The sequence below is a fragment of the Dermacentor silvarum genome, chromosome 7 (genome assembly GCF_013339745.2).
Source record: "Dermacentor silvarum isolate Dsil-2018 chromosome 7, BIME_Dsil_1.4, whole genome shotgun sequence".
NCBI classification, from domain to species: domain Eukaryota; kingdom Metazoa; phylum Arthropoda; class Arachnida; order Ixodida; family Ixodidae; genus Dermacentor; species Dermacentor silvarum.
The window spans coordinates 134,126,630-134,180,947 of NC_051160.1; the positions used below are offsets into that span (position 1 = coordinate 134,126,630).

Consider the following 54,318-nt stretch of genomic DNA (forward strand, 5'->3'; position numbering starts at 1 on the left):
TTTGCCAATTACTGCACCATTCCTTTAACCTTGAGAGATCAGATTGTAGTTCTGCGACGTCGGCCATGCTAGTTATTTTCTTATAAATAACACAATCGTCTGCGAAAAGACGGATTGACGAACTTATGTTAGAGGCTATGTCATTTATGTATACTAAAAATAGGAGAGGACCCAGCACACTCCCTTGCGGTACCCCAGATGTTACTCGTGTCGGTTTAGATACGTAATCCTTAAGTTTAACTGACTGACACCGACTGTTTAGAAATTCCTGGATCCAAGCAGTCGTTCTCTCGTCGAGACCCAGAATACGTATTTTTAACATTAGTCGATTATGAGGAACACGGTCGAAAGCCTTTGAAAAGTCTATGAAAATGGCATCGATGTAGGCGGACATATGGAGGGTTGTGTGCAGGTCTGTCACAAGTTCGAATAGTTGTGTCTGGCATGATAATTTTTCGCTGAAACCATGCTGGGTGTTGAGAAGTAAATTGTTACGGCTCAGATGACCCATCACCTGTGAATATATGATGTGCTCAAGTACCTTACACGAAATGGACGTAAGTGAAATCGGCCTGTAGTTGTTAGGGTGATTTCTGCAGCCAGATTTGAATATAGGAACTACATATGCAGATTTCCAGTCGTCCGGTATACAGCCAGAATTAAGGGATTGCTGGAAGATTGATGCGAGCAGGTTAGCTGAATGGTGGTAGGTTAATTTAAGTAGTTTGGCGCTGATGCCATCTGGTCCGGGACTGGTTTTGTGAGGAAGCCGATTGATGGCGCTAGCAACGCCGTGTTCTGTAATTAGGATTGCTGGGAAAGGGTGCGAAAAGGTCAGCTGCGACAATGACAGCGAATCATTCAGTGGAAGTTCGTTAGTGAATACTTCAGTGAAGTGTTTATTAAATTTTTCGGCACACTGTTCAATCGCTAAAGTGCTGCCGTCTTCCCTCGTCAATACCGGTAATGAATGGATACTTTTAGGGTTCACGATATTCCAAAATTTTTTGGGGTCCGTTTTCATAAGGTTAGGGAGCGTATCATTAAAGTATTTGTCTTTAGCTTGGAGAATGACACTTTGTGTTAAAACAGCATTGTTTTCGTAGGCTGCCCAGTCTTGAGGACACTTTGAGCGACTCGCTTTCCTGTAAATCCTTTTCTTCTTGTTAAGGGAACGTTTCACGTCTCGCGTGAACCATGGGTCATCTGTTCTAGAAGTTATGGTTACTTTAGGCACGCAAGCAGCTTCAATTTCTTTGTTTGTTCAATTTCTTTTAGTTTGTTCCGAAACAGGCACCAGTTTTCATAAGTTGTACGGTCGTCAAAGTACTCGTAAAAATCGGCTGCAAAATCCTGTAGCATACTGTTCAACTTCGTTATGTCGGCACGCGTGTAGTTCAGTAGTTGTTTTTTAGTTTTTGATTTGTTTGCAGGTGGAAGTGAAACCAAGCAATGGACAGCCCTATGATCGCTGATTTCCTCGAGTACGCGTGTGTTAGCAATTTCAGGACTGTTAGTTAGAACTAGATCTAAAACGCTATCCTTCCGCGTAGGTTCATGTACAAGTTGTGTTAAGTTTTGATAAAGAATCAACTGAAGAAAGCGAATACATTCAGGCCGATTATATATAGTTTACCCTAAAGCGAAGCATCAATTGAGATAGCAAATTAGTAGAGAGCTGTACGGATTAAGGATGATATTTTTATCAGCTGTATAAACTTCGACATGCAGCAGCAGGAGCAACGCGCAGAACTGTTGTCGACGCCGTCGGCATTTTGCCCGCATTCGCACCAAACGCGTGCGGCGTTTTTAGATAAATACGCATTTGGTGCCGCAGCTAAACATCGCCTCCCCTCCCTCCCTCCCGTCCCCCCACAGCCTTTCGCGCGACAGAAAAAGTCGCGTTTACTGTCTATATATGGATAGGAGGATAGAGACGCTTAATTCTGCAGCTCTTCAGGGAGCACGACGCAGAACGCGCGTTTGCCCTGCGACGTGCGTTCGCTCTCCGTGAAAGCACGCGTCCCTCGCGCCCTTTCATTCGTACATACAGCGTCCGCAGCGCTGCGACGATTTCATCGCCGTTGACGTCATACGGAACCTCACGGCGACGGCGATGACGACGACGACGCCGAAGGCAGAATTCCGCTTTGGTGTGTCTATATAATTGCTATCGCAATAAAAATAGCAGGAAACCACTGTACCGTGTGTTATTAAGATACTAAAATAATACTGAGACTACTACCATAAATAAAGCAATGCGTAATTCATTATTCAGTCTTGGCAACACAAGACAATAATGAAAAAACAAAATAACATCAGGAATGGAAACAAGTGCATCAAGAGTGTCTCAGAGATAGCTTACTCAATATTTATGAATTTTCACAATTTTTATTTTATAATTTCTTTTTCGATAATCACTAATCGAAATATGCTCGTGCACGTATATGCAACATATATTAACGAGGTAATCCCTTGTTTCTGGGATAGGTAATAGCCATCTGCCCCAGGATTTCATTTCACTTTGTCCTCTTCGGCCGCGAGGTGTATGCGCTGCTGCGAAGAAGAGATTTGTACCGCGCCGAAGACAACATCTAGGCTCGACATCATGGCATCGGGGGACACCACGGAGGAATCTGCTAACAGAGACAAATGTAAGCAAAACTTAAATCGCTGAGCTTTTCGCGCAAGTTTGGAGAAGGCAAATTTAAGCAACCTTGTTCGCAAAGAATTTAATCTGAGGAAGCAGGATTGAAGCGGCAAGAATTGCTCGGCGCTTGTTACCGCTACGCGCTCTTTCGAGTGGGCAAAAGCGTTCATGACGTTTCCGTCCGCACGTCCCTAGGATAATTACCATCACTGGAGCATGCTACTGCACTACCGTACTTTCTGCAGCCTGTGTGCACACAAGACAGCGTTTCTTAGCGATGTAACCCAGCCTTTGTATTTAACTTTGCTCTAGCCTTACAACTGCTTTAGTTAACCTTATACATTTTCCCAGACCAAGGGGGAAAAATTAAGTCCATGGATAATAAACGTCCTTTCATTTAATTTAGCTCCGTGCGGTGAATACTGCCAGCGGAACTAAATTTTGTTTACGTTTACTGCTTGATCGCCTTGGGTCAGGTCTCCCGTAGCGTTTGTCATTTAAGATGTTCTTTCGTTTCGCATTCCTGTAGTACCAGAAAACTATTAAAATATGAATTTATTACGTCAGTTGCGGAAGGCCACCAGGAAACGCATTAGGGCATTTGACATTTTGTTAGGTGTTTCAGCATAATTTTTTACAATATCTATGTGAACTCTTAGTAAGTAAATATTAAGAACGGCTTCAACTTTTCCAAGCACCTTCGCAATTATTTCCAGGCGCATATTTTAGCTGATGCACCGGTGTTCACAGAGGTAACTCAAATCAGCATAACTTGCAGATTTGACATGGTTGATATAGACATGGTTGATACAGCAGACACTCTTTCTCATTTTCAGCATACGATGACTTGTAAGTACAAACAATGGCCCTGAAGCCTCATTCCAGGGCTTTTCTTAATATTCATTTTATTGATGAATTGAAGAGAATACAAAATTATGTCTTCCAATTTAGGAATTATGACTAGAAGACATTACAAAGAATCGGAAAGTTGATAACAACGAATTAAAGCCGTTTCACATACATTCTATACAATGCGAAGGTGACGCCTATGCTAAGACGTGTTATAATATTTGTCGCCATTTTGAAACCTTGTCGGAGAAATGTACGAACACGATTTCGTGAATTGTGTTGGCATACATGCAGCACTTCTGTTGCTTCGCTGAGCAAAAGCTTCAGGCGTCAAAATCGAGTGCTTGAGGAAGAGAAACATAGAAGTATAATGATGCAGGCGTCAGCGGTATTCCTGCAATTGAAATAAATGAAACAAGATTATTATCCTATCTGGAAGAAAGCACCACAACTTGATTCAATTATTTATTCATGGGATTTCACGCAACAATGCCAAAACAAGACTGGGGCTGTCAGAAATGCCTGAGTGGAAGGCTCTGGATTATTTTTACCACATATGGCTGAATACCCTGCAGCTAAATATAAATGCATGAGTACTTTTGTATTTACCCTGCACCTAAACGTGGTCACCGCTGCCTTAAATCAAACCAGTGAACTCATATCTTGCACACAAAGCTGACCCGCGGTGGTTCTACCGTAATTCGAGAATCACATCAACAAATGGCCAGCTTTTTATTGCGATGGCAGTTATATATACGGACCATCAAGACGTATTCGCGCCAGCGCCGTCACCCTGTCACAGTTGTGTGCATTAGTCATGCAAAGCTACAGGTAAATTGACTATCGATAGCATTGATAGATTTTTTGAAACTATCGATATTGTAAAAAGGCTATCGATAGTATGGCTGTCGATAAACTAGCAACAGCACTATCGATAGTACTATCGTTACCACCGATAGTGCAGTCGCTGTTAAATCCATAGCACTATCGGTAGGCCTTGTACGTCCTTGTATGCACAGGGTCGTTGGTAGGGGCTTGCAGGTAGGGCTTCGTGTCGTTGTCGTCCGCTGTCGATAAACTAGCAACAGCACTATCGATAGTACTATCGTTACCACCGATAGTGCAGTCGCTGTTAAATCCATAGCACTATCGGTAGGCCTTGTACGTCCTTGTATGCACAGGGTCGTTGGTAGGGGCTTGCAGGTAGGGCTTCGTGTCGTGTGTCGTCCGCTTAAGGGCCGGAGCACGACGTGCTTTAGCAGACGCCAGAAGTTCCGCCTTTAATTACCTATGCGCCTGCGCCGCTTAGCTTTGATGCGTGGCCGCGCCGTGTGCGCTGGCGCTCCGCGGAGCACGGCCACGCTGCGCCGTGTTCGTACTTAGAGTGCACGACCTTGTACGTATCTACATTCGTGAACAGACTTGTTTAGAGCTCTGTAGTGGTGTGCTGCGGAACAAATCATAGTGGGCAACTGCTGTGTTAAGGGATACCTTGCTTTTATGTCTATGCAGCTTCAATTCAGTTCAAGCACTGACCTTGAAACTAGAACACTGCACGGGCTAGGGCTTACCCGGAAGCCCGGGCCGGGCCGTGTAGGGCAGTTTTTTCACGGGCTCTGGCCGGGCTCGGGCACGGCATGTGCGTTTTGACCCGGGCCGGGGCCGGGCTCGGTTTTTTGACGCGGGCCCGGGCCGGGCTCGGACTTTCTGGTCTGCAGGTAAAGTGCAGCGAGTTATCCTCACGTGTCTTGACTCTGAAAAGCATGTCTTTTTAGGCCTCGGGCCGGGCTCAGGCCTAAAGGAAAGGGGTGGCGGGCCGGGCCGGGCGGGTAATATAGTGCAGCGAAGGGACGCAGCAGTTAGTTTTCGGACGCATCAGCTCACCAGGGACACGACGATGAAGAGGGATGAGCTCTGGCAGCGGCAGGTGCAGATCGGCAGGCACGACGACAACAACAAGTAACATTTGAAGAAACTATATTTATTTAACTTGGCATTAACTTGGTTCCTTAAAACTGTACACACAAATATTATACATGAAATGATGTCATACCGATCGTCGACGGCCTGCCTGACCGGCCTGGTCTCCCGTGGTGAAGTGGCGCCGTGGGCTGCTGTGTCCCTGCTCACTCAAAACGACTCCAAACCCCTTCCTTAAGTGTGTTCCTACAGAATTCAAGGGGCCCGCGGACCCGTGGGAGACGCAAGCCTCTGTACCAATCGCCTATTCAAGCCAATCAGGCAAGCCATCGCGCTCGAATAGGGGCCAGAGTTCTCGGGACTACGCAGACATGGTCGCACCAATAGACCGTGAACAACAAATTTTGCCATACCTAATGAACCTCACCCCTCCCCCCCCGCGCCCCCCCGATACAGCCGAGCGTGGAGCGACCGCACTACACGTGCATACACTCGTTCAAACCTGTTTCGGGATTCCTCACGGTCGGCCGCGGCATACGTTCTTCGAGACAATAGATTGTTTCCGGCCCTGGGCCGGGCCCGGTTCCCACTATACAACTTTTGGTCGGGCTCGGGTGGGCAGCCGAACGTGAAAACGGGCCCGGGCCGGGCCAGGGCTGCAAAAATCGGCCCGTGCAGTGCTCTACTTCAAACACAGCAAGAATACGTGCCGAAGTAATAATTCCACTCGAATTCAACTCAGAAGCAGGCGCGCTAAACAGTGCGTCTCGGGTCGCTGTTGCCCGCACAACAAGGACATTTGCGACATTAACACTTTATCAAGCAACTGTACGTAGGGTACATCTGCAGAGCTCGGTGACGGGTAGACTGCGATAATGAAGAGTCCTGTCATATATGGTCCTGTCAAGACCACCACCATATACCACGCACTCTGGAAACCTATAGTTTCTGCTGAAATGAGTTCGCGAGGTTGATTTCATAGTATCGGTGTTACTGTCAAAATTACTGTCAATAGCGCTATCGCTAGTTGTTTTTACCATGGATAGTTCGATAGTGACTCAACTATCGATAGTATCGATAATGCTATTGATAGTTCTGCATCACTAGTGTGCATGGCAGCTTGAACATCTCTAAAGGCCCCTTTATAGTCAGACGTTATCGGCGCGCAGGCGAGCGTCGCTTGCGGCCAGTCACGCTACGCCGGTGCGCTGCACCACTCGAAATGACATCCCCTCTACACTTCAAAGCACTCGCCATCGGCTGCTATCTTGGGAGCATGCGCACAACGATCACCAACCCGCGCGCAGCTTTGAACGGCTGTCTACGACCGTCGGCGAAGCGGCATGGGCGCGTTTTTTAAATACGAAGCATTTCTTGGCGAATATTTGCTACTTTGACAGTATCTATTATCTATCTATCTATCTATCTATCTATCTATCTTTCTATCTATCTATCTATCTATCTATCTATCTATCTTGATCTGGCCGCCTACGTCTTCATGCTCTCATGATCGTTTCCTTAACTTGGTATGTACCAAAATTGGTATACTATGAGAAGAGCGTATGACGAACATAAATGATATGTCATGACATGAATATCATGACATGCGTGTCATGTAGGTTATGAAACAGCCGCCTACGTCTTGTGATCTCATGGTCATTTTGTTAACTTGGTAGGTACAAAAATTGGCATAGTATGACAGGAGTGTAGAAGAACATCATTGATAGGTCATGACATGCGTGTCATGTAGGTCATGACAATGACCCAGCGAAAAGTATTAACACTCAAAAAACACAGAAATTGGTTCGGACATGGGTACTAATGAAGGAAACACTAAAGGATGCTGGTAGAAGTCATAATCGTGAGCATGACTCAGCAAAAATAACAATTACTCAGCGAAAAAGAACCTTAACACTCAAAAACCACTGGAATGAGTTCGGACGTGGGCACTAAGTGAAGGAAAAACTAAATGATGGTGGTAGAAGTAATAGTCATGAGCATGAATCCGCAAACAGGACAATGACTCAGCCAAAACAGTATAATACTGGCAAACCAGTGAAATCGGTTCGGACATGTGTACTAAGTGTCCGAAACACTAAATCATGATGTTAGAAGTCATAGTCATGAGCATGACTCAGCAAGAATGACAATGATTTAGCGAAAAAGGATTAACGCTCAGATACCACTGGAATGGGTTCGGACGTGGGCACTAAGTGAAGGAAACACTAAAGTATGTTAGTATAAGTCATAATCATCAGCATGACTCAGCAAAAATGACGATGATTTAGCGAAAAAGACTAACACTCAAACACCACTGAAATAGGTTCTGACATGGGTACTAAGTGAAGGAACACTAAAGGATGGTGGTAGAAGTCATAGTCATGAGCATGACTAAAGCTTTAACTTAAGGTCTCTTAGGCCTACCTAAAGGGACTCCTGAGGAACTCATGACATGAATGTCATGACATGCTGTCATGTCGCTCATGAAAGAGCCGCCTACGTCTTGGTGCTCTCGTGGTCGTTTCTTTAAATTGGTAGGCTCCCCGCACACTGCTTCGCAAAATGGATTCCCACAGGGCGTGGGATCTGCCAATTTTGCTTCGCGCAATGCATTGTGGGTCAGCGTAGTCGACGCGACCAACACGCGGATGGAGCAAGAGCCATCTTGACGTCGGGCCCGTTGGCCGCGTCAAGTTATGTTGGCTGCGCCAGTGCGTCGATCTATAGACGCTGTTGTTCTTGCCAACGTGACGTATCATGTGTGCGCGGGCGCGTGCGCTGGCGCTACGTCGGACTAGGAACCCTACATGCAAGCGCTGTTTTAGGGTGGTGACATCCTTTGTAAGGGTACTTGCCTGCACCAGCTAAATTGGCGGGTTAAACTTTCGGACGAATTATAAGATGTGGACTCAAAAGGGCGAACGAATAGCCGACAGATAACACTTCGCGTAACTCTTGGTGACGTGAAACTAATACACCTATTTAATAAACTTTGGCCGCAGCAGCCATAGCCATATAGCGTATCTGAGTGCAGTAAACGGTACGTCTACGTTTTAGTTAAACAGGCTAGTAAGCACAGTCTTTATTACAGCACACTTCGAAAAACACCCTTTACATATTACGTACAAGTGGAAGGCACCGACAATGCTTAATGATGTAATGCTTTATTGCTGTAATCCTTAATGCGACAATGCTAAAGCTTCGCCTTTCAGAGCGGAAAGCGATAGCATTCAAAGATCCCTGACTGTTTGTCAGGCTTCCCAGCAACTGCAGCTTTCTTTTTTCTGCAACTTCGCATCGGCGCGCCGCTGCCGTAGGGAGCCTGCATGCGCTGCCGTAGGGAGCCTACATGTAAAACAGCGCTTGAATGTAGGCTGCCTACGCTGCCGCGGAGGCGAGCGCCATCTGGATGGCGTTTTTGCAAGATGGGGCGCGCCGCTGTATGAATGCTGGAAAAGGGTTTTGTGTTCGATTTTCCGCCTAAAAGAATTATGTTTTCTCGTATATTCAAATTACAATCCGACGCTATCATGCCTGAAGGTTGTGGTTAAGTCGTACTTTACGAATTTTCTAGCGCAAATTACTTTGAGAAATTCAATTAGTTCGCCAGCGCCTTTGCGCCACGCGGAGGGCCTGCGAGGTCGGCGTGTTCGGGATAATTTCCAAGGTCGATCCAAATGATCGCGAAGCTTCGGGCGAAAAGCAGTTCAGAACGAATTGTCACCGACATCAGCAAGGGTGGTTATGGGAGCAGCGATTGAATCGCGACTATGTTTGGAGGGAACAAACATTGAGAAAGAAAAAAAAGCGTTTTTTAATTAAAGCGAGACACAGTTACATTCATTGAACGAAAATAAAATTCCTAATCAATTTTATGTATGCATGGCGAAAAAAGAACTGTATTTTACTTGATCATTATCAATAAACACCTTTTTTCAGCGCCCACCGTAAGAGCGCCCACCGATATAGCGGCGGGCGTTGACACCGCTATCACTTGCAATGCGATGCAGCTCTTGAAGTGGACAGAAAGGTGCGCTCGTAAAGTTCACGCCCCCCTCACATGTTGTGTTGCTTTGCTTGTCGACGTTTATCTGAATTTGGTGACGCAGGTAGTTTCAATGTTTCTTAACCTGTTCACTCAAAAGTAGCGAGTCGCGAACGCCAAATAGTTGTTTACTTCAGTTGGTTTCGTGGGACAGCGCTGGTCGGCAGGCTTGCCGTCCGACGAAAGGGCGAGCAGTCTACGCCCAAAGCGTTCTTCGGCCTCGAAACAAAGTAGGTTTCCCTCAAGGGTGCGGTTTCGACACCCGTACGGCTGAACGTTTTCTGCATCGGTTTCCGCGCTTAAAGTTTGAAACGCCCATCACGTCGAATGGCGGGGCATTTGAATGTACAGCTCTAATAGGAGGCCTTATAGAACAAATTTCGCGCTTTTGAAAACAAAATGACGTCGCTTTTGTTTTCACGGGTATGACGTCAAATTATTTTTTCTTCCGCCGGAAGTGTTCCCTCCTCACACAGATGGCGTTAAGCCCCATGAACCGCAAATGAACCAGCACGTTTTGAACGTATGGGCTTATATGGAAGCTTCGCCACCAGGTATATTTACCTTGTAATTTCCTTGGCCGGAAAAACTCCGCCAACGCTGACATCGACACCGACGCCGACACCGTATTTTCTGCGACATGGGGCCCTGAACGCTACCGCGTTAACATTTTGGTGTTGTCCACACCCTAAAAGAGCGTTTGTATGTATAGGCTCCCTACATCGGACCATACCCGTGCCTTAAAGACGTGAATTGCATTTGACTGGAACGTCACGATGCTAAGTTGACGCAGTTGCAGGCTCCGGTGAATCGGCTCAGTTGGGATCCAGGGCAGCATTGTTGGTTTCCACAGCTGTACTGAGGTCTGTGCACAAACGTATGCGCTGACGGTCTTCCTTCGGACTCCTCTTGTTCACCATGAAGCTGCGACGCCTGCAGCTTTCGTTGCCGCACTCGTTATCACGTCAGCACTCTTAGACACCTTCAGTGCAATGCTAAACCTTGGTATCGCTTTCAGCGCTTTCCGTTCAGCTTAAATTGCAAATCGTTTTTTTAAGTTTGCGCAAGAGAGAACGCACGATCGAAATCCCATCCCATATAATCAGAAAACCCTCACCGTGCTGCAGGCCCATGATATGGGACAACAAAAGCATCCTGCTCACCGTCGGATTTTTCGCCGGTGCCCTCCTAGTGGCCTGGGCTGCCTTTTCGGTCTTCACGTGGCTGGGCGGTGAGTGCTTCTTATATCGATTAGCGCATCGGTTTTCGGTAGCGCTTGCGTCCACAGCTCACCCCGGCAAACTTACGCTGGCGATTCATCACTCCTAGGCAACTACAGCTTGAACGGTAGGTTCATGGAAGGAAGGAAAGAAAATAGGAGGTGAAAGGCAGAGAGGTTAACCAGGTTAAGTGTCCGGTTGGCTACTGTGCATAGGGGAATGGCGTAAGGGCAGGAAAGATTAGAAAACAAGAGAAGATTAAAAAGAAAAGAACAAGAAACGCATCAGTACGCACATTCTATAGTGTTAGGTTCAAAATGGCTGAAACAAACAATAGAAAGGACTTTTTCAGTGGGAGGATGAGGGCATCCACGTACATGACCTGCTTTTAGCGACACGTCTTCGCACCGCCGTGGGTTATTTGTCATGGTTGTTAACGGCAATTGAGCTGTCTCAAAAATACGCATTATCATTCGATGATATGTCGCTTGTAAATGTCTAAAAACGTTTCAGACTGCCGATATAGGAACTGTGATTGCAACAGTTTACAACTCAATCCGCTAAGTGGTACTTAAACAGCGCCAGCAATGCGAACATGCTGTTTCTCAAGCAAGAAAGAAGATTATTTCAGTGATAAAGCTTAAGGAAGACAAAGCAACTAAATGGACACTAAAATCAAAGCAACCTGTTTTCACTTATCACTTACGCGCGTGGAAACTAACTTGAACAAATGCACGTGATGACTGCATAAGTTGTTTCGCCGCAGCATGCTGATTTTCTGTAAGAAACATGATTCCTAGCTATTAAGGCCACATCATCTTCAAAGGGGTATATTAATATGTATTTTTAACGCAGTAGCGTTTAGGGCCCCCTGTCGCAGAAAATCTGGCGTCGGCAACCGGCGTGTGACCGCGGTTGGCGGAGAAAATCATCCAACCACATCGACCGCGCAGGCCCTCCACGTAGTGCAAGGTTTGGGTGGACAAAAATTGAATTTGTCACAGTGAAATCCGTCAGAAAAATGGTAAAGTACGACTTTACCATTCGGCGTCGGATTCGCCATCGGATTATTCAGCAATCGGCGTCGGATTGTAATTTGAATGTACAGAAAACCTAATTCTGCTACGAGGACACTCAAACACAACCCCCTTTTCTAGCATTTCTACCAGACCGGCGCGCGTCGAGGCAATAGCAAACAAATAATAAGATAATAATAAAAAGTGCTAGGGCCTTCACATTTTATTATAAGACCACTTATATTTCCCTTGGAAAAACGTCTTTCCAGCAATGCATTTCAGTTAAAAAGTGAAGCCGACTTTAAAGGGATTGGTGTAAGCTTGTTCTTTGTAAGCTGGCTTTCTCGCGTTCAGTGTTCCAGTGAATGAAGCCTAATTGCTGTATGCGAACTAATGGGTCCCGATAACGCTATCGCGTTCTCCTCTTGAAGGCGAACTTTAGGCGTCCTCCGATTTCTAATTGCTACGAACCAAAAGCATGTAAAAGGGCAACACATTACACACCATATGCAACATTCCTGAAAAAACCCGCAAATCCCACGCCCTGTGGGAATTCATGTTATGCGAAGCAGTGTGCGGGGATCCTACCAAGTTAACGAAACGGCCATGAGAGCACTAAGACGTAGGCGGCTCTTTCATGACCCACATGACACACATGTCACGACATTCATGCCATGAGTTCCTCAGGAGTCCTTTTTGCTAGGCCTAAGAGACCTTAAGCGAAAGCTTCAGGCATGCTCATGACTATGACTTATACCGCCATCCTTTAGTGTCTCCTTAACTTGGTACCCATGTCAGAACCTATTTCAGTGGTATTTGGGTGTTAATCTTTTTTCGCTGAGTCATTGCCATTTTTGCTGAGTCATGCTCGTGATTATGACTTTTTACCATCATCCATTAGTGTTTCCTTCATTAGTACCTACGTCTGAACCAATTTCAGCGGTTTTTGAGTGTTAATATTTTTTCACTGGGTCATTGTAATGACCTACATGACACGTATGTCATGACATTTATGTAATGACCTATCAATTATGTTGGTCATACACTCATGTCATACTATGCCAATTTTTGGTACCTACCAAGTGAACGAAACGACCATGAGAGCACAAGACGTAGGCGGCTGTTTCATAACCTACATGACACGCATGTCATGATATTCATCTCATGACCTATCACTTATGTTCTTCATACACTCCTGTCATAGTATGCCAATTCGGGTACGTACCAAGTTAACGAAAAGACCATGAGAGCACAAAGACGTAAGCGGCTAGATAGATAGATAGATAGATAGATAGATATATAGTTAGATAGATAGATACTGTCAAAAAGCAAATGTTCGCCAAGAAATGCCTCACGTTTAAAAAAATGGGTCTGCGCTTAAACCCTTAAAAATTTCGAGTACGTTTAAGTTTAGCCTTTAAGAGTGGAACGCGATAGTGTTATCGGGCCCCATTCGCATCGTATTTGTTTTATAAATAGGCTTCACTGCAACATACAACATGGGAAAGCCATCTTACAAAGACCAAGCTTACATCGATCCCCTTAAAGTCGGCTTCACTTCTAAATACAAATGCATTGCTGGGAAGACAGTTCTTCAGGGGCAATATGACCCGTGTTATAACAAAATGTAAAGGCCCGTTTTTTATTGTTAAATGCGAAACATTTCTCGGCAAACATTTGCCACTTTGAGAGTATCCATCTATCTGCCTGCCTATCTATCTATCTTGCCGCCTCCGTCTTGGCACCCTCATGGTCGTTCCGTTAACTTCTGGTATGTACCAAAATTGGCATGTTATGACAAGAGTGTATGACGAACATAAATGATAGGGGATGACATGTGTGTCATTTAGGTCATGAAACAGCACCTACATCTATTGGTGTTCTCATGGGTAAAAAAAAACCAAAGTGGTACAGAATCGAGAATTAATGATGGCAATGGGTGCACGTAATGTTATGATAGTAACGATAAAGATAAAATACAATAAGGACTCAATAATGACCATGGCTCAAAAAAAAGGACAATGCCTCAGGGAAGAAAGATTAACACTCAAGAACCACTGGAATAGGTTCGGATGTGGGTACTAAGTGAAGAAAACAATAAAGAATGATGGTAGAAGTCTTACTCATGAGTAAGACGCAGCAGAAAAGACAATGACTCTGCGAAAAAAGATTAACACTCAAACACCACTGGAATGAGTTCAGACGTGGGTGCTAAGTGAAGGAAACACTAAAGGATCATGGTAGAAGTCAAAATCATGAGCATGACTCAACAAAAAGGACAATGACTCAGCGAAAAAGGATTAACGCTAAAAGAACAATGAAATAGGTGCGGACATAAATGATGGGTCATGAATGTCATGACATGAATGTCATGACATGCGTCTCATGTAGGTCATGAAACAGCCACTTACGTCTTGGTGCTCTCACCGTCGTTTCATTAACTTGGTAGGCTCCCCGAACACTGCTTCACATAACGTCGATTCCGACAGGGCGTGGGATCTGCCGGCTTTTTTTATTAATTGTTTGCTGTTGCCCCGATGCACCCGCGTGTGCACAATTTTTGCGTGAGCGTTGCTTGCTTGAGCCGACCCGCGCACCATCAGAATTGGAGGACGTTTAAGCTTCGCCTTTAATAGTGGAACGCGATAGCATTCAAAGATCCCTGGTTGCTTATCATGCTTTTTTCTTTTATATTCAAATCACAATCGGACCCTATGATGTCTGTAAGTTGCAGTTAAGTCGTACTTTGCGATTTTCTGAAGGACTTTACTTCAAAAAATTCTATTTTTGGTCACTAACCCCTTGCGCCTCGTTGAGTGCCTGTGCGGTCGGAATGGTTCGGGATGAATTTCTCCGCCACGGATGCCACGGACGCCGTTGCTTACGCCGACACTGACGCCGACGCCGGGTTTTCTGCGACACGGGACCCTTAACGATATCGCGTTAAAACCACACGGAACCACCTTCTCAGTCCTTTTGGTAATCGATTATTTGATAATTGACAAGCGTAGCCTTGCGAATCACCTTATGCAGTAAATCTATTGTTGAGAACAGAAACACTCATACACGTAAGCGTTAACGCATAAGCGTAAACAAAAAAAGATAGCGTAGCTTGCACTGGAGGCGCAAGCCTAAAGAGACAGCGGAGCTGATGGGTACCTAGGTAGTCCTGGCTTTTGTCCTAGGCTAAGCATTACCAAGTCATCCCCAACATTTTCCGGAATTTATTGATTATTGATCAATTATTGATTAAGCTATTGATTGGCTATCGCAAGGTTTTGGCTAAATATTTGGGCTCGGCTAAGCACTACTAAGTTATCCCCAGCATTTTCCGGAATTTATTGATAATTGATCGATTAACGATTATCTATTTATTGGCTGACAATTGACTATCGCAAGGTATTGGCTACGTATTTGGGCTAGGCTAAGCATTACCAAGTCATCCCCAGCATTTTCCGAAATTTAACAATTATTGATCGATTATCAATTAGCTCTTGATTGGCTATCGATGACTGACTAAGCTTAAGTAGTCTCAAACATGCTTATCTAGACGCAGCCAGGTTCAGATTCGCTAGTTCACAGAGATATGTGCCATTGCGCTTGGACCCTTTCTGCACTACCGCCACGATCGGCCCACATTTTTGTGGACGACTAACGGATTAACGGCCGGCTGAAACAACTCCGCTGTTAAAGAAAGTGGCAGCTTTGCCCGAAAGGCAAATCATCAATTGCGATAGCAAATTAATAGACAGATATACGAAGTAAGGATAGTAGTTTTATCGGCCGTATTAAGTTGTAAATATTCGCTTACTAAATAAACAAGCACGCTGTCACGCGCATACCGGTAAACATGAACACAATCTCGCTCGATGACCGCGGAAACTCGTGAGAACGCTGGAGTGAGAAAGCGTGCCAGCGGCAGCGAGCAAATTCACCTTCGCGCTGGCTCTCGCTTCAACGCCAACTCATCGTCGAAAGCACAGCGCATACGAAGCTACCGGCACTCGGCGAATGCACCGTGTCCCCATCGCAGATCGCTTTGAAGATGAGGCCCCCGCGTGCTCACACCTCGTCCATATCGCAGATCGCTTTCAAGATACGGCGGCGCGGCAGCTCCGTGAGCAGCAGCCGCGGGAGCAAAACACACCCCACCCCCCTTCCCGTCTCCATCGCCTCCCATAAGGCCTACGCACTCCGATCCATGACGTCATGCTACCTGGCCCGACTGTCATAGAATCTAATGGCGATGCTCCCGTGCAAGCAACGGTGATTTTGAAGTCACCGCTTTCGTCACGCCAGCCTTGGCAATGGAAATTTCGGGCCTGGTAACATGACGTCATAGATCGTAGTGCGTAGGCCTGTGCTATCTATCTAGGTGGTGTTGCGCCTCACTCCCCGTGCCTATTTAACAGAAGCGCGTGAGCGAAGACCGCGCGCTTCCGGCCGCCGTCCCCTCCCGCGTGCGCGAGATCAAGCTGCGGTTACCGGCTCACCCTCGCACACTTTCATGTGGTGACGATTTTATCGCCGTCGATTTTAACCTCACGGCGACGACGACGGCAAAAATGGCCTTGGAGTGTCCATACAATTGCTATCGCAATAAAATGTCTAAACGCTGTTCTGTAGGCTCAAATGTGCACATACGAAAAACGAAACAACAGCGTGCTTAAAATTATATGCACTGTGGCAAGAATCATGCATGGCAATATCATGTATGGAGAAAAAATGTGCAGGTTAATTAGGTGCTTTACAGAGTATTATGTCTGTTTAAAAATTGCTTTCCAGAGCCCATTGGCAGACAGTGTAGAATAGCCGTCAGGGAGTTAGTGGCGTTCGATCCCACTCAAATCAGTCCAGTACCGTCGTACTCAGTTTAGTTCAGTCTAATCAGAGTCAGCGCTATCAGTGTCAGTCGTCAGTGGGCAAGGTATATACCGTTCGAGAATCTAGTATATACCTTCGAGAATCCACTGCCTTGTCGTGGAAGTTATAGGGGCAAATGGGGGAGCCACGAGAGATTCATGGTAGTCATTACGGTTGACAATGGCTTCTTGCGGACATAATTTTGCAATCGGGCCACGCCTGGACTGGTTGGGAATGGTGCGCCAAAGTAAAAGTGAATCTAAGCTATTTTTTAGAATAGACAGACTCTTCATAAACAAAAAGGCTAAGAACTTAGCGCTTTTGATAAGAAGTTGGTGTACGAGGCAAATATAATTTGCCGCTACAGCGTAAGTTTACAAAGACTAATTAAAGGTACTTTGTCAATTACCTTCCTCCTAGAAGCTTGGGGCAAGTAGCTTATAGAGAAAATTCATAAGCAGTGCAAGTTTAATGCACTCCCCTTATAACAGCGGCACTGTTTAAGCCGGAAGTTGGCCCGTATTGCGTAGACTAGAACTGCACCTGGCGATGACGTCACCGCACGTTGCCTAGCAACCACTTGGCACAGTTGCGCCTCAGTTCGCCGAGCTGCTACGACCGCGCACCTACTCCGTCTAGCCATGACGTCACCTCGCGTCGCCTAGCAACCACATGTGCCTCACTTCGCCAGGCAGCGTCTTCAAGTGCGTCGTACGGCCAAGCGAGAATCTGCGCGTTCGCGGAGAACCGATCCGGAATACCGTGCCGAAGCTGCAACCGAGAAGAGGAGTCGTTGAGTCGAAGATCCTGAGTTTCGAGAACGAGAACGCGAGAGTGTGCGTTTGAGTATCCAGCGTCGTCGGGATAGTGACCCTGGCTGTAGCTTTGTCGATCACAAGCTCTGCTGTTTGCTCCAGCCTTGGACCACTAGTGCAAGCTGTGCTCATTTTTTAGAAGAATCGTAAGTTGCCCCTAATTTGAGATATTCATCAAAGAATTACATTTATCATTCCAGGCAATACCAAAACCGAGCGCACCAGGACAGTACAAAAGGCAGGCCCGCTGTCACGCCACCGGGAAACGGCCCGCGAGCAAGAGCGGGACGCAGTCTTATTACAGCACATTGCGGCAGATACTAATACGGAACGTTTTGCTAAACAAGCTTCCACCACGATGTGTTGCATCCGTATCTGCCCCGGCATACCGTCATTCAAACTTCGTCCCGCTCTTCGTAACGGGGTGTTGCCATGTAACAGCGGGACTGCCTTTGCCTTTGCTGCTCTCCTGGTGTGCTCGGTTTTGATACTGCTTGCATTGAGCGTTGCGATGCCATAATGAATACTTAATATGACGTGCAATTTGAATATTGTATTTTGATAGGCTGCAATAAAATGTAACTTTTTCCAAATTTTTCATAAGAACAAGTACCTGAGAGGATCTCACAATAACATTAAACAAAGGTTTGTTGGTTGAACTTTTGCGACATTCTTTATTAGCTACAAGGTATGTCCGCGTCACCTTGCAGCTCCCTTGAGGGAACGCCACGCTGGCTACACTAATAGGTGTCTTTAGCTCTCATAGCTGTCGTATATAGACACACTGTATAGGTGGGGATAAGCCTAAATTAGAACAGTGCCCTTTCCATAACGCTCTTGTATTTGGAAACTCCGCTCAACGACAGCACAGTGAATTTAGCGCGGCGAATGCAGATCACTGGGACTATGGGAGGCATGAGGACTCATCCCTCCAAGAGAGCACAGCGAAGGTAATGTTGCCGACATGGTGAAGAGCCATTGATAACTGATGTTCTCACAAGTCTTTATTGAATATCCTTGTGATGAAACGAACGTCTTATTGCTCAATATACAGGATAAATATACCGGATATTTATTTAGGGTGAGGAAATTAAGAAATTGCAGTTGGCAGCAAGCAAAAATCTACTCAATACAGCTGGATTACTCAAAAAGCCGGACATTACATGCACAAGAAATAGAAACGCGTAATTGAAGAATTGTTGAAATTCACTAATAACCTCTTTAACTATTTTCATAAGCGCAGGTGTCGTAATTAAGCAATTGAAGCTACTGATTCCATGAGGCGAATTCATTTGGAAGGAGTATTTTACTTGCACCACTTATGGGATAATCGCGTTAAAAAGATGCGGAAATATTGAACTGCACACGTAAAACACCAGAAAGAAGAATACTGAACTGTACATCCTTCTGCTTTTTTCAGCAAATGCATTCTATGCAATGAAGCTCAATATCTATTAACATCAACGCATTTTGTGACGCAGTTCGCGAATGCAAATGTCGAAACTCGTGCTACCCTCAGAACTTATTCCAAGCGGAGTTTGTATGCGAACGTACGGGCTATACAGTGCACGAGGCATGCAGTGCTGCAGGACTCCTCTTTCGCGCTTCCCTGGGAACGATCGGCGTCATCTAGCGGTGGCACCGCTGAACCTGCGTGTGGCCTCCAGAATGCATGGAGCGGTGATGCGTGCGAAGGCTGAGAAATGCGTCATGCGGAAACCGAGTTCTACTTCGCACTTTGATGACGTTTGATTAGGTCTATTGGTAGGCTATTTTTGAAGTGGGGCAGACGCAAAGTTTTCTGTCCTTCTTAATGTAATCAAGTTTTAGTGCAGCCATTGCTATCTTGCATTTTGCTAATCTTACTAGAATCTTAACGTTCGTATTTAAAACCTCTATCACTATCATCATCATAAGCCTATATTTATGTCCACTGCAGGATGAAGGCCTCTCCCTGCGATCTCCAATTACCCCTGTCTTACGCTAGCAGATTCCAACTCGCGCCTGCAAATTTCCAACTTCATCAACCCAACTAGTTTTCCGCCGTCTTTGACTGCGCTTGTCTTCTCTTATATACGCATTCTGTAACTCTAATGCTCCATCGGTTATCCATCCTACGCATTACATGGCCTACCCAGCTCCGTTCTTTTTTTTTCTCTCGTAATGTCCATAATAATAGCGGGTATTCCAGTTTGCTCTCTGAACAAAATTCTTGAGAACAGAAAGACGAAGATGACATAGAGGTAATCAATGAAACCGTAACTAGGCTGATCTCAGAAGCGGCAATTGAAGTGGGAGGCAAGGCACGAAGGCAACCAATAGGTAAGCTCTCCATACTAACAAAGTACCTAATAAACTACAAAGTATGTCATTGTCAAACGCAAGAGATCAGATAGAATTCGCTGAACTGTCAAAACTGGTCAAAAAGAAGAAAGTAAGGGATATTCGAAATTATAATGTGGTAAAGATTGAGGAAGCAGTATAATATGGACGCAGCATGAAATCAGTGAGAAGAAAACTTGGCATAGGAGAAGACAAAATGTATGCACTGAAAGATAAGCAGGTTAATATGACCAGCAATTTCGGTGACATAGTAAAAGCAGCGGAAGAATTCTATACTGACCTGTACAGTGCCCAGAGCAGCCAAGCTACTTTCATTCGAAGTAGTGATGAACAGGATAGAGAGGCCCCTTCTATAACTAGCGAGGAAGTTAGAAGGGCCTTTCAAGACATCACCAGTGCAAAATCTGCTGGAGAAGATGGAATAAGAGTCGATTTAATCAAAGATGGAGATACCATGCATGAAAAGCTTGCGGCCCTTTATACACTATGCCTCATGACTTCTATCGCTATACTTTATTACTTACACTGGCAGTGACTCCGGCTCCTCCAAACTGTTCCCTGCTTTTCTTCTACCAATACTCTAATTACCTCTCACATATCTCAGCTGGTGATCAGTTAGTCTTTCCATCTTCTTTTAACCTCACGCTTCTGGCAGGTGGGCACCCCTTACCGGTCTCACCGGGTCAATACCTTGACATTCCTTTACGACGTGCCTAGATGTCACCGGGATTTTTTTTTTTTTTGCAGCACACAGATGTCTCACCCTGTGGCGCATATTTTTATTCTGTATGTTCTGGTCCTCAAGCATCCAGCTCGGGTCTCAAATAGCAAGGCACTCTGCTTTAAGCTGTGATATAGATTTTGCCTCCTAATTTTTTTCTTGTCGTTTGTCAATCTCCATGGACCTTTTTGTTTATATTATGTACATAAAATTTACCGTCTCCGTTTCTCTCACCTTTTAATTTATGACTGCTGCTTCTCTATTTATACATTATATTACCCTGTACTTGATTGCCAACTTTCATCTCGTCCTCCATTCTGTGTCCAAGCTTTTGAGATAAAGATATCGGTGCACTTTTGCCGCGTATTTCTTTTTATCCATGTTCCTTCTTTCTGGACACGCAGCGCCACCTATGTACCGATATATACAAACATACATAGATACATATATAAAACGTACATAGCTAGATACACAGCCCCCGGGAAGTGCGTGAAATAACCTGAGAATCGTAACGTAATAATATATCGTTCATTTTTTTACTGCGATTAGCGTTCCTTGGTTGCTTCTCCTACTTTTCGGGAGCTAACTCTGTGCTATGTGTGCTAACTATTACATTAGCACCCATATTGCAATACACGAATCAAAGCCAGTTATGTTAAGAGACACTTCAAGTCAAAAAGAATTTTGAAAATAGCACTAGTTTAGAAATGAGCGCAGTCAAACTTGGTGTAAACATACAGTGTTGTACCACTTACTTTGTTTACCGAAACGCCTTTTTATGCCTCGAAGCGCTAAAGTTACTTAAACGCCAATGTATTTCGTAGCAAACTTTGGGAACCCATACCTCGTAACAGGTGTCATACTCAGAATTCGCTTCAAGAGGGTATGACTTTCGAAGTCACTGGGTACAATTCGTCAGTTGCAACATATGTTGCAATTGACGAATTGTACGCGGTACTTGTACTTACTAATTGAATTAAAGAAATGAAAAATTAATGGGAATGAAAATGGATAAAAACAGAACTGTCCGCAGGTGGGGAACTATCCCACGTCTTCGCATTACGCGTGGGATGCTCTTTCCATTGACCTACCCCGGAGCCGTTTTCCCATCCACTTTATGGGATCATCATCATCATCATCATCATCAGCTTATATTTTATGTCCACTGCAGAATGAAGGCCTCTCCCTGCAATCTCCAATTACCCATGTCTTGCGCTAGCGTATTCCAACTTGCGCCTGCAAATTTCCTAACTTCATCACCCCATCTGGTTTTCTGCCGACCTCGACTGCGCTTCCCTTCTCTTGGTATCCAATCTGTAACCCTAATGGTCCACCGGTTAGCCATCCCACGCATTACATGGCCTGCCCAGCTCCATTTCTTCTGCTTAATGTCAACTAGAATATCGGCTATCCCAGTTTGTTCTCTGATCCACACCGCTCTCTTCCTGTCTCTTAACGTTAGTCCTAAGATTTTTCGTTCCATTGCTCTTTTTGCGGTCCTTAACTTGTTCTCGAGCTTCTTTGTTAACGTCCAAGTTCGTGCCCCATATGTTAGCACCGGTAGAATGCAATGAGTGTACACTTTTCCTTTCAACGACAGTGGTAAGCTCCCAGTCAGGATTTGGCAATGCCTGCGTATGCGCTCCAACCCAATTTTATTCCTCTGTGAATTTCTTTCTCATGATCAGGGTCCCCTGAAAGTAATTGACCTAGATAAACGTACTCCTTCACAGACTCCAGAGCCTGACTGGCGATCCTGAATTCTTGTTCTCTTGCCAGGCTATTGAACATTATCTTTGTATTCTGCATATTCATCTTCAACACAATTCTTACACTTTCCCGATTAAGGTCCTGAATCATTTGCTGTAATTCGTCTCCATTGTTGCTGAATAGGACAATCTCATCTGCAAACCGAAGGTTGCTGATATATTCGCCGTTGATCCTCACTCCTAAGCCTTACTAGTCTAAGAGCTTGAATACTTCTAAGCATGCAGTGAATAGCATTGGAGAGATTGTGTCTCCTTGCCTGACCCCTTTCTTGATAGGTAACTTTCTACTTTTCTTGTGGAGAACCAAGGTAGCTGTGGAACACTTGTAGATATTTAGATAAAATATTCACGTATGCCTCCTGTACTCCTTGATTACGCATTGCCTCTATGACTGCTGGTATCTCCATTGAATCAAATGCCTTTTCATATTCTATGAAAGCCATATAGAGAGGTTTATTGTACGCTGCAGATTTCTCGATTACCTGATTGATGACATGGATATGATCCATCGTAGAATATTCCTTCTTGAAGCCAGCCTGTTCTCTTGGTTGGCTGAAGTCAAGTATTGCCCTGATTCTATTGGAAATTATCTTGGTGAATATTTTATACAATACTGAAAGCAAGCTAATGGGTCTATAATTCTTCAATTCTTTAACGTCTGCCTTCGTATGGATTAGTATAATGTTGGCGTTCTTCCAGCTCTCTGGTACGCTTGAAGTTGTGAGGCATTGCGTATAAAGGGCCGCAAGCTTTTCAAGCACGATATCTCCTCCATCTTTGAATAAATCTACTGTTATTCCATCTTCTCCAGCAGCTCTTGCCCTGGTCATGTCTTTCAAGGCCCTTCTAACTTCATCGCTAGTTATAGAAGGAGCCTCTGTATCCGGTTCGTCACTATTTCGAATGAAAGTAGCTTGGGTGTTTTGGGTACTGTACAGGTCAGTAGAGACATCTTCCGCTGCTTTTACTATGTCATCGAAATTACTGATGATATTACCATGCTTATCTTTCAGTGCATACATCTTGCCTTGTCCTATGCCAGCTTTCTTCTTACTGATTTAATGCTGCGTCCATACTTTACGGCTTCCTCAATCTTTCCCACGTTATCATATCGAATATCCCTTACTTTCTTCTGGTTGATCAGTTTTGACAGTTCAGCGAATTCTATCTGATCTCTTGAGTTGGACACTTTCATGTTTTGTCGTTTCTTTATTAGGTCCTTTGTTTCTTGGGAATGTTTACCTACTGGTTGCCTTGGTCCCTTACCTCCCACTTCAATTGCTGCTTCTGAGATTAACCTAGTTACCGTTTAATTCATTACCTCTAGGTTGCCTTTCTATTCATTTTCTAAAGCTGCATATTTGTTTGCGAGCACCAGCCTGAATTGGTCTGCTTTTACCCTTACTGCGTCTAGGTTAGCCTGTTTCCTCTTAACAAATTTCACACTTTCTCTCTTCAAATTGAGACAAATGCTAGGCCTTGCTAACCTATGGTCACTGCACTTTACCTTACCTAACACTTCTACATCCTGCACTATGCTTAGATCAGCAGAGAGTATGAGATGTATTTCATTCCTTGTTTCTCCATTAGGGCTTCTCCAGGTCCCCTCCTCTTGCGGCGCTTCCTGAAGAAGGTATTCATTATTGGGAGCCTATTCCTTTCCGCGAATTCTAGCATCTCTCTTCTTGCATTCCTAGAATCGATGCCGTAGTTGCCAATTGCTGGCGCACCAACCTGCTTTTTCCCCACTTTTGCATTGAAGTCCCCCATGACTACAGTATACTGAGTTCGCACCTTTCTCATTGCTAATTGAACATCTTCATAAAGCTCTTCTATTTCTTCATCATCGTCACTAGAGGTTGGGGCGTAGGCTTGTACTACCTTCATTTTGTACCTCCTATTCAGCTTTATTACGACGACTGCTACCCTCTCATTAATGCTGTAGAATTGATCAATGTTGCCTGCCATGTTGTTATGGATTAGACGTCCTACCGCGGATTCTCTCTTGTCTGGAAGACCTCTGTAGCAGAGGATGTGGCCGTTTGTCAGCACTGTGTGAGCCTCACCAGTTCTTCTAACCTCACTAGGGCCAATAATGTCCCAGACAATGCCTGATAATTCTTCAAATAGTCCTGCTAAGCTAGCCTCACTCGAGAGGGTGTGCGTGTTGAACGTTGCGAGGTTGAATTTCCATTGGCGGCCTGTCCGGACCCAGAGATTCTTAGCACCCTCAGCCGCGTAGCAGGTCTGACCGGCGCCTTGGTCAGGTGCTCCGCAGCCACTGGGGACTCAGGGCCATGGGTGAATTGTCGGAGTCATGAGGGAAGTAGTGACCGAATACTGCACCAGGGAGGACAATTCCTGTTCTGGTGAGGGAGTGACTTTGATGAAGCTTAGTGGGCCTTCCTTGTTTGGTTGCACCTAAATTAGTATACCCGCACTAGCTCTCGGCAATATATATTTATTGCCGGTGTCAGGCACCACTTTATGCCTGAAAATGTGGTGAGCTGGAGTGGGATTTGAACTTACGACCTTGAGATTTGAGGCCGGGTATTCTACCTCTGCTCCACGCCACCACCATTTGTAACACATGAATACCTCAGAAAGTGGATGGGAAAACGGCTCCGCGGTAGCTCAATGGTAAGAGCATCGCACGCGTAATGCGAGGACGTGGGATTGTTCCCCACCAGCGGACAGTTGTTTTTCATTCATTTTCATTTCCTTTAATTTATCATTTCTTTTTTTTTCAATTACTTACTTTTTCAATTACTTTCAATTACATTCATTTTCAATTTCCCCTATGTTGTCCTCATAGTTAGTGTTTGTTGGCTTTTTGTGATATGAATAATAATAATCGGGCCCCTCGGTTCCCTTTGTTCTCGTTCATCTTCTTAACTGGTCACTCTTCGAGTTTAGTAGGAAATGTTTAGAATATTTGCAGATTCATTTGATTCTTTTTTCTTGTCACGAAGCTTCTCTGTTATGCTATGGGAGAGTTCCATACGCCGCCTACAGTGACCGCGCGGCGGCGCCACCAGTTCATATTTGGAGCGTCGATGGGGGCACTCGGCAAGCAATGCAGCCTCTGGAAGGCGCATTCGTATGTTTTCTGTAGCGGCCTTAGCGCTGTCTTTGCCTGTTATTAGCGTGTGCAGAGAAGCTAAGAAGGTCCTCTGGAGCTTGAAGAACATTGCCGAAGACCTGTTCTGTGCAGCAGTGTCCATCCGAATACCTAGCGACAGACAGAGCGAGCTTTCAACATTCCTGTAATCAGATGCCGCGAGGAAACGTCACACTGGCAACACGATTGCCACAGTTCCTGTCCCTGTATATATATTGAGTGTCCTAGCTAAACGTTGGCCAAAGTATTAAAGAAAGAACGAAAACAACCATAAAAAAGGAACACGTTGCAAGATTCGATTATAAAACCTACGGTGCTCGGCCGCCAGAACATGTTTAGTCATTTACTTTTTGTTATTTTACAAGTTGGCTAGCGTAAGCTTCGACAGCCTGTATTTATTGGCGCTTAAAGGGAATTCAGACGGTCTTAGACCGCTGAAATGCACAATTTTCAGCCCTTATAGTCGCTTAAATTGAGTTTCTGGCTGTGTCAATTACATTCAGTGATTGTTCGGCCTAGCTCCGCAGACAAGTTTATGCACCTACTACCGACAGACCTGGACTTATATATAACCAGTTAGGATGAAGGAAACTGCTTTTTTATTGAGTTCTTTCCACAGCAATTATAAGTGGGGTATGGTGCCCACAAAAGAAGCCGCAACAGCGACCTGTCGCAGAGCCAACGTCGCCATGCCACCGTTGTGGATCGAATGCTGCCGACAGCACTCCCCGGCGCTTACATGAATGAAATGCGATACATACAGCGGAAGTTCTGTATATCTTGTTTATGACCCATAGAGGAGTTGGCGATATTCTTATGTTGACACATTTGTTTGCGTCTTACGCCAGACGGGCAACAAGTAAGAGGGCACAATACAACAGCGCGCCTCTCTCATATATGCGAGTACACACAAGGCTTCCACGTTTTCAGAGAAAGCCACTCGCTCTCTAAGTGAGTGCGTGTATACACGAAGAGTTTTCTGTTAGAATACTTCAACGAGACCGCTGCGTGCATGATGAAGAGTTCGAAAAAAAAGTGAAAATCCACCTATAAATAACTGCTCCCCGTCTCCCAGTCGCTGTTTCAAATGAGCCCCTGAAGCCGCCAGTCACTCATGTTATATGCAGCTCAGCCTCAGCTTGTCTGATGCGACGGTGCTTATACTCGCAAATCAGCATTACTTGCAATATTTTGTCATTATTTCGTGTCCGCGCTGTGTGGTTTGCACTGCGCTTGAAGCGAACCACCAACATTGGCAGCACGTGCCGGTGTGAACAAATGCATCGCTCTAATAAATCGGTATTCGAGCACTAAATGTTGTTAGCGAGCGAACTGTTCCGTGCCGCGTATATGCTAAATGTGTCGTTGACAATGAGTATAGCAAAATACGCACACAACACAAAAACGGGCCGCGCATGTAGAAATCAGCGCCAACATTCCACGACAGCCACGTCGGCAAGGGGGCCTGTTGTGTACTTGCAGTGGAGTAACAAAATCGTCTATCGTGTGTGCCGATGACTCAACTCCAGCCATCATGGTGGTCGGCACAACACTGCTGCTTGAGGAAGTCGACACACTAAAATCGGAGCCGTGCCGGCCTAGTTCGATAGTGCCTAAACCCATCTAAATTATTCTAAACTGCCAAAGCAAGCCGACAGCACCAGCAATCGTAGATGATGATGATAATAATTTATTGGATTCCCTTGTGAACCCGGCAGCGACAAATAATCACCTAGCGTGCTTGTGTTAGTATACTAAACATGCTTTTCATTCTAGCATTTTTCTATAGATCTTTTTATTCTTTTATCTCCTCCTCAAAATTTCTTTACCTAACTTATACCACTTCTTCTGCCTGTAACGGAACCGGTTGTATCAATCTCTACCGTGTTTTTTTTTTTTTTTTTTACGCGGAAGCGTCATTGCCCCGTCTGTCAAGTCTGTGAAATTGTTTGTCGCCGCGACGGAAGCGAGGTCTGGACGAGGAAGGCGCCTGAAAGCTGGAGAAAAGAATCGCCACGTTCGCGCCCTTTCCGCTTGTGCTTCGACGCCGCGGTGTTCACTGTGCGTGTTCGCGGTGTCGATAACGCTTGCGCGTAATCCGCGTTCACGAATTGAAACGTCACTGTAACTTTTTTTACATCTATACTCTAAACTTCTCTTGTTTATCTCATCAGCAGTGATGCCCTAGGTGCAGCTGTTGTCCCTAAAACGAACTTGGCCTGAAGTTTTGTCACCAGTAGGAAATTATTAATTAAGGGACTCTGGTATTAGTGAAAAAGAAACAGGGTAGCTAGAGGTCGACAGAGGTGGGGTCGTTACCCGCATAGGAGATTTACAATTCGAAATATAGGATTCGTTAAAATGAAATAAATAAAATCTTTATTCGACATTGTTTGTACAATGTCAGGAACACGGACAAAAAGCCACAAAGAAATGACTTGACTGGGCCTGCGCTCCTAACAACAACTGCGCATATTCGCATAAGAACACCTAAAACTATTGAAACATGAAAAAGGTAAAACTATCGACAGGTAACCTAATATTAAATGCAAAGGAAAAGCTTTTAATAGCTGTACAGCCAAGTGGATGCTTGGTCAAGTTGGTGTATTCTTTTTTGTCCCTGTTGTTACCGTTAAGCTGTAAACCCTCGAAGCTATACAGCATGACAAAACGAACTATAGTACGCAAAACATGCTGCCTTGCTTCACCTCAGGTTATAGTAAAAGCAAGTTGTACATAAATTCAAAGGTACAGACAAAACCACAGGAAAAATTAATAGGAAATATAAAATTAAAAAGGGCATTACTGTTGAAAGAATTTAGCAATGCTGATTGCACATAAGATAACAGCTAGTGTCCGTAATTAGATTCCTGTATGGGAGACATGCCATTTCTCAGTGTCTTGTATCATATTTATGATAGCTTAGTAGTAGGTTTTGATAGCTTCGAAATAAACTTAATACAGTTCTTCATTTCTACGCTGTATCGCGTAAGTAGCACATCAGTTTATAGGGAGTTAGTAGTAGCGACACCAAGGCGCTGGAAAAAAAAAGGCTCTTGATCGGAATCGTAAGCAGAATTGAAAATAGCACGAACGGCTTTCTCTTTTTCTTGTAGCAAATGGGAAAGACTCGCTGCCCAGGCGGCAATGCAAAAGCGTCGCTAAACAGCGCCCCCTACGGCGAGTTCGTTGGTTTCGAGTCGGAGGAAAGGTGGCCGTAGGCTGCGGAAAGCTCAGGAGCGCAAATAGGCAGCCGCTATCGCTTTTGCTGTGGTTTGGATTTCGGCGAGCAATAGTTAAGATATTATAGAAAAAGCGAATTGTAAATAACAATGTTACCTTTGTCGGCAGAAAGAAACGTAGTTAAATGGGCACTCCAACAACGAGGCTTTTTACTGAGTTCACAATGTCGACGACAGAGGCAACGATTTTAAAATCCGCTTGAATGATTGTTACCCTGCTCTGTGGCCAAAAAGTAATTTAGTGCAGTTAATTAGTAAGATAATTTATACTCCACTGGTTTAGCTTGGCTGGAACGTAGTTTTTGTTATTTAGCAGTTTTTTACTATCATGAAATGTCAACAGCAAGGTTGCGTCATCTGCGTATATAATAAGAGAAATGATTCATTCATCTATAGTTGCGATGTCATTGATATAACTAATGAATAACAGAGGTGTAATGATGCTTCCTTGTAGTACGTCAAGTTTTACTGACTGAATGTCGGATGTTTCGTTATGTATGACAACTTTTTGACATCGAGAATTGACGTACCACTGCACTCAATACGAGCTGTAACACGCAACTCGTGGCTGAAGCTACGCTCCCTAGAAAAAAGTGGAGAGCTTTTCACAATTCCAACAACGCTGCATACCCCCGTGCATTAGGCTGTCCGCTTCCTACGCGGAGCTATAATACAGTGACCTGCAGAGCAGCCCGTGAGTCCTATACCATACCGCAGCGTGCGTCATGGCGCACGCTACACTAGCTTCATAATTGTTCTTTTTTTTCGATGGATTGATAGCTGCTCAGTAGGCCAGTGTGTTATCGCTCCGCGAACAAAGCAGACCACGGAAAGCAGGGAGTATGCGCGTTGCTCAAATTGTGACATCTCCATTTTTTTTATCGAGAGCGTCGCTGCAGCCACGACTTGCGTGTTACAGCTCATATTGAGAGCGATAGTACCTGTCAATTAGGTTAAGCAAAAAAACACCTTTATACTCTATTGCTCTAGTTTCTTGAATAGGGTGGTTGTGTATCATATGCCTTAGAGAATTTTACGACTCAGTTGATAAGCCCTTCTTGAAACCAAATTGGGGATATGAGCGTTATGTTGCAGTTTCCACAAAATGCTGTCATTCTCTCATTGGTTAGTTTTTCTATGTCCTTAGAAAATACAACAAGTATCGATAGTGGCCTGCCATTTGATATTTTTGTCTGCGCTTTAAATAAACGCTCACTTTTGCAAGTTTCGTTCCTGTAGAAAGATGCCTTGCGAAAGAATAAAGCTATACACGTGTTGAAGGATCGCACCGAATAAATCGAGGCTGTACTTCACAGGTCGGATTTTTAAGTCGTCAACTTCACAAAACTTGTTATTTTAAATTGTAATGCCCACACGGAAATCTTCAGCAGTGTTCATGCGGGATAAAAGAGCGCCCTACGAGTTGCATGGCAGCGATTAGTCAAGGGCGCGCGGGTCATGTCGGTCGTTTGCGAAGGGAGAAAAGACGGAGAAGGTGGAAGAGATACAGAATGAAGATAGAAAAAATAAAGAATAGATAAGAAAAATGGAAGACGCAGTAAAACAAGATTAGCTCAAAAAGGGCTGGTGGCTATTCGTCGCCGCCCCCTTAGCACGGGATACCGAAAGGAATCATAATCATGTTCCTCTTTAAAAGCGGACAATAATATAGGTGATTGTTTTTCAATCTCTATTAAAGCATTGTCCAGTGAGAGCGCTGTGCAGTCCCTCCGTATTGTCATCGTCAACTCGGACGCGTGGTGTTCCTCTTTAGTCTAATGAAATGCATCCCGCTGCAGGTAACAACCGCATGATCCTGCTGAGCCGTGAAGAGGCGGCCCGCATGGTCCGTGAACGGGGCTGCAAGTGCCGCAAGGCGCGCTCGCCATCAATCTCGGGCATTGGCGTGCCCCGGAAAGAGGATTACCTCTGCAGCTGCCCGCCATCGGGAAAGATCAAGACTAAAGGAAGGAGGCTGCTCAAGAAGAAGATCGGTGAGCTTAGGGAACACTGTCGCCACGAAAGATTCTTCAGATGTGCAGCGTGTCCCAACTATAATGACACCAAGATTTTAAAATACGCAGATGCCACGTAGCTGGATAGAACCAAGGTAATGTTCTGTGCCAGTCGCTTGGAGTTACTCAGATTATTTCTTGCATTTCGTCTACTTTCAGAATTATTCTTAAATAATCAATCAACTTCTCAAATACTCTAAATAGATTAAACGTGTCAATGAGAAAATTGTACATTAACATGAAAAACTCCCGATACAGCTTTCTGTTGCTCAATGCGTGCTACATAAAAGTGTTTTTCCGAGCGTCAAAGAAGCTCGCGAATGCACGCAAAGTACCTCGAGTCGCCGTCACTCGGGAATTTAGCGTGTATTCGAGGGCTTCTTTCACGGTCGGAAAGACACTTCTATGTAGCACGTATTGAGAAACAGAAAGCTGCATCGGGAGTTTTTCATGTCGCTCTACAATTTTCTCATTGACACTTTTCATCTTATTATAATATTTGAGAAGTTGATTAATTATTAAAAGGTAAATATGTTATTAGGCAGAATGCAAGAAAGAATCTGAGTACCTCCAAGCGACGGAAAACATTACCTTGGTTCTGTCCAGCTACGTGGCATCTCCATATTTTTAAATCTTGGGGCGTTATAGTTGGGACAGCCTGTATACACGGTGAATGGAAGCATGGGCCATTTGAGGCTTCTTATAAAATTGACACTTTAGCTTCTATTCATTAAAAGCAACTTCATCCTGAATGAAATTACCCAAAATATGTTTTGCTGTGCTTAATATAACAGACAACGGAACATGGCAACGGCAGCTATCGCAGCCCGTACACTCCTTCGTTGTCACAACAGCGTGCTATCCGTGAACGCGCCCAGCTGGGATAGCACAACAATATACGCCCGTATGGTTCCTATGCAACTGTGATGGCTGGTCTTCTATATGATTAATGCATTGTTGAGGAAATATTTGTTAGGAGTTTCCAATATCAACCCACCAATACGAGATATTTATTTATTTATTTATTTATTTATTTATTTATTTATTTATTTATTTATTTATTTATTTATACTGTTAGCCCAAAGGCCGATACAGGGTGGAGAACTCATAAAATAAGCTTCAAATATCGCTACAAACACGAGCGCTACAAAAATCTAACCAGAAAATACAACTGCTTAATTATGCCAATTTTACAAAAGAATATTCACAGATATGTAATATAAATGAGCATTGAGCAATGAACAGGCACCGAACGCTACAAGCAATAACAACTGTACCATACAAAATCAAATTTTTAACATCACATACAGGAACTTCGTCAATATCCCGCAGAGTCATTTCAATCCTGTCATATTGCACATGCTGCCTATCATTACATAAAGAAGCTAATAATGTATGAGGATTGCTACATAGAATAATAGGCCAGTACCGATTTTTCAAAGTGTTCTAGGGAATCACTTTTCGTTATGCAATGCGGTAGTGCATTCCAATCTTCAATCGTTTTAGGAAAGAGGGAGTACTTAAATGAATCAACCTTTGCAGTTATGGACACAAATTGGTCCTTATGGCTAGACCTAACAGACCGTGATATCCGTGACATTCTGTTTTGTAAATACCTTTGAGTGTCGAAATTGAAGCGGTTATGTTTCAATAAATAAATAAATTTTAGTCTAGCCACTTTTCGCCGCAGTGAAAGCTCGGGCAAGTTTAGTTGAGTGAGCATCTCAGTCACTGAATCCGTGTACCTATATTTTGACATAATAAACCTTGCTGCACGCCTCTGTATTTTTTCAATCTGATTTACTTCATTCTTTTTATACTGATCCCATATTATGCTAGCATTTTCCAGCGTGAGACATACCAATGCTAGATATGCAGGTAGTTTAACATCTCGGGGAGCAAGTTTAAGTCTACGTCTTAGTGACCATGCAAAGTTTAACCTCTGCGGCATTACATAAATTAGTTATGTGTTTTTTCCAAGATACGTCATCCGATACCGTAACGCCTAAATACTTGAAGTGGCTTACTTGTTTTATTGGATTACCGTCTAACTTGTAATTGAAAAGTAACACATTTCTTGTTTTTCTAGTTATTCGCGCATAAACAGTTGTTTCGTAATTTATTTTCATTTTCCATCGCGTACACCAATTGGTGATTGCTTCTAGTGCGAAAGCTAATTCCAATTGGTCCTCATGACATGATATTTTAGAATATAATAAGCAATCACCTGCAAATGAAAGGACCATTATCTTATCATTAGCACATTTGTCATGTCATTAATATAACATAGAAACAATCTAGGTCCTAACACGGACCCTTGAGGGACACCTGATGTTACGTTTAGAATTTTTTATTTGTTTCCTTTCACTTCCACATATTGTGACCTGTTAGTAAGGTATGAATGAATCCACTTAACTGTATTTAAATTAACTCCGAGATCAAGTAGCTTACCAATCAAATCGGAGTGGGAAACGTGGTCAAAAGCTTTTGATAAATCAAGGCAAATTCCGTCCACCTGACCTGTTTCATTAATTACCTGAGCAAAATCGTGTACCGTTTCTGCAAGCTGGGTGATAGTGGACAATCGGCTCTTAAATCCGTGTTGGTTAGAAATAAGTATGTTCGAGCTTTCGATATAGTTAACCAAACTTTTTGATAGGATATGCTCGAACATTTTGCAGCAAGTACATGTTATTGAAATGTGTCTATAATTTTGAATTCTATGCTTGTCCCCAGTTTTATGAACTGGCACTACTTGCGCCATTAACCAATCATGTGGTAAATTGTGCTGTTCAAGAGACGCACGGAAAATAATTAGCAAATACTTCGCGATCCATTTAGCATATCGTCTCAAGAATTCGTTAGGGATGCCATCCGGGCCAGGAAACTTTTTCGTGTCTAGGCCTAACAGAAGTGAAGGTATACCTTCTACAGTCAAGATAATGTCTGGCATGTCCGAACGGGCATTAGTCATTTTCTCTCTTATTTCTGCAGACAATGGTAGGGGAGGGTCAAACACGGAATGGAAAAATTCATTGTTCCATTCGTTGTAATATGAATCTTATACTGCCGGTGATACTATCCTTACACTAACCACGGTTTATTGACATCTCAAAAAACTGTGTTTATTCCCTCGTAATCTGCATTTAATACAAAGAATGTCGGTGGAGAACAGAGATCAGCACGTAGAGCATTTTGAAATAATGCTTCTGTATTACTGCGAATGCTCCGAATCGTTCGCAAACATTTTCTGTCAAACAGCTACCTTTCATTCGAGAGATCGAGATGGGCCTGTGAACCATCATAACAATGACCACTCGGCAAAAGAGAATCCCGAAGCCGCTTCAGAATCACTGTGTTATCGTACAAATACGGCAGCTATAGGTGGCGTCACCGCAAGATTATTTTTCTGGATACAACATATGTCACGATAAGCTTCATGCTGTGCAAGAGCATATGACCTTCGATCAGCTATGAGAGCATCTATGCATCATAATGTGTGCAAGATGGCGGAGCTCTCCATTTACCATATTCTGTTCGCGAATTGCTTTGGAACCACTTCTAGGGGCCTTTGTACGGCCGTCTTTGTTCAAGCGGTCATCCGCAAATCATCAACAATTTGGCGCCATAAATTTTTCATAAGACCCTTTACTGCTACAGCAGTTGATAGCTCTAAATTGGGATGCTGCGTCCGTCCTCCTATCAACCGGTCAATCTATTCTATCGCACCGATGATAGCGGCCGTAATCGCGAGTGGCCAGCAAAGCTGTGTACGCCATATTGTTTTTTTCTAGCTGCACCAAATTTAAAATAAAAGCGACTTTAACACGAGGACCTCACAGTCACAATTATAATGTCGATATTGGTAGCTTCTAAAAATTGACAGTCACCTTAGAATACGCCAAAGAGGTGAAAGTGAAAGCCTGCGCGTTCAAGAGACATTCATTAAATTACTTGACATTCTGATCCGAATGCGTTTTATTTCTTATTGCTTGCTCTTTCCTTCCGTAGGTCGCGGGTTCGAGTACCTTAATTGGTGCTACCGTAGTTACGCGTGCCTTAATTAACCTCGCCTTAATTAACACCATAGCATCTGAGTTCGACTCCCACCAAAGGACATGGGTACGAGTGATTTAATTACCGCTATATTAATTAATTGCGCCCTAATTACCTTCGCCTTAACGCCATAGGTTGTACGTTGAACTCCCACAAACGCTCGAGGGTTAGACTCCCACCGAAGGTCGTGGGTTCAAGTGCCTGAATTAACTCTATTTTAATTAGCACGATGACTACCGTGACGCGCACACCATCACAATTGTTGCGTGAGCGTTTGCATTTCGGCAAGACACGATGCCGGGTCGGTGTAGTAAGTGATTTACTACACCGAGTCGTCATCGTGTATTATTTCGCTTCGACAACATGCTTTTCGCTCAATGACGTTGAAGGTCGGCTGAACGATGGGACATATAAGACTTTCGCCTTAATAAGCAGTAGCTTGCGCGGCTATGTTCGCAATTAACGATGTACCGCTAAGGTAGAAGGCCACATTCAAAAGTCTATTTTTCTGCAAGACTGATTTCTTGTTTTATTTTAGATTTTATGTATGCACAAACATTAAGGAGTTACTGTGAGTTTTCCAACCGAAACGCTCGTATTGCAATACCGAAAATCGGTACTATTTCTTTTGATAAAATATTATTCAAAATATTTTTTTCAATTTATGTTGTTGCCGAGCAGCCACACGAACATAAAGGATACTCTAGTGCATCTCATGAGGATTGCCGCTTTGAAGCTGGCGCAATTTAGGCCACTGTGTTGTTTTTTGACATGGGTCGCATATGGTTTTAAGGCTTGTTTACGTTTTTCTGAAAAAAAGATTCTGCTCCACCTCATGTTACGAAAACATTGCTAACTTTTGTAATGAATGTATTGATATGAAAATTACCGGCTCTCCCGTAATTGAGAGTACATGTAAGCATGAAATGGCTACCGGCAAAGCAGATTGGTTGGAGATGATACTCGCCGCAATCTTAAAATAGCTGACACCACACCACTCCGCAGTACGCCACACAGTGCACTGGTCCATATATATGGACGCTGCGCAGCTAGAAGAAAACTGGCTGAAGGTGGCACGAAAGGCAGCGAACGACGCCAGGAAGACAGAGTGCACTGCCCAGCTACACTCGAGGACAAATTTCTGACCTAAAGACATCGAAGTCCCTTCGTGGCAGCCGTCACGAGCGGACGCGTCCTTATCTTGCTCTCTGTGGTGTTCCGTCGTTTGAGACGCCGTCAGTGTTCACCCAGAAACGAGTCAGTGTCTCGCCTCGCTGGGTGCTCCACGCACACCGACTGCCTATATTGCACGCTGTATGGCATCCATGGGTTCACCGGAAACTTTGGAAAATTATCTTCCATCGGAAGGCATGGAATTTCAAGCACTTGAAGACGCGATGGGCCCAGTAACAGCGCCAGACCGAGCCATGGCGTCGGCTGCTTTCACGCCTCTACGTCCATATCTTTTCCTGCCGCAGTCGAACCCATTCACTCCCCTCGCAGAGCTGTTAGAGCACTGGGCAAGTCAAGCTCTATATCCACGAATGCTTGCATAATTATGACTGCGCCAGACGGACAGAAACGAGCGCGCGGTGTCATTTCAATGGCTATGCAGGGTTGCGATGCTAAGCCTAAATCCTACTCGAGCACCTTTTCCCAGCCAACTCGTACCTTCTGGAGTACTAGCTCGCCCAAAAGGTCTGAAAATCAACTCAGTTCTGTTGACGACTCTATTGAAAACGACAACGATGCACTGTTAATCACAAAAGAAGAACCCGGCAACAACACGGCCCCTACGAGTCACTGTCATTCTCCGACCGAAAGAGTCGTGTCGCATGAGATGGTTTTGCTCTCAGTTCCACTAAGAGCAAAACCATCTGAACCCCGCTCTACTCGCGCTGCAAGAAGTGAACGGTCCCCTGCTGAAGTTATCAGGTTTTGAAGGGCATGTACCAAATGAAGAACACGTGCAAAACTATCATGGCTGCAATATACGTGAAAAAAGTGCTTCCGCAAGCGCAACTTGACACAGAGCTATGAAACAACAACACGACGAGTGTCGTAGGCTGCCGCATCGAGTGCGTCGCTGACCGCTCCGTGCTGACATGCTGCGTATATGCCGTGCCAGTATATAGCTGAAGGAAGGGGCGGCAGCCTCCGATCAACGTCAGCTTCGTGTCTCACTTCCGCAATTTTTTTCTACGTTACTACGTTGTTCTGCGCGGAGACTTTAACTATCAACACGTTGCTTGGGACTACAAAAAAATACAGCCGCCGAGGACAGGGCCTCATGTCGGACGCCACAGCATACGAATTGAGCTTGGTAAATGCTCCAGAGACCTACACGCGTATAGGGCAAACGCCACGGCATACTGATACAACACCCGACCTCACTTGGGCATGACACTCTACAACTGTGAGGTGGGAAGTACAGGATGATTGTATGGGAAGCGTCCATTTGCCCGTTCTTATTCATATTCGCATCGGACACCAAGAAACTCGCAGAGAAAAACCACAGATGCACTCAAGGATCGCGTACCTAGCTTACTCACTGAGACCGCTATCGTCAATGGCCAGGAGAAAGTGCGCCCGCCTATGAGCATGCAGAATCTAGCAAGTCGGATACTGGATGCGAAACAGTGAGCAACTAAGAAAGTGCGTGTGCCCGTTGACTGCCCAGATCCAGACTAATGCCTGACCACGTTATGGAACAAACGGATCAGACTTCTATTGAGGTACAAGAAATCTGGGCTGACGCCAAACCTCAAGAAACAGTTGTGGAACATCCAGCATGCTATAAAACAGCTTACAAGCACACTAACTTCCGATCGCTGGATGACGATATGCGAAAGCTTTAACGGAAATACTCGTACAGCAAGACTATGGAGTATACTTAGCTCGCTCCTCGGCCAGGGCAAGACTCTTGACGCGGCAACGCGGGTGGCATAACGCGAGGGAATTAGCCGCGAAGAATTTGCAGAGAGGTCGGTCGAGGTATTCTTCCCGCAGACATCGCAATCCTGAGCAGCCACTTATGCCAGGGATTATCCGACTGCAGATGATGAGGCCATCAACATGCGTTTTAGGCTGTCAGAGCTAGTGCACGCAATAAATCACGTGAACACGCGCAGTGATCCATGGGCCGATGAAGTCTGCGTGGTGCACTTGAAAAATGTGCCAGAATGACACAAGCAAGTCCTCTTAGATGAATTATTTAAAATCTGGGAGGATTGGCATTTATCTTCGCCGTGGCGCTTCTAATTTGTCAAGGCCATACCCAAACCAGGAAATGCACCGCGCACCATCTCAAATCTAAGGCCGATCTCGCTTACATCTTGCCTTTGTAAAGTATTGGAAAGCATCGTAAACACCCGATTTATGTGGTGCCTTTAAGAGAACCAGATACTTTACCTTTCGCAAATAGGCTTCCGGGCACGCCTTTCCACTCAAGACGTGCTCCTTCACCGTAAAGAAGCAGCAATGGACCCAATGTGCGCTCATCCACGCGCCGTTATCGAAATCTACATAAGGAAGCTATTGGTGGTGTGCCGCATACCACCATCATGTCCCAGGAGCGTAGAGCAAGACTCAAAGTAAGAGTGTACAACTTCATCGCAGGGTTACTTGAAGATTGCACCTTTCAACTACAAATCGGTCAGTGCAGCAGCCGGGTGTACCCAAACCATGTGGGTGTCTCTCAACGATTCGTCATTGCACCAACGCTAATAACTCTTGCTATGCACACCATTTCCCAAGATATTAAACGCCATCCCAGGAATACATTATGCCATATGCGCCGATGACGTGACTATTTTGGTCATTGAGGTCTCAGTGAGACAGTAGGAGGACACTCTACAGAACGCCATCGACGTTATACAATCATATACAGCTCGAATAGGGTTACGGATTGCACCTGAAAAAATATATGTTGTAGTTCAGTGGGGATGGAGTACCAAGGCAAAAGAAGAGGAGAAGCTGCTTTATGATCTGACTATAGACCAGCGTCCCATAGCCAAAAAATCTAGAATTAGAATCCTAGGAATGTACACTCGGCCACAAAATATTGCTGGGCCCGCGAGCGCGTGGCGAAACGGTCCTGCTCGCCTACTGGCGCCGCAGGCCCTGGTGTCGAGACCAACGCTTCTGCGCATGCGCGTCTCTCCGTAACTGCAAGCGTGTATGTTTCTGCTGCTTCTTCCTTGCGCGCCGGCGATATCGAAGTGCAGCTGCGAGAGGCCCTACTTGCGGTGCAAAACTATGTGAAGTGTGAGCTGGCGCGCGCCACACCGGTCGTATTTGGTCGTATCAGGAGCGCGGATGCATATCTACGGGTCGCGAGTGCTGCAAGTCTTTTTTTTTTCTGCACTGCACCTTTTCGTGGCCAATGATCGTTCCTTATTTCTTTTCACGAAGGGAACGTTCACCTACAGAAGAGTATGGCAGTAAAGGCGCTCTATAAAAACAGCCGGGCAAGATGAAAATCAACTTTTTATTTCCGTAGTTTTTCCCGTCGAAGCTGCCACACCACCAATCGCGAGAGGGGCCCCTCGCGGCTGCACTCGGATATCGCCGGTGCGCAAGGAAGAGGAGCAGAAACATGCACGCTTGCAGTAACGGAGGGACGTGCATGCGCGCAAACATTGGTCTCGACACCAGGGGTGCGGCGCCAGTAGGTGAGGAGGACCGTTTCGCGACGCGCTCGCGTGCCCCGCAATATTTTGTGGCCGATTGTACCTGGACGACAATCGTACAGCCAATACGTGGCACAAACGAACCGTGCGGTCGTGCAAGCAAATACTCAACGTACCCCGTCGTATCTAAAAGAGGCCACGCGGTGTGAAGGAACGAGAAATGCAGCACTTTGTTCAAGCATTCGTAATCTCTCGCATAACATATAGGTTTCCATGCCATACGGTCACGAGAACTCATATGTGCACCCCCGAACGCTTAGGACATGAAGCCAGGTGTCTGATTACAGGCCTGCCAAAGTACACGGGACTTGACGCCCTCAAATGCTGCAGTGATCTGCACGACATCAGGGAGCAACTTACCACACACAATAACGTGTCAGGGCCGCGATTTTGTAGCGATGCCTTCCGCTCAATTATATGCCACTCTTATCATCCACCTTTCACGGCCGGCTGATCGCCTTGATAATACGGGCGGGACGTCGCTCTGACCACTGACAATGCGCGAAAAAAGCGAACAGGAATATCATCGGAGAAGGAACGGCTACAAAATCGCGGCCCAGGTGCGACTTCACCCAAGCCATGCAAGCAGGCATTTACTGACAAGGCTGGGGTACAACACCAGAGATCTACTCTCACTTCCTCAATGTGTACCACCGTAGTGCCACATCGTAATTACAAATGGGAAACCATTACCAACGAATATAGGCCCTCAACAAAAAGGCAGACGCTGGCTTGTACAAAGAGTCATCTCCAGCACTTACAGCAACTTGCTTCACACGAACGTGCTATATATGCTGAGGCTGCCTTACCATCCGAAAATACCAGTCAATGTAGGCATGCTTCGGCTTGGTACTGCTGCACCACATGGCGAACACGACCGACAACTGCATGAAGCCTCGAATATTCTGAGCAGTCGGCATTTAGAGCATGGGCAAACATGCTCTATGGCGAAGATCTACCCCGAAATCTCCGGCAAGAGCTCATCCACCTCCAAAGTCTCGGACACCAAGTGATAATCAAATGGATACCTGCACACAGCGGCATCCCTGGCAATGAAATGGCTCACAGGCTTGCGCGCGTGTATATTCTCTTCACGCAAGCCGAAAAGCCTAATAGCGAGCCATCTTATCGGACTCCACGCCAATTATTACTGAACCCCACCTTCCAGCTGCAAGAATCTAGGGCACAAAGCACCGCCTAACTGGTCCGCCTATCTTGATCTATCTGCTATCTATACCACCTATCCCCCCGCAAACACTCTCTCGCTGGGAGATGCCAGTGGCCATGGAATTGGGTCTGGAATCGCAGCATAACGCAGAGCGCTTAGTTGCATACGCCAGCCGCCTCCTGTCACCCGCCGAGAGAAATTTTTCCGTCACTGAACGGGAGTGTCTGGCTTTAGTTTGGGTAGTAGCTAAATTCCGCTCCTACTTGTACGGCCACACATTTTCCGTGGTTACCGATCATCATGCCTTGTGCCGGCTCTCGTCACCTAAACACCCCGCTGGACGATTGGGTAGATGTGCGTTACGGCTGCAAGAATATTCATTTGTTGTCTTAGACAGGTCATGCCGTTTGCACAAGGATGCCGAGTGCCTCTCCCTGCATCCTGTCGACCGCCCTGAAAATCATGCGCATGACACCGACGCTTGCGTCCTGGCCATTTCTTATCTGCGTGACATTCACGCTGAACAACGGCGTTATGATGGCTTACGTCTTCCCATCAATCGTCTCAATTGTGGACATTCGGGTTTAGTTAGTGTAACTGATTAGTTAAAAACCTAATTGGTGAATTTATTAAATTATTCGATTATGCATTTAAATTTTTGTGCAAGTAACGTCCAGCCTCTTCGAGTAGACAAGCTCATGATCTACAATTGTGCTATCTGCCACAGGAACCTTTAAAATTTTTGATAGTGTTCGCTGAAACACCCCGTGTGTCCTCATTCCTGTTTTTTTAACTTTAGCTGCCACAAATGTCGCCTTACCAACTATTTTATTTCTTTATTTATTCAAAATACCCCCAAAGGCCCTCATTATGAGGGTATTACACGGGGGGAGGGGGGGGGGTCACAGGCGCACAGGCACTAGTCATAGATTATACATCATAGTCAAAACAAGACAATATAACAAAAGTAATAATAGAGTGAAACATAGGTAATATGCAAAATAAGCCACCATTATTTCAGAGAAAACATTAGTACATATTAGGAGAACATAAGGCAACTGCAATGAAAAGCCAAACAGCAACAAACATCGAAAACTCTGTAAAAGTCCCAAGATAATAATAATAAGATTAGTTGACAAGTCGTGAGCGAATAAATCTTGAAACTTTGTCAAGTCAGGTTCCGTGGCAATGTCTGATGGTAAGGCGTTCCACTCAGTTATTGTGCGCGGTTATAATGAATATGCATAATGGATGAGTGGCAGTTAATGCGTTTGACTTTGTATAAATGGTCACGACGTGGAAAGATAACTGGCGGTGACTGAAAGAAGTCATCATGAAGTGATGATAGCTCGGATAAAGACCCTACTTCAGCATAAACCAACAGGAATCTGCTCACGCGGGAACTCTCATAGCAAACGCTTTCCCGGCGTTGTCACGTTGTGCCATAGGAGCGCTGCAATTGCATAAGTGAATTCGGCTCACATTAATTGGAACAGACGAAGAATATGGTAGATTTTTTTTTATTAAGACATGTGTTTGTAACACGTTTTTGTGACTTGGCTCATTTTGATATACTCGGTTGTCCAAACTAAGTGTATCAACGCAGTTTCGAGTACCAGCAATTTGTACTTACTTCGGTTTCGGGATTAGGCTCACTTTGCAAAAGTACCTCACACACACACACACACACACACACACACACACACACACACACACACACACACACACACACACACACACACACACACACACACACACACACACACACACACACACACACTACACACACACACACACACACACACACACACACCACACACACACACACACACACACACACAACACACACACACACACACACACACACACACACACACACCACCACACACACACAACACACACACACACACACACACACACACACCACACACACACACACACCCACACACACACACACACACACACACACACACACACACACACACACAACCACACACACACACACACACACACCACACACACACACACACACACAACACACACACACACACACAAACACACACACACACAACACACACACACACACACACACAACACACAACACCACACACACACACACACACACACACACACACACACACACACACCACACACACACACACACACACACACACAACACACACACACACACACACACACACACACACACACACACACACACACACACACACACACACACACACACACACACACACACACACACACACACACACACACACACACACACACACACACACACACACACACACACACACACACACACACACACAGATATGGTATGCCACGTGCAAGTTTTACCCAACATAAATTCAGTCCGGAAAGTAAATATTTGGTGTGATAACAAGCTGCTCATGCAATAGATTGCTGGTTCCGATATAAATAATCTGCCCTCCCAATTCTTTCCTCCTAATTGAATAAATGTCCATCTACTGCAGTATCAACGCCAACACCTGCTGGTAAGCCCGAGAAGAAGGTGCCTGCTTCCACACCAGATGTTTCTGGCATCAAGGAGTCCCTTTGACCAGTTGCCTTCTGACATTTTTGCCAAGACTGTGCTTGTTAAAAGTACTTTTGACCAGACTCATCCGTCAGATTTTGTTTCTTGTTCTGTGTTCCTGAATGTTCGCAATAAAAAAATTATCCATACTCTCTATTATCCTGCTGCTGCTGCTGCCCCCACCGCTGGTGGCGCTCTTTCTGCTGCTACAATCGCAGGTGCCGCAGGACAAATCGGGCCGTTACCCTACGTGTTTGATTATAGTCTTTACACAGTTTCATTTAGTCATGAGATATACCATACGTATAGCGTGAAAAAGACAGTACCGGAGCATCTCAATTGCGCTAAATGCTCCTGAATGCACCCTGAAGATATAGAAATCTGCTCATAAATAATTATGACCATTTTACTTCTCTTATTACGGTAAAGAAAGCAATCTGACCGCTACGCGTCGCAGCACGGTTGCGCGCCTCGGCAACGTAAATCACGTTAATTACGTTGTGAACGCTTTTCCGTTCGGTTTTCTCTCACCTTTCTCTGCATTATTTTTCTTCTGGCGCTGCTCAGAACATTTTTAAAAATTTAGAAATAACCATATGAATCGTGTTCTAATAAAATACCTGATGGCTGTGATAGGGAATCCGCACAACTGCTTCACAACTCACAAGCTTTATCCTAAAAAAAAGAGCAGTGCTATTGTCCAGCTCGTCCTGCTTATAAGATGGCAGTAAAGGCTACCAGTAATGGTAATTGTATTTTTCCCCTTTGTGATTGAAATAAGGCTTGTAAAACAGGGTGCTAGGAATTAAGCCTAATATAGCTGAATTGTAAGTTACACCCGTGGAGTGTATGGTTATTAGGCTGATTCAATGGTCTCCAAGGTTCACAACGCAATGGTTTAGGATGTCCCGGCGCTCGGATTCCCTCGCACCTGCATACCGCCTGAACCGTGCGGCCTGCACACAATCTCTCCAATATCCGGTGCTATAGCTATTTTGTTTCGTATGTGACAAAGTTTACGACTAGGCGTACCTATTTAGCGGGTATTTATGGGCAGCATTCTTTGGCTAGGTGCCCGGGGTCAGTTTTTGCTCCGTTCCGTTCGTCCTATCGTTTCGTGTCCTCACATATCCGTACCACCATCTAGGCTTGAATATGTGAATTTCTGTGACATTGCTCTACGCCTACCGCCACCTACTTGTGAGCGCACGAACGTTCGACGCAATTTCTTGTCAGCCATCATGGGAGTGATGGTTAATACGTATGTTTGCCTAAACTGCGTCCTTCTTGCTTTAACCGACTTCGTGACTTTGTAAACTCATCATTTTACACAGGACTGTTTTATAAATATTTAAATGTACACCATTACAATTGGCCGGCTGCAGGATTAGAACTAACAAGCTCGAGTGCATCGGCCCGATATTGAAACCATTACGCCGCGGACAATTTTTTTATTGCCGGTGACAGCAAAACACACGTTAACAATAAAGACAAACCGAAACTTGCAGGAAAAACAGTATCAAATCATTTGACAATTTGAAGAACTGGTCCAACTGGGCTGGGACTGCAACTTAAGATTATCTGAGCACTGTCTAGGGCTGTACCCTCGACAGCCACGCAGGAACACACTCTTGCAGTCTTTGCATTTCTACAAAAAGTGTCATGCACTCGCGGAACAACAGGCCGGTGGGTCGCGAGTCCGGGTCACAGTGAAGCTCTGCAATGTGGACGCGCCATAGACAGTGCAGACCAGTCAGCATTATCGAGTGGTACGGTACTGCGTCGTCGCTGCTAATGTTTAGAAATCTGAGACCATGGACACATGCCTCGACAAACGGCATAGGACATCCTTATAAATTATTCCTCGCGGGCAAGCGAGGGCGTTGACACGCTTGGCGCGTTTCGATTTGGCCTTACCGAGGAGCAGTTAGATCGCAGGCGAGAGCTTGCGCGGACAAGAAACGCGCGGATAACACACGCAACCAGAGAACAGGGTCTGCAACAACAGGGAGTGACTTCTAAAGATGACGCCTTCAAACGAAGGTGAGAATATCGGCGGGCAAATTACGCGAGAAAAAAAAGCATTATACAGCAACATTTCTTTCATTTACCAAACGCAAGATTAGTCATAAAGATAAGTTTAGCGGGCAGATCGTTCTAGTGTGCGGGGTATTCGTTGTGGTTGCTTATCTCCTAAAATACGCAATTTTTGCTTCAAGGGTACAGAATAGGCTTCGTAAGTAATGATTACAAAGAATACTACGCACCATAAGGCAATACCCCTGTGGGAGTTTCTGTCCATTTTCTTGTTTCTTCTTTTGTTTGTATTTATGCCTGTAGCAAGGAGATGTTTATTTCTAGAGGTTGTTTGGAGGATTGACTCGTAGGATCATTATTAGTTTCACCATATCACCCACCCAAGGGAAATCGATGGAAATAGGTGCGTAGCCGTGCTCTGTCAAGCCGAAATCGCAAACAGAAGCTTTAAAACGTGCTCGAAGGCTTCGTGAGAAACGACCACGATAGCTACATCTGATGGCTTGAGTTTATGCGTCATCAGTTGCAGTTCCCAAATCCTAGTATTGCTTGGGCAAGTAAGTGCAACATACTTCTATTGTGGCACTCCTCATTGCACTCCTGAACAAAGTTTTTTACTCACAAGTGTCCTCTACTTGAAGCTGGCATTACGCTTCGGCTTTCCAACGCTTTCTGAACAGCTTTATTTACCATTACTTACATCTTCTTGCGTCCCATAGTCTGCAAGCAGGTTTAGTAAGTAATAATTACAAAGAATCATCGTCATCAGCCTATATTTATGTCTACTGCAGGACGAAGGCCTCACCCGGCGATCTCCCATTAGCCCTGTCTTATGCTAGCTGATTCTAACTTGCAGCTGCAAATTTCCTAACTTCATCACCCCACCTAGTTTTCTGCCGTCCCCGACTGAGCTTATCCTCTGCTTATCCATCCTACGCATTACGTGGCCTGTCCACCTCCATTTTATCCCGTTATTGCCAATTATAATATCGGCTATCCCCGTTTGCTCTCTGATCCACACCGGTCTCTTCCTGTCTCTTAACGTTAGGTCTAACATTTTTCGTTCCATTACTCTTTGTGCGGTTCTTAACTTGTTCTCGAGCTTCTTTGTAAACCTCCAAGTTTCTGCCCCAAATGTTAGCACTGGTAGAATGCAATGATTGCAAACTTTTCTTTTCAACGACAGTGGTATGCTCCCAGTCAGGATTTGGCAATGGGTGCCGTATGCACTCCAACCCAATTTTTTTCTTCTGGAAGTTTCCTTCTCATGATCAGGGTCCCCTGTGAGTATTTGACCTGGATAAACATACTTCACTATTTGTGGGCCACAAAATTCTGATATTGTTTCCAGGCTATACGTAAGCACTTCATTCAGGACACGAGTAAGATCGTAAAATCTGTCAGATATTTACCTAATTTCCCAATTATCGTTGATGGTTTCTGCACAGCTTTATTTCTTTTTATACGCCTGCCACTCGGATGAACTGAATTCCTTTGGAGGAAAGCCCCTTTTGGTACGCTAAAGGAACCCTGACCAATCGGTGTTTTGCCGCTGATACATATTAGGAAGCCGTGTCCATAATATCATTTGAGTAAGTGATATAGCAAAACTCATGGCTATGCTTCTTCTAGCTGAAACTGACAAAGCCAAAAATTATCTATTGGGTCAATGTGAAGTAAATATTGGGCAGTCTCGCCTCAAGGTGCGAAGCATTGAAAGCGATATCAAAGTTTTGCGTTGCGTTAAAGTTTCTAGATGGCGTTGAAAGATACGCGTGGGTGACATTATTGCGTGACATAGCACACAAGGAAACTTTTCATACGCATCAGGAACAGAATCCTTGCTGTTATTATGGTTCTTAGACCACTGGGGTAACGCGGAGCGCCACCACCAGTATTCCAGGCGTCGCGCGCCAACGTTGTGGGAGACGACATAGGAGGAAAACCGTCAGCCTTTGTAGATTGAAATGCACTGTCCGTTGCGCCCAGATAACAGTAAGCAGCACGTGGTGTGGGGTAGGTCCATATATTCACAGCGAAAACACTCGCGTTTTGGTGAGCCCAACAATCATGCAAATAGTGGCAGGCAGATTGCAGCCCTGGCTGCTCCGCTGAGCCGTTTGAGAGGAGCGTCCGGTTGCGTGCACTTGGTTTCGTCGTTTTATTGCAATAGCCATTCTATGGACACTGCAGGCGAATTTCTGCCGTCGGTGTCGCCATCGCCGTGAAGTTCCGTGAAGTCCAAGGGCGATAAAATTGTCGCCGCGCGCCATATGCTGTATGTGCAAGGGAAAGCGTGCGAGAGTGAGCCGGCGAGCGCGACTGAATCTCGTGTATGCAAGGGTTGGAAGCGGCTGGGAAGCGCACCGTTTTCCATTGCGCGCAAGGCTACGGGTGGTAGGTAGGGAGCGGGTGGCGCATTCTACTCCGGGCAGCCCGGGTGGCCACTGTATCTTGAAAGCCATCTGCGAAGGGGACAGATTCCGCCCTTCGCTCTATTTTTGCGGTTCAGTTCGCGTTAATGCAAGCGGCTGCACGAAGGTCAATTCGCTCGCCTGCTGATGCCGCGTTCCCTCATGCCAGAGTTTTGACAGCTAGTTTACGCGGTCATCGAGTGAGATATGTTGATGTTTGCTTGTGCGCGCGTTACACCATGCTTGTCAATTTCGTTAGTATGCCTATGTTTACAAGTTTATACGGCGGATAAAACTACCATCCTTATTTCGTATAGCTGTCTACTGCAGCTTCACGTTTCGGGCGAAACTGCGCCTTTTTTTTTGCAGATAAACGTGATGTGCGTTTCTCCTGTCTCTAACGTGTCTTCACATGCAGTACCAGGACAGCACTGCGGCGGCCGCGCTCAATGCCTGACGGCACCTGTAGTGTCGAGATAACTGCAGTCGCAATGAGACAAAATTCCGGGAGAACAAATTTTGGTCTGACTGTCCATGTTAATCCGATTAGGAGTCTAGCAATGTATCCATACAACGTATTGCTAAAGACAGGTTTATTTGGCATATGTAGTAATTATTCTGAGACTACCATTAATTGGCTATACGCAAGATACAGTGTTTCCGGTATCGGCCCATATTGCTGTTATACTCATCAAGGTTAGTCGCGACCGTGACGGCATGATGACGACTGTATCAAAACGCCGCAGCGACGAAGAAGGAATGATGTCCCTCGGACGATGACGGTTGTATTAAAGCGACAGCATGAGGACCAATGGGATGACAGCGATGGCTGGCGCCAGCAGCATGACGAAAGTTAAATGACGAAGTTAGTACAGTATTACAATAATGAAATGACCACTATGGCATCACGACGACGGTATGACGACTAATGTTTGACATGAGCATGACAACGACGCAGCCATGGCGGGGGAATGACGAAAGCGTTATGACCCAAATGGCGAGCAGACAATAATATAATGATTCTGAAGTAATGACGACTGCATAACCACGCCTGCTTGAAGAGGACGGCAATGTCAGTAGGCTGACAACGAGCGTATACCGTGAAGAGAACTGTATCACAAAGACTATGATTGCGATGGCGTGAAGAGAACTAACTGTATCGCAAAAACTATGATTGGGCGTGATGTTATTTTGTGGCGTCTGCAAGCAACACTCCTTCACAAAGCAAAATTGTTTGTTTTCAACGAACAATTTGATTCAAGCAGTAGGAAATAGTTATTCTTGCTTACGTAAGTGCTATTGTCATTTGATTACGTGCATTCTTTCGTAGCTGCACCTGAACATGACAGTAGTTATGCAAAAGTGACAGTCGTTAGCATTTACGCTACACCCTCGGAGCCAGCGTAAATTTGCCGTGGACTGCAAGATTGAAATACCTACCAAAATATTGCCACCTGTAGGTAGTGCGTCGAGGGCAAGAGTGGGTCGAGGGCAAGAGTGGGTCGAGCCCAAGAGAAGAAAGAAGACCGCGCGCCCCCTTCTCTGCTCGAGCCAGCCCCGACGGTCGCGTCTTCCGAGAGCCAGCTGCTCTACGGGTTATTAAACCTTCAAGTCTACTTCTAGAGGCTCGTGACAAACTGGTGGAGGTGCGGGGTAAGCGTCCTCACGGATGTTGCAGACCCCTCCAAGGATACGCACTACGAATCCAGTGCCTGTCGACACTCCCGTGCATCGGGCCAGCCGCACGATCAGGGGACTGTCCCCAGAAGTCGTCGACGCTACGGTTCCAACCACATCGACCGGTATGACCAGCGCCTGCCTTCAAACCTCCCCAACCGGTACGGGAAGCACGATGTTGAACCGTTACACACTTGAGAGCCCACGGATCCCAAAGACGTTTCATGGCACAGTGTTCGAAGACGTCGAAGACTGGATGGTCGAATACGAGCGCGTGGCCTCCGTGAACGAATGAAACGACACGGAAAAACTCAGACATGTCTACTTCTACCTGGAGGATGGGGCGCGTACGTGGTTTCAGAACCGCGAGGAGCAACTGACGTCGTGGCGCGAGTTTTGTCGTCAGCTTTTGGAGACCTACACCAGTGCTGATCGCCACGAACGAGCGGAACGAGCGATTCAGGTGCGCGTCCAGTTGCCAAACGAAACTGTGACCACGTACGTCGAAGACATGACACGCCTCTTCAGACGAGCGGATACAAGAATGACGGAGGAGAAGAAGTTACGTCATCTGATGCGCGGGGTCAAGGAGCAGCTCTTCGCTGGCCTCGTGCGGAGCCCTCCGAAGACGGTCGCGGAGTTCTTGTCCGAGGCCGTGACCATGGAAAAGATGCTTCTGCATCGCTCGAGCCTGTATGAACAGCAAGCGAACAGCATGTCTGCTGCTGACACTTTCACGGCCACAGGAAGCAACGGTGACTGTCTGCGAGAACTCATCCGCTCTGTAGTGCGTGAAGAGTTGCAAAAGGCCGCCGTAACACCGCGCCCTACGGTAAGCTCCATAGCGAGCATTATCAAGGACGAACTACACCAGGCGCTCCGTGACACCTTGCCTCCTGATAACGCTGCGGCAGTACCTCCTGAATACCCCCGTGCGACCTACGCGGAAGCGCTGAAGCGCCCTGCTTCCTCTCCGCTGCTGTTCGTTCGTGCTCCTCCTACGGTGTCAGTTCAGTCGGCGCAGCCGATACCGTACTACATCGCTGGGTGTACACCGCCGCCCGTTGTTCATGCCGCTCCATTTGCCCATAGTTCGGAGCAAGCAGTTCACTACGTCGACGACAGACGCCCGCCCCCTCGGAAGTCGATGTATGGCGCACACCCGATCATCGGCCTCTGTGCTTCCACTGCGGTGAAGCTGACCACTTGTAGCGCCAGTGCCCATACCGGCGCCTTGGGATTCGCGGCTTTTCCGCATACTCGCCGCCGCCCCGATATGGCCAGCGACCCCGGGACATTGAGGACTACCTCTCTCAGCAGCGCTTGCCACCGCCTGCCAGGCGGCAGTCGCGATCGCCGTCTCCGAGACGATTTTCACCTCCGCCGCAGCGGTATTCTCCCGAGCGGTCGACCAGTCCCCGCCGGGAAAACTAACTGAGGCGATCTTTGGGGGCGAGGCCGCTGACGGACGAAGCGCTGAAGACCTCCGACGGACGCAGTTACGGAAACATACCGATCCGACATCACCTGCAGCTGAACGAGACGACCGGCTTTCGCTCGATATACCAGTGACCATTGACGGTTATGCCGTTAGTGCTTTAGTGGACACCGGCGCAGACTACACGATACTAAGCGCGAAAATAGCAACGCAGCTGAAGAAAGTGATCACGCCCTGGCATAACTCGCAGATTCGGACGGCTGGCGGCCACATCGTTACTCCGCTGGGCGCCTGCACGACTAGAGTTGAGATTCAAGGATCTACATTCGTAGCGAGCTGCCTTGTCTTACGCGAATGCTCCCGCGACGTTATCCTTGGGGTTGACTTCCTGCAGGAGTACGGCGAGATTATCAGTCAGCAAGAGCGTCATATCACTTTCTCTGCCGAACGAGCAATCGACGTGCAAGACGGCCGACGGCGCGACGACGTACTTCGTGTTTCTGATGACAGTGTAACGCTTCCTCCACGAGCCAGTGTCCTCGTCGACGTCACATGCTGTGGCTTACGCGATGGCGAAGCGGTGGCCGAAAGTAACTTGGAACACCTACTGAAGCAAGGTGTTTGTGTGGCTCGCAGTGTTATACAGATTCGTGCTGGTCATTCGCAATTGCTTGTTACCAACTTTAGCTACGAGCACCGACACCTGTTCCGCGGCACTTCGTTAGCGTTTGCAGACGCAGTAGCAAACGTTAACAACTGTTTCACGTCAGAAGTAGTGGAGACAGCAGACACGTCTCTGGGCCATCTCGACATCAATTCTGAACTGTCCACCGATAGCCAGACAGCACTGCGCAAGCTCTTGCTTGAATTCAGGACCTGCTTCGCACATTCTTCCAAGGTACGCCAGACTTCCATCACTAAACACAGGATCATCACGTACGAAGACGCACGCCCGATACACCAGCAGCCTTACCGCGTGTCGGCAAGAGAACGCGAAGCCATACGTACGCAAGTGCAGGAGATGCTTGATGATGGCGTCATCGAACCTTCCAACAGCCCGTGGTCGTCTCCGGTCGTTCTTGTCAAAAAGAAAGACGGAACGCTACGCTTCTGTGTCGACTACCGCAAGCTCAACAACGTGACTAAAAAGGACGTGTACCCGCTGCCGCGTATCGACGACTCGTTAGATAGACTACGGCGTGCCCACTATTTTTCTTCTCTCGATTTAAAAAGCGGGTACTGGCAAATCGAGGTGACGAACGCGACCGCGAGAAAACAGCCTTTGTGACTCCAGATGGGCTCTATGAATTTCGAGTGCTTCCTTTTGGCTTGTGTTCAGCCGCGGCTACTTTCCAGCGAATGATGGACACTGTCCTTACTGGACTGAAGTGGCAGGCCTGTCTTGTGTACCTGGATGATGTCGTCATCTTCTCTGAAGCGTTCGAGCAGCATCTTCACCGCCTACGGAGTGTGATAGAAGCCATCCGATTGGCAGACCTCACACTTAAGCCCGAAAAGTGCCACTTTGGTTACGAAGAGCTCAAGTTCCTCGGTGACTGTAGTAAGCGCCATAGGGGTCCGACCGCTGTGGCCGCGTTTCCAGCTCCTGCCGATAAGAAGGCCATCCGGCGCTTCCTGGATTTGTGCGTCTACTATCGCCGGTTTATTAAATGCTTTTCGAAGATAGCGGAACCCCTGACACGCCTTTCAAGAGACGATACGCCATTTGTGTGGCATAATGAGCAACAGGCGGCTTTTGCTGAATTACGACAGCGCCTTCAGTTAGCACCCGTTCTTGCACATTTTGATGATGATGCTGATACTGAGGTGCATACCGACGCCAGTAGCATTGGCCTTGGCGCAGTGCTCGATCCAGCTTCAAGATGGAGTGGAAAGAGTTATAGCGTATGCCAGCCGCTCCCTGTCCCGTGCCGAGGCGAATTATTCGACTACAGAGAAGGAGTGCCTCGCGGTCATGTGGGCGATCATCAAGTTTCGCCCCTATCTCTATGGTCGTCCCTTCAAAGTAGTGACGGACCACCATGCCCTCTGTTGGTTGGCAAGCATGCGCGACCCTTCAGGACGACTGGCAAGGTGGAGCTTGCGGCTACAGGAATTTGACATCACCATCGTTTATAAGTCTGGCCGTAAGTATGAAGACGCTGACACGCTGTCCCGCGCACCCATTGATCCTGCCAGTCAGGAAACAGAGGATGATGACGGCTTCCTGGGCGACATTAGTTCGTCGGACTTGAGCAGACGGCAGCGTGACGACGCTGAGATTCGACCGATCATCCATCATTTAGAGGGTCGCGACACAACCATACCACGCCATCTGTCCCGCTCGCTGACGTCCTTCTGTCTGCGAGATAACGTGCTTTATAAGAAGAATGCTCGTTCGACTAGCCGTGCTTACCTCCTGGTGGTTCCAAGGGACATGCGCGACGACATCCTCTTCGCTTGCCATGACGAACTAACATCTGGTCATTTAGGCTTTTCACGAACACTCGCTAGAGTAAGCGAAATGTACTATTGGCCCGGGCTTTCGGCAAGCGTCAAACAGTACGTTAAAGGCTGTCGTGAATGCCAGCGCGGCAAGACACCACCCGTTAAACCGGCTGGCTTACTTCAGCCAATTGAATCACCTCACACGCCTTTCGACCAAGTCGGCATGGACATTCTCGGACCATTTCCTCTTTCTGCCGACGGCACCAAATGGGTGTTCGTCGCGACTGATTATTTAACACGCTATGCTGAGACGCAGGCGATCCCACGAGCCATGGCCTCAGAGGTAGCGCACTTCTTCATGCGCCACATCGTCTTGCGTCACGGTGCTCCCTCCACTGTAATAACTGACAGAGGGGCAGCATTCACAGCGCAGCTTATGGACGAGGTTTTTGAATTTAGCAACACCAGGCATCGCAAGACGACCGCGTACCATCCGCAGACCAACGGACTTACCGAGCGACTGAATAAGACGGTCACAGACATGCTCGCAATGTACATCGACGTTCAACACAAAACATGGGATCGGATCTTGCCTTACGTGGCCTTCGCGTATAACACCGCCGTGCAAGAGACGACGCGCTTCACGCCCTTCTCTACGGTCGCGTAGTCCAGACGATGCTGGACGCTATGCTGCCGTGTCAAGACGCTGACCTATTGACAACTGACGCCGAGGAATTTGCAGAGCGTGCTGAGGAAGCTCGGCAGCTCGCGCGGCTGCATATCGGCCAGCAGCAGCAGGCAGACGCACGACGCTACAACATCCGCCACAGGGACGTGGCCTACAACCCCGGGGACCAAGTTTGGGTGTGGACCCCCGTTCGCCGTCGTGGCCTCTGTGAAAAGCTGCTGAGCCGGTATTTCGGTCCGTATAAAGTGCTCCGCCGCGTCAGTGACGTAAACTATGAACTAGTTACGGACACATCATCACAGACACGGAGTAGGACACAATGACAACCGAGCTCAGACATAGTTCATGTTGTGCGCATGAAGCCGTACATTGCGCGTCCGTAACTTTTTTTGTTTTCGTTTTTTTTCTCTCATTCCCTTCTTTGTTTCTACTTTTCATTTATCTTTGGGAGATTGCTTCTTCGTTCATTGACTGTGCCGGCGTGACGGCTACTTTTTTTGTGTACTTTTGCTTTGCCTGCCTCCTTCTTCTTTGTCTTCTACACCTATTTTTTTT

At 46.0% G+C, this 54,318-nt stretch overlaps 1 protein-coding gene across 1 annotated transcript; it reads left to right on the forward strand.

Moving 5' to 3' along the window:
• Positions 1-2,569: 2,569 nt before the first annotated feature.
• LOC119459753 (uncharacterized) lies at positions 2,570-43,187 on the forward strand. Its single transcript, XM_037721372.2, has 5 exons — positions 2,570-2,654; positions 3,487-3,499; positions 10,592-10,695; positions 30,374-30,568; positions 43,000-43,187. The coding sequence occupies exons 1-5, from the start codon at positions 2,609-2,611 to the stop codon at positions 43,083-43,085; spliced, it is 444 nt and encodes a 147-aa protein (XP_037577300.2). The 5' UTR covers positions 2,570-2,608; the 3' UTR covers positions 43,086-43,187.
• The last annotated feature ends 11,131 nt before the right edge of the window (positions 43,188-54,318 follow it).

Coding starts and splice junctions, on each gene's coding strand:
- LOC119459753 (XM_037721372.2), top strand. CDS start 2,609: ATGGCATCGGGGGACACCACGGAGGAATCTGCTAACAGAGACAAAT. Junction 10,696..30,373: donor GGTCTTCACGTGGCTGGGCG/GTGAGTGCTTCT, acceptor ATCCCGCTGCAG/GTAACAACCGCATGATCCTG. Junction 30,569..42,999: donor GCTGCTCAAGAAGAAGATCG/GTGAGCTTAGGG, acceptor CATCTACTGCAG/TATCAACGCCAACACCTGCT.